Here is a 66,673-nt window from a genome sequence, read left to right as displayed (position 1 = left end):
AAGGTCGGCGGTTCGAATCCCTGTGACGGGGTGAGCTCCCGTTGCTTGGTCCCAGCTCCTGCCAACCTAGCAGTTCGAAAGCACATCAAAATGCAAGTAGATAAATAGGAACCGCTATAGCGGGAAGGTAAACGGTGTTTCCATGTGCTGCTCTGGTTTGCCAGAAGCGGCTTTGTCATGCTGGCCACATGACCTGGAAGCTGTACGCCGGCTCCCTTGGCCAATAATGTGAGATGAGCGCGCAACCCCAGAGTTGGTCACGACTGGACCTAATGGTCAGGGGTCCCTTTACCTTTACCTTTTTAAAGATGGGTGCAGCCAAGGTCTTGGGTGCCATCCCAACAACAAACTCCAGTGTGATGTAGCTGTTAGAGTGCCTGCCGGGCTAGGGGCTGCAAGACCCGAGTTCAAATCCCAACTCAACCATGAAGCATCACCGGTTGACTTTGGGGAACGAGTCTCTCTCTTTCTGTCTGTCTCTGCCTGGCCTACTTTGTGGGGTCGTTGTTCGGATAAAATTTGGAAGAGAGGGAGAGCCATACACATGCATGAACTTAAGCAAGGGAAGCTGCATAAACAAATAAGGGAGAGGGGGAAAAATCTTCCCAACCAGCTTCCAAGAAAGAATGCCAGCGGAGGTCTCTGTCTGTGTGTGAGTTTGCGACGAGGTCCGTGGCCAGAGGGAGGTTGCCACTTGCTTAATTGGGATGCTATTCTAAGGCTTCTCGAAAATTTGTGAGCTTTGACACCCTGCTTCTACACTTATTCTACCCCCCTGCCATCTGTTCCACAGCAAAAGTGTACAGAGATTTTTGCATACTGTTGCTGGGCAAAGAGAGGCATCCTTCTTTTTCATTCTGATATCCCTGTTCTTCCCTTCCCCTGCCTCAGTCCTCACGCCACCCCTGCAAGGGAGTTTGGACTGAAAGAAGAGGGACAACGGTGGCTGGCTGGATTTATAAGACCATCAGAGGAGCATCCTCTTCTCATCAATGGTCACATTGTCTGCAAATTTGTCCAGTCCTCTTTTTAAAACCATATGTGTATACCCTATAAAATTTTAGGGTACACACACACATGGCAAACACACGCTCCGCAGAAAACCCAATCCTCCACCCTTCAAAATTTAGGAAATATTCCCTGAGAAAGCTGCGCATTATTTTAGCCCACAGAACAACCCCAAATAGCTCTCCTGATTATTCTAAATTAATTTCCTCTGCAGAAGGAGGCAGCTTTCCTGATAGTTCTTTCACTTACAAATCCTGTCTTCGGGGCATATATCGTGTATGAAGAGGGGGTGTCCTGTGACCTGGATTCAAGAAGGAGAAAGTATTTACCATCTCAAAAGAATGGCCAGACTGCCCAGGTAATGCAATCAGTAAAACATTATCAGGTATCTTGGTAGGCACGAGAGAAGCCACACTCTCAAATTTCTGTGGCAGACTACCTGTTTCTGTGATGTATGTATGATGCTTTCGGGGTGGTCTTTGACTAAGGGGTTGGGGCAGTGTCTAAAGTCTTAAATGTTCCTGCAGTTTGTTCTTGGTCCCTCACTTCCTAGCAAGAAGGGGGTGGAACTCTGTCACAAGAGAAAAATAAAAATCTTCCTTGCTTTCACTGGATGCTGCTTCCGTACTTTCCCAGACCAGTCATGGACTTAGGGGGCTCAGAGTCCCATGTGGCAGCAAAAACCAACCCCCAAGTTTTCTACAACAGTGGCCTTCTGTGTAAAGGTAAAGGGACCCCTGACCATTAGGTCCAGTCATGACCGACTCTGGCGTTGCGTCACTCTTCTCGCATTATTGGCCGAGGGAGCTGGCGTACAGCTTCCAGATCATGTGGCCAGCATGACAAAGCCGCTTCTGGCAAACCAGAGCAGCTCATGGAAACGCCGTTTACCTTCCTGCTTGGAGCGGTACCTATTTATCTACTTGAACTTTGACGTGCTTTCGAACTGCTAGGTTGGCAGGAGCTGGGACTGAGCAACAGAAGCTCAATCCGTTGCGGGGATTCGAACCGCCGACCTTCTGATCGGCAAGCCCTAGGCTCTGTGGTTTAACACACAGCGCCACCTGCGGCCTTCTGTGTAGGGTTGCTGTATTTCAGGAAGTAAAAAATCCAGACAAATAAGTTTTTTTTGGGGGGGGAGGGAAGGGGAGAGGAAATGGCCCAAAGTTTGAGAAATCAACCTCAAAGTTGTTCAGCTTCTGAACATATGGCAACCCTACACCTCTGCCTCTTGTGGGTGCGAATTTCATGATTTAACTCTTTCTTTTATCTGTCTTCTGCCATTCAGCTCTGTTCTGGCATTACGAGAGGGGGAGAAAAGCTTTCCTTTGCCCACTTTCTCATGCGAGGAGCATGGCATGGCAATCAGATGTCGATCTAGGGTTGCCAGACTCAATAGAGGACAGGACTTCTGTGCCTTTAATTGCCCTGCTCTCTTTTGAGTCTGGAAACCTTAAAGAGAAACCAGCAGACCCTTTGCTTGGAAATTAAACAAAGGGTGTGCTGGTTTCTCTTTAAGGTTTCCAGATTCAAAAGGGAGCAGGGCAATTAAAGGCACAGAAGTCCTGTCCACTATTGAGTCTGGCAACCCTACCGGTATATCGATCAATGCATCTCATCTCTTCCTGGACATCTGCAGCCACCTTCTCTTTCCAGGTTATCATTCTGTGCCCAGCAAAGTTTGATTTCAATTTCACCTGTTTCCTAGAAGGCCTCTTTTCTTTCTTTCTGTTTTGGGCAGAGTCCTGCAAAGATGCCCTTTTGCAGACAGTACGGTAACTGGGGCCAGCGAGGTGGGGGGGGGGGGGGCGGGGGCAGCAGGCAAGTAACAAAAGGAGAGTGTGTTTGCACGGGCTGCAGGAGGAAAACAAACGCTCAAGGCGAACAGGTTTCCCTTTGGATAAACACAGGGCCTGGGCAAAAGTCCAGCCTTGCCCAACTGCAACAGCTGGCAAGCAACCGATGCCCTGCAGGGGCTGGCAGAGGGCATAGGAGGAGGAAGAAAGCCTGTACTGTTCGCCCACATTTATTTTATTGTTTTCCCGTTTCGTTCTTCCAAGGAATGCAGCGTAACATACACAGTTCACCCCAACCTCCTCATATTATCATTACAACAACCCTGCGAGGTAGGTTAGGCCGAGGGACAGCACCATCCATGGTGAGTTTCATGCCAAGTGGGGATTCGAAATCAAGACTCCTAGCTCGTATTCTGACACACTAACCACTACAGCCCAATGGCTTGGGAAATCTCAGCAGGGGCTTCCTTTAAGCTCCTCCCTACCTGAAGGAGTGTCCTCACCCCACCCCCCAATCGTACAGCCCGGACACTGAGGTCCATCTCCGAGGGTCTTCTGGCAGTTCCCTCCCTGCGAGAAGTGAGGTTACAGGGAACCAGGCAGAGGGCCTTCTCGGTGGTGGCGCCCACCCTGTAGAATACCCTCCCATCAGATGTCAAGGAAATAAACAACCAACTGACTTTTAGAAGACATCTGAAGGCAGCCCTGTTTAGGGAAGTTTTTAATGTTTGATGTTTTAGCGTGTTTTTAATATTCTGTTGGGAGCCGCCCAGAGTGGCTAGGGAAACCCAGCCAGATGGGCCAGGTATAAATAATGTTGTTGTTGTTGTTGTTGTTGTTGTTGTTGTTGTTAGGCTGAACGGCTCCACCACCCCTGCACAGAACTTCAAATTGTGGTGGCTTTATATTTCCGTGGGAGCTTTTAATTATGGGGCATTTATATAACTGGAGAAATCTTAAAATGTTAATTTAAAAAACAAAACAAAAAACGGGAAAGGCTGTTCTCCAATTGGAGCGATTGGGCAGTTACCTTTCCGCAAGGACTGACACTGATGCCGAAATCCAGTATCGCCTGAGCTCTGCGAGTGCAGCTTTCTCTCGATTTTATGGGCAGAGTGTTTGAGGACCGGGACATTCGCAGGGAAACCCAAATGCTGGTTTACAAAGCTATTGCACTCCCAACCTTACTGTATGCTTGTGAAACGTGGACCCCTTATAAACACCATCTCCAACTCCTCAAAAGATTCCATCAATAGCGATGCAGCAGCAGCAGCAGCTAGAATCCGTGAGCATATAGGAAGACGTTGCTTGCCCATCTGGACCAGCACCCTCTTCGCAAAGGGGGCACCCAGATGCCCCTCAGGGAATAGAAGAAGAGCTTACTGGATCAGGCCAGGGGCCCATCTCTCGACCCAGAACTGCCCCCTCGCATGCAGAACCGGAAAACCATCAACAAAGCAACCCCGCGGGTCCTGGGATCTCAGAGTCTTTTCTTCCCATTTGGCGTCATGGCTTCATTCATTACCAGGAAGCGATTTCCAGCACAGCGGTTTAAGGCCAGGCTGCTTTTCATCTCTCCTTTGTTCCTTGCACAATGGCAAAGCGGAGAGAGAGAGAGAAAAGTTGCCGGATAAATAGAAAATAGGAAGCATAAATCAAAGTCAGGGGCCTGTTCTTGTTCAGCGCTCACCTTTACCTGGGAGCGGTGGGAAGTTGTCGCGGGATATTAAAATTAGAACAATCAAAAGGCGCTGGCGTTTTCCCCCCTCTCTCCAAGGAAATGCCTACTGCTTTGCAATTGAATGGGTGGAAGATGGGGGAGGGAGAGAAGACTAAGGGGGATAAGAGACACGATGGAATCATAGAATTGGAAGGGACCTGAAGTTTCATCTAGTCCAACCCCCTGCAAGGATTGAGTTCTGCAAAAAGGAGCAGTCTGTGTTCCGAGGGCAGGATTTGACACCAAATAAAGCTGCTGAAACTCCCCATGGCCAAAATGCTCATGGGTTTTCTGAAGTGCTGTCAGGAGTCCAGGAGCATTTATTGCAAAAACAAGATGGTTCTAACAAAGCCTCTGGCATCCTGTCTCAAGATAACCCTTCTGAAGACTCCTTCCGGCGTCAACAGAAGATATTGAACTTACAACCCTTTCGTCTCTTGTTTTGCTTCCTATCTAGCAGCCCTCCCATTCGCCGACTCTTGAGACTTAGTAGATCAGCTCCAACCTCTTCCTTTTCTGAGAGGTTGTTTCTGAGTTTGTCCGCGCCTGTTTGTGCTTCTGGCAAACTTTGGCTGTGTTCCAGCCTGCCGGCTCTCCCCTGCCTGACTAACATCAAAGCCTCTCTGTTCCTGGCTGCTTTCTGCAGTGGGCTGCAAACCTTCCCTTGGAGCTGGCTCATTCCTGACGAGTGCTGAATTACAAGGTGCTGTTTTGAAAGTGGGAACTGACAGAGAGGCAGTGTGGTGCAGTGGTCAGAGTGCTGCACTGGGACCTGGGAGAAGCAGCCAGGGTCCTCCATCTATCCCCACTCGGCCAGGAAGCTCACTCGGTATGGCCAGCCACTCAGTCTCAGCCTTACCTACCTCACAAGGTTGTTGTGGGGATCAAACGGACCATGTACGCCAGCTTGAGCTGTCAATGCAATAATAATTTTAAAAAGAATGAAAATAAAAATATGTAAATAAGCATTGCGTAAGGGTTAAACACAGCGGGTAGCACTGTGGGTTAAACCACAGAGCCTAGGGCTTGCCGATCAGAAGGTTGACGGTTCAAATCCCCATGACGGGATGAGCTCCCGTTGCTCGGTCCCAGCTCCTGCCAACCTAACAGTTCGAAAGCACATCAAAAGTAGATAAATAGGTACCACTCCAGCGGGAAGGTAAACGGCATTTCCGTGCGCTGCTCTGGTTCACCAGAAGTGGCTTAGTCATGCTGACCACATGACCTGGAAGCTGTACGCCGGCTCCCTCAGCCAGTAAAGCGAGATGAGCGCCGCAACCCCAGAGTCGTCCGCGACTGGACCTAATGGTCAGGGGTCCCTTTACCTTTACCTTTACCTTTAAGGGTGCTGGATCAGTTCAAAGGGGGCCTGTCTGTTCCAGCTTCCTGCTCTCGCTGTAGCCAAGCACATGCCGCAAATGGGTTGCCCACAGGCAGGATCCAAGCAGAAGGGCAACTCTTCCCCACTGGTCTTCGGAGGCACTCACTGCATCTGATCTTGGAAGGAGAACACGGACATCACGATTGCTAGCTGTTATAAGAAGGGAAAAAAACTGCTCTCTTTCCCTTACAGGGTATTCCAGAGCCTGTATAGAGTCCTTAAGTGGCTTCCCTATCGGTAGGAGAAAAATAACAAAGGCCAAACAGAGTACATATTGAGAAGCAAAGCGGCTAGTAAGCCTGATCTTTATTAAACTGTTGCAACAGGGTCCCCACTCACCACACGCAGGAGGGAGGAGAACCTTGAACAATGGTGCGCAAGCCCCTATATAGACTTTTGAAATTGCCCACCCTGTAGCCCAAGACCACCCCCCAAAACATCATACATACATCACAGAAGGTGGCAGTCTCCAGCAGGAATTTGAGAGTGTTGCTTCTCTCCTGTCTGCCAAGATACCTGATAATAATGCCTTACTTGATTGCATTTTCTGGGTAGCCTGGCCATTCCTTGGAGATGGTAAATACTTCCTGAATCTCTTGCACATTTTGATACTTTGCTCAGCTTCACAGATACTTGCCAGGCTGTATTTGCAAAGGGAGGTGTATACCCCTATGGTTGAAAGACAATTGGAAAGCTTTTCCCATTTCCTTAATCCTTGCAGGGAAATATTTGAGGTCCATTGGGGAGAGTCAAAATGGCTTCAGGATTGCTCTCCTGTACTATTTCAGACATGTGGTTTTATATACTTATGATGTATGTAGAGGAGGGAGAAAGGTTGTTTTCTGCTGCTCCAGAGAAGCAGACATGGAGCAATGGATTCAAACTACAAGAAAGAAGATTCCACCTAAACATTAGGAAGAACTTGCTGACAGTAAGAACTGTTCAGCAGTGGAATCTGCTGCCAAGGAGTGTGGTGGAGTCTCCTTCTTTGGAGGTCTTTAAGCAGAGGCTTGACAGGCATATGTCAAGAATGCTTTGATGGTGTTTCCTGCTTGGCAGGGGGTTGGACTGGATGGCCCTTGTGGTCTCTTCCAACTCTATGATTCTATGATTCTATGTGTTTGCCTTGCACATTTATTATGAACATTTATTCTATATTTCAGACCTTAGAATTCTTATAACATAGCCATGGATAGCCTCGCCCTCTGCAAGTTTGCCTGATCCTCTTTCAAAGCTGTCCAGACCATTGTTGCTCTTTTGCAAGGGAATCCCATAATTTTCAGTATGCACCATGTGAGCAAATCATGCCTTTTCTCTGTCTCCCAACATTCAGCTCCGACTCTGTTGGGTACTCAGATTATGAGAGAGGGTGGTTTTTTTTTTTTTTAAGGTGTCTCCCTTTCTGGGGCAAAGTCTTTTAACGGATAATCCAAATCACCAAACAATCTGCCTCACCAGATCCTAAGATAGCTTTATTTCCCTACAATTTTCCAGCTGCTCTGGATTTGTCTAATAAAGAGCTTATTGCTCACCTGTTGCGTGGCTGAGAAACTTGCTATATAGCCAGATGATGTAGAAAAAACCCCTGCTCCTTTTCCCTTGTGGGATATTCAGGAGCCCGCATAGAGTCCTTAAGTGGGTTCCCTGTTGGTTGGAGAAAATAACAGAGGCCAACCAGAGAATATTGAGAAGCAAAGCAGCTAGTACCGGTAAGCCTGATCTTTATTAAACTGTTGCAACAGGGTGCTCACTCACCACACGCAGGAGGGAGGAGGAACATTGGTGTGCAAGCTCGTATATAGACTTTTGAAATTGCCCACCAACACTCTCTTCCAACAACACAAGAGACGACTCTACACATGGATATCACAAAATGGGCAGCATCGAAATCAGATTGATTATATTCTCTGCAGCCAAAGATGGAGAAGCTCTATACACTCAGCAAAAACAAGACCTGGAGCTGACTGTAACTCAGATCATCAGCTTCTTATAGCAAAATTCCAGCTTAAACTGAAGAAAGTAGGAAAAACCACTGGGCCAGTAAGATACAATCTGAATCAAATCCCTTATGAATACACAGTGGAAGTGAGGAACAGGTTTAAGGATTTAGATTTGGTGGACAGAGTGCCTGAAGAACTATGGATGGAGGCTCGTAACATTATACAGGAGGCAGCAACGAAAACCATCCCAAGGAAAAGGAAATGCAAGAAAGCAAAATGGCTATCCAACGAGGCCTTACAAATAGCGGAGGAGAGGAGGCAAGCAAAATGCAAGGGAGATAGGGAAAGATACAGGAAACTGAATGCAGATTTCCAAAAAACAGCAAGAAGACAAGAGGGTCTTCTTAAATGAGCAATGCAAAGAAATAGAGGAAAACAATAGAATGGGGAAAACCAGAGATCTGTTCAAGAAAATTGGAGATATGAAAGGAACATTTCGTACAAAGATTACCATAATCAAGGACAAAAGTGGTAAGGACCTAACAGAAGCAGAAGACATCAAGAAGAGGTGGCAAGAATACACAGAGGAATTATACCAGATAGATATGGAGGTCTCGTACACCCCAGGTAGTGTGGTTGCTGACCTTGAGCCAGACATCTTGGAGAGTGAAGTCAAATGGGCCTTAGAAAGCACTGCTAATAACAAGGCCAGTGGAAGTGATGATATTCCAGCTGAACTATTTAAAATTTTAAAAGATGATGCTGTTAAGGTGCTACACCCAATATGCCAGCAAGTTTGGAAAACTCAGCAATGGCCAGAGGATTGGAGAAGATCAGTCTACATCCCAATTCCAAAGAAGGGCAGTGCCAAAGAATGCTCCAACTACCGCACAATTGCGCTCATTTCACACGCTAGCAAGGTTATGCTTAAAATTCTACAAGGCAGACTTAGGCAGTATGTGGACCGAGAACTCCCAGAAGTACAAGCTGGATTTCGAAAGGGCAGAGGAACCAGAGACCAAATAGCAAACATGCGCTGGATTATGGAGAAAGCTAGAGAGTTCCAGAAAAACGTCTACTTCTGCTTCATTGACTATGCAAAAGCCTTTGACTGTGTCGACCACAGCAAACTATGGCAAGTTCTTAAAGAAATGGGAGTGCCTGATCACCTCATCTGTCTCCTGAGAAATCTCTATGTGGGACAAGAAGCTACAGTTAGAACTGGATATGGAACAACTGATTGGTTCAAAATTGGGAAAGGAGTACGACAAGGTTGTATATTGTCTCCCTGCTTATTTAACTTATATGCAGAATTCATCATGCGAAAGGCTGGACTAGATGAATCCCAAAACGGAATTAAGATTGCCGGAAGAAATATCAACAACCTCAGATATGCAGATGACACAACCTTGATGGCAGAAAGCGAGGAGGAATTAAAGAACCTTTTAATGAGGGTGAAAGAGGAGAGTGCAAAATATGGTCTGAAGTTCAACATCAAAAAAACTAAGATCATGGCCACTGGTCCCATCACCTCCTGGCAAATAGAAGGTGAAGAAATGGAGGCAGTGAGAGATTTTACTTTCTTGGGCTCCTTGATCACTGCAGGTGGTGACAGCAGTCACGAAATTAAAAGACGCCTGCTTCTTGGGAGAAAAGCAATGACAAACCTAGACAGCATCTTAAAAAGCAGAGACATCACCTTGCCGACAAAGGTCCGTATAGTTAAAGCTATAGTTTTCCCAGTAGTGATGTATGGAAGTGAGAGCTGGACCATAAAGAAGGCTGATCGCCGAAGAATTGATGCTTTTGAATTATGGTGCTGGAGGAGACTCTTGAGAGTCCCATGGACTGCAAGAAGATCAAACCTATCTATTCTTAAGGAAATCAGCCCTGAGTGCTCCCTGGAAGGACAGATCGTGAAGCTGAGGCTCCAATACTTTGGCCACCTCATGAGAAGAGAAGAATCCTTGGAAAAGACCCTGATGTTGGGAAAGATTGAAGGCACTAGGAGAAGGGGACGACAGAGGACAAGATGGTTGGACAGTGTTCTCGAAGCTACGAGCATGAGTTTGACCAAACTGCGGGAGGCAGTGCAAGACAGGAGTGCCTGGCGTGCTATGGTCCATGGGGTCACGAAGAGTCGGACACGACTAAACGACTAAACAACAACAGCTCATGGTAAAGGTAAAGGTAAAGGGACCCCTGACCATTAGGTCCAGTCGTGACCGACTCTGGGGTTGCGCGCTCATCTAGCATTATTGGCCGAGGGAGCCGGCGTACAGCTTCCAGGTCATGTGGCCAGCATGACAAAGCCGCTTCTGGCAAACCAGAGCAGCACATGGAAACGCCGTTTACCTTCCCGCTGTAGCGGTTCCTATTTACTGTATCTACTTGCATTTTGACTTTCGAACTGCTAGGTTGGCTCATGACCACCCCCCAAAACATCATACATACATCACAGAAGGAGGCGGTCTGCAGCAGAAATCCTGTTTGCCAGAATACCTGACAATGGCCAGTGATTGCTTTACTTGGGCAGCCCAGCCATTCTTTTGTGATGGTAAATACTTTAATTCCTTAATCCAGGTCACAGGCTCACCCTATTCATACACAAAGATGCCCTAAAGGCAGGTAAGCAAAAGACAATGGAGAGGCTTTTCCACTTCCTTCCTCCTTGCAGAGAAACATTTGAGGTCCATTTGGGAGAGTCAAAATGGTTTCAGGATTGCTCTCCTGTACTATTTGCAGACAAGTGGTTTATATACTTACGTATGTGTTTGCCTTGTCAATTTATGAACATTTAATTTATATATTTGAGACCTTAAATTCTTATAACACTAGGTGCCAGGGGTCACAATGGTGTGGTTCTCACAGCTATGGGGCTCAGTTCTTAGGGATATGTTAACAAGGGAAATGCCAAACCGGACGAAGAAAAACAACATTCTATACGGACAAGGTCCAGCTTTATGAAATATGTGCTTTCTTCTTCTTCTTCTTCTTCTTCTTCTTCTTCTTCTTCTTCTTCTTCTTCTTCTTCTTCTTCTTCTTCTTCTTCTTCTCCTCCTCCTCCTCCTCCTCCTCCTCCTCCTCCTCCTCCTCCTCCTCCTCCTCCTCCTCCTCCGCTAGTTTTATTGCAATTACCTGGATGTCCTCAATAGCTCAATCAGTAGAGCACGAGGCTCCTAATCTCAGGGTCGTGGGTTCAAGTCCCTTGTTGAGCAAAGAATTCCTGTAGTGTAGGGGCTCGGACTACACGGCGCCTCATTGCCCCTTCCAGCTCTACAGTTCTATGATTCCTTGATTCAATATACATGTAGTAAAGGACCCCTGGACGGTTACATAGAATGGCGTCACCTCTACCAATGAAACGCAGCGCCGGGGTGAGGGATGACCCTGGCGCTGCAGAGTGGAACAGGGTCCTAGTGCCCCTGTGCCGCTCACTTCCCTCCCTGCTCTCGCAGTGCGGCTGGTGGAGGGAAAAGGGAGGCCGCCGCGAAGCTCTCCCACTTGCTGGGGCGCCCCTCAGTGCCCCCTGATCGCCCAGGCGCCGTGGTGCATTGCGCCACTAGAGTCAATGGGCGAGCCGGGCCTGCCTCCTCCTGGAGAGGTCTGCAGGGTGGCAACACAAGAACAGGGCCTTTTCTGCAGTGGCTCCCCGTTTTTGGAATGCTCTCCCCAGGCAAAAATGTTCCTTTTTAAACCAGGCCTTTGGTTGATCTTATTGACATCCCTTTTAGAATGTGGCTTTTTTGGTGGACGGTTATTGGGTTATTGCTTTTGGTTTGATTTTATATGTTGTGATCGTGTTGTGAATCACCCTGAGACTTCCAGGTATAGGGCGGTGTATAAGTTGAATTAATAATAATAATAATAATAATAATAATAATAATAATAATAACGGTACCCTACCGCTTGCCATCCTGCCCCCCCCTTCCCTCCCGTTGGCAGCCTCTGCTCTCTCCTCCAAGCAGAAGAGCAAAAGCGTAATAATAATAATAATAATAATAATAATAATAATAATAATAATAGGGAATTTATGTAAATTGAGGGGGTGGGATTCCATCAGCTCCCCAGAAAAGGCCGCAGGGGCGAGGGAAGAGAGGGAACGAGATTGCAGCAAATCAAATCAGAGAAGAAGCGAGAAAACTGCAATACTGAATTATTGCCTCCGGCGTTAAAAAGAAAATCTCTGGGTAGTTCGAAGGATTCGTGTTGACACACTTCTAAGCAAGATGTAGAAAAATGAGGAGAGGAACAATCTTGAAAAAGCACGCATAAACTTATCCCCACCACCATCTGCTTGTAGCTGGATTCCCTCTTTCCCAAACCAATTTGATCTTTGTTTTATTTCAGCAGAGACCTCTGCCAAGGCGGAAGGAGAGGAAAAAATCCTAGGCAATTAAAACCCTGCGAAGTGCGGAGGGTTGGGTGGGAAGGGAGCAGCAGTCAGAGGAGAGACAAACTCTCCAAGATCTGTGTCCACGGCAGATCTGGGAGCCAGGAGGAGGCTGCTACAGCAAAGTGCCCAGCGCCGTAATTGGCTGAAGGTTATTCCAAGGCTCCGACCGGCAAGGAGACCATCTCAGGCAGCCGTCAGAAGCCTCCACTCCAGAGGACGATGCAATTATCTTGGCAGAAGCCATCCAGCAGCGGCAGAACGATAAAAGAGAGATGTGGGCGTCTCAGAAAGCTACGAATGAGTCTCCCTTTGTGGCCAAGTGGCAAGGAATTCGCCGGCGTAGATGATCAATGCAGTAGCCGAATCTGGCTGGAATGCCTTATTAAAATGTCAGGCAGCATGGTGCAATGGTTAGAGTGCTAGATCAAGACCTGCTTTCTCCATGCAGATTGAAGGTGTAAATAGGTGAATAAACCATATTTCTGAAAGCTACGACAGTCTCTGCCGTGTCTCAATTCTCCAAAGGACCACAGGCCCTGGGTGAGTGCCTGGGACCCCCCCCCCGGGCTCTTGCCACTGCTCAGCAGAGGGGGGGGGGAGGCACCCAACTTTAGTAATACAGTGGTACCTTTGTTCTCAAACTTAATCTGTTCTGGAAGTCCATTCCAAAACCAAAGCGTTCCAAAACCAAGGCATGCTTTCCCATAGAAAGTAATGCAATACTGATGAATCCATTCCAGACTTTTAAAAACAACCCCTAAAACAGCAATGTAACGTGAGTTTTACTATCAAACGAGACCGTTGGTCCATAAAATGAAAGCAATAAACAATGTACTGCAGTCACATCAGTACCTGGACTGGGTTCCACAAAGTCACAAAAACAAAACAAAAAAACCTGCAAAAATGCAAAATAACTAGCAAAAACAAACAGACCTCAGCGTAACATTCGAAACAGAAGTGTAGCACTCAAATTGGAAGCGTAACACTCAAAACTGAGCGTGTTCGGCTTCCAAAAAAAAGTTCGCAAACTGGAACACTTACTTCCAGGTTTGCAGTGTTCGGGTTCCAAGTTGATTGAGTACCAAGGCGTTTGAGAACCAAGGTACCGCTGTACTCGAAAGAAGTTTTCTTCTCTTGAGAAAGGAGTTTCCATTTATCTGGCACATTCAGAAGATCGGGTGTTAATGTCTAAATGGTGTGTACATCAAAACATTTTTATTTTATTTTTTTTGAGCAGGAAAAACAACAGCCATCAAACAAACAAGGAAACAAAAAGACTTAAGAGCAACGTTAAACATTTCCGTGTTTAATTAGAAACATATTCAAAACAGCCCATGCTTTCTGGACATCAAATGCTCCCATGGATAACTGTGTGTGATAGAATAGGCTGTATTTATTCATATATGTGCTAACAGTTATGCAGACATTCTCCTGGGGAGGGAATGGGCAAAATGAGTTTCTTCTTTAAATAAATAAATAAAAATCTAGGCAGCAATGTGATAGATCAGAGAGAAGCAAGTGGGGCATGCCCAGAGAAGGCGGGTTTGTTTGTTTCTTGCAGTGGAAAAAGAGAAGCAACTTTGAAATGCTGCCCTGGCATCACAGCACCCCCTGGTGGCACAGGAGGGAATTTTCACCCACCATTACCCAAGCAGCCCGAGAGTTAATTTTTAGATACACACTTCTGGCCGTGGTAGTGGAGCCTTCCAAACTCCCACTAACTGAAAGGAGCCCCAATGTCAATAGGGGGGGGGGACCAGGCAGTGTCAGGCAAGCATCTCCAGATCATTTGCTCTGTTCTCCCCCCTCCGTTCCAGAGACTCAAAAAATGCAAAGCCCCAGAATTCAGAGACAGGAATGCTCTTTGCAGGAATGGAGGGTAGAGAACCACACAGTTGTTCCCCGACTGCCTCCATCCTGGGCTGTTTGGGAAGAATATCCCGTCACTGGATTTGAAACTGGATTGCCCTATATAGGTATATTTTAAAAGCCTGTTGTTGATTCCAAAGTCAGGCGGAGGTAGAGAGCCCCCAAAGCATCTTGGCTGCCTCTCCGTTCAATCGAGAATCTCCATTGTCATCTAGAAAGGGAGACCTAGCCTAGCTTCTCTCCTGCCTCCCTGCTCACTGCCCCCCCTATTTCTAATAAAAAAATAAAGAAAACCGAGAAACCTTCCAACTCTGAGCTGATTTGCTAGAAAGCTGGGCACAGGCCTCCCTGCAGTGTAGGCCTTCTAGACTGATTAAAAGCTTTCCACCCCACATCTGAAGTAGGAGAAGGAGATCGCCGACTTTAGAAAGAATTAAAAAGACTGGGAGAGACTAGTGATGGGCCAGAGAGAGTCAGGAAGGTGGTGATGAAGGTAGAATCCAGGGTTTCTGACTCCACTTCAGATCTCTCTCTCTCTCCTCCGCCAATAGATGGTTGCTTCTGCAAAGCTAGACGCAAGGATTCCAGGCTCGGATCTGGCTGGTAGGAAGGCTGGGACAGCTTCTGCAAAGAGGGCCAGATTCCTAATGGAAAAGACATTTCAGTAAGGAGGGACCGGGGGAGGGGGGTGGTTGTTAGTGGGTGGTTTTTTGCACTGCTCCAAATACAGGCATCTCTGCCTTCTTCCTCCCTCCCCCTTTTAAAAATACGATATTTTCCTTACAGGGTCATTAAGTATGAATGAATGAATGAATGGTGATTTGCGTCAGCCACCGGCCATAGCAATGAAACAACAATGCGAGATATACAAAGAATAGAAATAAAAAGTCAATTATATAAAATACATTTTAGGGTTTTGAATCAATAGTCAAATAGTGGATCTTATTCTGATTGCCCCAGAATGAATTAAGTATGAAAACACATGGCAATGACCATATTTCCCCATGTAAAACACCCCCCCGTGTATAAGACAACCCCTACTTTGGGGGGTTCCAAATTAAGAAAATGGGGTGGTTGCCCAGAGGTGTTGAGCTTTTGGGGGCGGTGCTGAAAATTGTTCACCCGCCTGGTCGACGAAGCCACCAATCGTCTGCCCGCTCGCCGACAGCAGCCATCAAATTGCAGCAGCAGCAGCAGCAGCAGCAGCCAATCAACAGGAGTCCTTGATGCAGCCACTAATCACCCGCCAAATTGCCACTGACAATCTCCTGCTCGCGGCTGCAAGCAATCGCCCGTCCCCCCTCAGCTATTATCCATGTATTAGAGACCCTATACCAGGAGTGGGGAAACCTCAGGCATGGAGAGGCGAATCTAGCCCTCCAAAGTTCTCTCTCTGGCCCTTGCAGTATTCCTGCTGCACGGATTATAGGAAAACAAGGAAGCTGTCATATACCGAGTCAAGCCATAAATCCATCCAGCCCAGATGAGCTTGCTTTTTGAAGCTTCAGGTGTCTGTCTTGCTGTGTATCTGTAACCTTTTGGCAGAAACGGATGAAATTTGTAGGCAAGGCAGCTCTCTTTGGAGAGCTGGTTTTTCAGACCAATATGGGCAGGTTTAGGAACATAGGAAGCTGAGTCAGACTGCGTCAGACCCTTGGGTCCACCTAGGATCAGTTTTGTCTACACTGGCTGGCAGCAGTGGCTCTCCAGGGTTTCATAGCCTCCAGCTAAATAAAAAAATTCCTTCAGTAGCACCTTAAAGACCAACTAAGTTTTTATTTTGGTATGAACACTTGAAACAGAAGAGCCAGACCCTATGTATATACAGAGGATGGGGGTGGGAATGGGTGATGGGCTGGTAGGAGTGGTAAACTCTAACATTGTGTATGCCATCAAATGCTAACAGTGCCCTTCAGCTCTCTATATTGGACCAACAGGCCAAACCCTACGCCAATGGATAAATGGACATAAATCTGACATCAGGAACCACAAGACAGAGAAACCAGCAGGAGAACACTTCAATCTCCCAGGACATTCTATACAAGATCTCAAAGCAGCTGTTTTATTACAGAAAGATTTCAGAAACAGACTGGAAAGAGAGGTTTCTGAATTGGAACTCATTACCAAGCTTAAAACCATGGAACCACCTGGGATGAACAAAGACATTGGATTCTTATCTCATTATGCATGATCAAGCTTTCTTTAGCGCCTCAGCCCTTGCTTTTTCCTCCGCAGGACCAATTGCAGTCATCAGCAGTCGTTAACAGCCATCAACAGGTTTACCACTCCTACCAGCCCATCACCCATTCCCACCCACCCCCACCCCACCCTCTGTATATACATAAGGGTCTGGCTCTGCTGTTTCAAGTGTATCTGACGAAGTGTGCATGCACACGAAAGCTCATACCAAAATAAAAACTTAGTTGGTCTTTAAAGTGCTACTGAAGGAATTTTTTTTTATTTCGCTTCGACTCAGACCAACACGGCTACCTACCTGTAAATAGCCTCCAGCTGTAAGCCAAGGATCAAACCTGGGACCATCCACATGCATGCAAGCAACGCAGCTGTTCTGCCACCAAGTTACACCCCCTTCCTCCTGTTCCCTTTAAAAAGTTTCTTCTCAAACAGGTCACACAAGTTCTGGGAGCACCTCAAAAAAAAAAAAACCCTGCAGGACCTATTGGGGCCTCCTTTGCAGATGGAGTCTCATTTCAAATTTGCTGAGGGGGGGGGGGGATTTAGGGAGGGGAGGTTGTGCTTTCCCCACCCCCACCTAGCAAGGCTCCATCAGCTGCTGACGGGTAACCTGACAAGCCGTCCTTCAGAGGGAGACGTTGCCAAGAAGATGGAGGAGTGGGAAATGGGGAAGGGGGTGGTTTTCGGGCCGTGGCGTGAAATCCTTGGAAAAGAACGGGCAGTGGCCCAAAAATAAAAACGAAAATAAGAAAGATATCATCGAGTAGGCAGAACCTGAGGGCAAGGCAGTCAGAAATGTGTAACTGAATCCTCAAAAGATGGAGAGCATTATGCATGGTGGAGCAGTCCCGATCCTTTCAGAGCTGCCTTGGGGGACCGGCCTCTATCCCCCAAATATACACAAACAAACAAAAAGATGAACCGGGCTGCGGGGTGTTTGGAGACAGCAAATCTGAGCTCCTTGGAGAGAGAGAAAATACTTCACAAATAAATATGAGGCGGTGTCAGGATTCCAAGGAGGGTGTGAAGCGAGGCCAGTGAGAGATGTAGCCTGGGGAGAGTTCTGAAAGGTGCTGAGGGCCAGAGGTTCCCCATATCTCCCTTGCCTTAGGGTTATACGTAAGCCTCTTCCATATGGAGTTGCACGACCTTGTTTAACTTTAGCATTATTTGAAGTCGTAGCTGCTCATGGCACATCCCCCCATCTTGTGGCAGTCAGTTCCACAAGCCACCGATCATGCCACTAGAGCAGAGGGAGGGCTGCAGTGGCAGGGTACTCACCCGCCCACGTCACTGTTTCCACCTTACCGCCTGCCGCAGGTGGAGCTCGCTTTCGGCGGCGACAATGGGCTGTTCGTTCTGCAGGTGGTAGTTTATCAGGTGGCTGATGCTCTCGAACAAGGCATCCTTTGTCCTCACCTGAAGGAAACAGGTGGGGAAAGCAGGAGGCTTAATCTTAGCCCATGGGAGAAACAGAGCGCAAGCACATAGATCTTGCAAGCATGGGTAGAATCAGGCTTGAGGCTCCACCCCCTGCTCATTTAGCCACATCCAACATAGTCCCCTCCCACCTGTGGCCACGCCCTTCCTTAAAGGAACAGGTCACTAGTTTGGTCCTCTCCATTATGTATCCAAACATTTCGAAAGTTTATGTGAGCTTTAATCTGATTTTAGTCTTTTAAAATAAGTTTTGAATTCCTGTTGTTAATTCTTCTTATTGGTAATCTTATTGTTTTATCCTCCCTGCCCCCTCCCCCGGCAGATGTTATTAAAGTTTGAAAGGTTAATATCTTTTTTTAGTAAACCACCTTTGTGTATAGATTTTAAGAAAGAAATAAAGAAAGTCCTACTCGGAGCAGACCATGGAAATTAATGAATCTAAGTCCGCTGTGTTCATTCGCTTCAGTGGGTCTACTCTGTGTAAGAACAACACTGCATGCATCCCTATATTTACAGATCTTTAATCTGAGAGCAAATGAAGCTCTATTTTAAGCACCGGAATTTGATCATGTTACAAAATTCTGCTTTCTGGATGGGCACTGGTGTCATGGTGAATTTGAAAAAATGCTTTAGGGCTGTGTATATGTCCAGTATTATTTAAACAGCATGGTCGTGTTCTTATTGTGAACTGCCCTGGGATATATTTATATAAAAGGCGGTACAGTCGTAGCTCGGGTTGCGAACACCTCGGGTTACGAACAACCCGGGTTACGAACTTCGCAAACCCGGAAGTATTTTCACCGCGCACATTTGCGCATGTGCAAAGCGCGATAATAGCAAAAATAGCGCTTTGCGCATGCGTAAAACCGTGGTTCAGGCCCTTTTCAGGTTATGAACTTTTCAGGTTATGAACTGCGACCCGGAACGGATCGTGTTTGTAACCCGAGGTACCACTGTATACAAATGACTTAAATAAAATACAGTGGAACCTCGGTTTATGAACACCTCGGTGTGAGCAACAGCAATGGCTAGCACACAGTCTGTGTGTAAATAGTGAGTTTTATTCCAAATAGTCAAAACAAAGGCAAGTAACCACAAGAAAGACTGCAACTTCCTGCTCAAGACCACTAGTTAATCAGATGATGACTCATCTAGCTCTCTAGCGTGAGTCCACCTCCTTTTATTCCTACGCTCGAACAACGCCCTCTGCCTCTCTCTCTGTAATTGCCATTTCCTCTTATCCTGTAACCCTCCCCTCCTACGTTCCTGTAACTTTAAAGAACTAGGACCAGACTCGGACAAACTCTCTTCTGAGGTTTGAGTTATTTCTGCCATTTGCTCACCCCTCCCAGCCAGTTCCTTTATCAAAGCAAGCCTCCCTTCCAGTTCCGGGCTATCAGCCAAGTCCGACAGCTGAGCCTCATTAGTTATCGGCTCTAACCTAACATCATCCCCCCCTCTAGGGGCCTCCTCTCCTTCCTCCCGCCTCCGCACTTCCTTACTTGGGGCGTTATGAGATACCTCCCACCATTCTCCCTCTTCACTTCCCCAATAACTGCAACCCGGTTGCGACTCTTCTACTTCTTCCTCCTCTTCAAACCCACCATTCACTTCAGCTTCCCAGTCTGCCTGTTCTGCCTGCTCCTCTACCCAACCCCGGGGTTTGGGTTTATTAGGGTACCTATGGTGAAACTCTCTCTGCAGCCTAGATGCATGTATATCACTCGCATTCACCCATGAGTTCTCCTCTGGTCCGTACCCTTTCCAAGCCACCAAATACTGTACCCCCCTGCCCCTTCTACGAGAGTCCAATAGCTGAACCACTTCATATTCCGGTTCACCCTCCACCCAGATGGGCAAAGGTGGTGGCTCCTTCCTCTTCTGATACCGGTGTCTTGGCGTTACTGGCGATAAGAGTGACCGATGGAACACCGGATACATCTTCATTGAAGTCGGTAAACGTAACTTATATGAAACAGGATTTATTTGTTCCAACACTTCGAATGGCCCTACCCGTTGCGGCAGTAACTTCTTACAACGTCCCTTGCTCGGCCAATCTTTAGTGGATAGCCAAACTTGGTCCCCTACCCTTATCTCCTTGCCCACTTGCCGGTGTTTATCAGCTTCTGCCTTATACAGAGCCTTCGCTTTTTCTAGCTGTTCTCGCAGAATACTGTGCAACGCTTCCATTTCTTCTGCGAACTGTTCAGCTGCAGGCACTGCCAGTCCATCTCCCTGACCTGGAAACACCCGTGGATGTCGCCCATGGCAGACAAAAAATGGCGTCTGCTGTGTAGAAGCGTGCACAGCATTATTATAAGCAAACTCAGCCAACGCTAGTTTCCCAACCCAGTCATCCTGTTGATAATTCACGTAACAACGTAGGTACTGTTGCAACGTCGCGTTCGTCCGTTCGGCCTCTCCATTTGTCTGAGGATGCCGAGCCGATGAGAGGCACACCTCCACCTTCAGCAATTGCATCAGTCTCCTCCAAAACTGGGAGGTAAACTGCGTTCCCCTATCAGACACAATCTTCTGCGGCAATCCATGCAATTTGAACACATGTTCTATGAAGAGTTGCGCGGTCTCCTGTGCCGACGGTAATTTCTTGCAAGGAACAAAGTGTGCCATCTTGGAGAACAGATCTACTACCACCCAAACCACTGTCTGTTTCTGCGACTCGGGCAAATCAGTGATAAAGTCCATAGCAATGCCTTCCCACGGTGCTTGTGGTGTGGGCAGTGGTTGAAGTAGCCCGGCTGGTGTTTCGCGAGGTCTTTTGGACCGTTGGCACACTTCACATGCCCGGACATACTCCTTGACCTCCTCCTGCATCCGTGGCCACCAAAAATCCCTTGATACCAGACGTTCTGTCTTCCACTGCCCAAAATGTCCTGCTGTTGGACTGTCATGGCATTGTCTCAGCACCCTCGCACGAAGCTCTCCCTCTGGCACATAGAGAGCTTCCCCCTTGTACAGCAGCCCTCCTCTCTCAGTAAACTCCTTCCCTTGGACTTCCCCCTTACGTATTGCCTTCCTCTTCTCTTGAGCGAACCCATCCTTCTGCGTTTGTTGGAGAAAGTCTGACCGTTCTAATGCCGTCATTGTTGCTAGCTGCAGTTGTTCGGGGCTCAGGATCAATCTCCGTTCTAACCCGGTCTCTATTTCGGAATACTCCGGTTTTCGGGACAATGCGTCCGCCCGCTGGTTCTGAGCACTAGACACATACTTAATCCGGAAATTGAACCTGGCAAAGAATTGCGCCCACCTAATCTGTCGTTGGTTCAATTGACGAGCCGTCTGCCAGTACTCTAGGTTTTTATGATCAGTGCGTACCTCCACCTGATGCTGCGCCCCTTCCAAGAAATGCCGCCAAGTTTGTAGAGCATCCTTTATTGCCAACAACTCTCTCTCCCATATAGTATAATTTTGTTCTGACGAGTTTAATTTCCTTGAGTGAAAGGCACATGGTCTCAGTTCCCCTTTGTCATCTTCCTGGAGAAGCACCGCCCCAATGGCTTTGTCCGAAGCATCGGTTTCCACGACCATCGGCTTGTACGGGTCTGGATGAGCCAAGTATCTTTCCTCCACAAACAAGTTCTTAAGTCTCTCAAACGCCCTTTGGGCTTCCTCAGTCCATTTAAACGCCTTTTTGCCTTTCAAACAATCTGTTATCGGTGCTGTAAGGCCTGAGTACCTTGGTATAAACTTCCGATAGTAATTGGCAAACCCCAAGAATCTTTGTACATCTTTTCGAGTCTTGGGTCTTTGCCATGACACTACTGCCTGAACCTTTGCTGGATCCATGTGCACCCCCTCTGGGGTGATTCTATAGCCTAAGAACTCCACTTCTGTTACGTGAAAGTGGCATTTCTCCAACTTAGCGTACAATCGATGTTCTCTTAGACGCTCTAACACTTCCTTCACATGTTGTACGTGTTCTTCCAGACTCTCCGAGTAGATTAATAGGTCATCTAAATAAGCAAGGACCGAACGATCCAACAAGTCGGACAACACGTAATTAATAAATGCCTGAAAGGTGGCCGTGCCCGACTGTAGTCCAAACGGCATGACAAGATATTCAAATGTGCCGTACCTGGTGTTAAAGGCCGTCTTCCATTCATCTCCCTCTCTTACTCGTATCAAATTATATGCCCCCCTCAAGTCCAGTTTTGTAAAAATTTTAGCCGACCGTAATCTTTCCAGCAAATCCCCAATTCGTGGCAACGGGTAACGACTGGGAATCATGCGCTGGTTGATCTTCCTGTAATCAACTACAAGTCTTTTCTCAGAAGTGTTCTTCTTATCCACAAAGAAAATTGGAGCTCCTCCCGGAGTCTTGGTAGGCCGTATGAAACCCCGTTCCAAATTTTTTCGCAGGAACTCCCTCAGTTCTGCCAACTCCACTTCTGACATAGCGTAGATACGGCTGGCGGGTATCTCAGCCCCTGGCACCAGATCTATTTTGCAATCGTACTGGCGATGCGGTGGTAACCGATCTGCCTCCTTCTCGCAGAATACGTCTCTAAAAGACTTATACTGTGGGGGTATTTGTCTCTCTTCCCCAGTGAGCGGACCACAGTCTGGCGTACCATTGGCCTCACCATTCTTCTCCGCCCTGATTCCCAAACAATGTAGTCGGCAATACACTGACGAAAAGGTCATCGATCTCTGGCCCCAGGAGATCATCGGATCATGACGGGATAGCCAACTCATCCCCAAAACCACGGGGTAGGAGTTCAACCTGGTGATATGGAATGCAATGACCTCTCGGTGTCCCGGCAGTTCTAGACCAATTGGCATTGTGGCCTCTGACACACAGCCAGACAGCAACACTCTACCATCAATTGTTCTAACTTCTAAAGGTTCTTCCAATGACTGTGTCTCTATTCCCAACCTGCTCACCAAGTCCATGTCTATAAAATCAGTCGAGGCTCCAGAATCAATAAGAACTTCCACACGCTCGCCCCTTCCATCTGGGAGTCGTAGCATTGCGAATGCTGTAATTACTGGTAAGATCGGTCCAGGTGGAAGCCCTTTGGGTCTCTTTTCCCCCAACCCGAGGCCTCCAGAACGGGCTGGGTCATCTCGTTTCCCGACTGCTCCACTATGCCCTCTCCAGGTGTTGTTACATTTGTGCCAGACAGCGCACCTCGGTTTCTTCCTACAGTACACTGACGAGCCATGTGATTGGGGGAGCCGCAGATAAGGCACAACCGATCTCTCCACCTTCTCTCTCTCTCAGCGTGTGTAATACTAGGTGTTGTACCCCTTCTGATAGAACTACGTTGCATGGGTGCTTCTTCCTCCACCCTTCGTGAATCCGGCAGCTCTAAGGGCACAAATGTCCTGCGGCTCTCTGACCTTCCTTGGCCCCTACGCAACCTGTCCAGCGATTGGAACCTCAGGTCTAGTTGCAAGGCGACTTGTGCCACCTCTTCCAAGGTCTTCAACCCAGGATTTTTTGCCAACTCCACCCGAATCTCTTCACTGAGTCCCGCCTTAAACAATCCAACCAAGGCCTTTCCTTCCCAGCCTAGTTGTCTAGCAAGTCTCACAAAAGAGGACCAGAACTGTGCTACAGTTCCCTTTCCTTGCTTAAGGCTCAAGAACTCCTGTTCCCACTCTGCTTCTTGTGCAGGATTCCTGAACATGCTATCCAGAAGCTTCAAGAAGGCTGATAAGTTGGTGAGCACTCGGTCATTAGACATTAGGTAAGGGGCAATACACTGCCGCGCCTTCCCTTCTAAAAGCCCCACCACCAGGGCCACTCTGGCATCATCATCTCTGTATTCTTCTCCCTTAAGCCTTAAATAATACAAGCAGGAAGCCCGAAATGAATCATACTCTGCACCGCTCCCACTAAAACGTGGGGGAAGGGGAACAAAATTCTTTGCCACTTGCCTGCCAGATAAGTCAGAGAGTTGTCTTGCTTGTTCTGAGGTCACTCCTTCCAGCCGTGCTAATCTTGCCTTCAACTCTTGGTTCTCTGCCCAGAGAGCTTCAGTATTATCTTCTAACTTCATCTCCATTGCTGTTGCGCCGACTGATAAATCCCCAGCCGGTTGCTGCTTCCCCTTTTCTTCCATTCTTGCTTAAATCCACATGCTTCCCCTTCAGCAGCAAGTTAGATGAGTCATGCTGTGAGCAACAGCAATGGCTAGCACACAGTCTGTGTGTAAATAGTGAGTTTTATTCCAAATAGTCAAAACAAAGGCAAGTAACCACAAGAAAGACTGCAACTTCCTGCTCAAGACCACTAGTTAATCAGATGATGACTCATCTAGCTCTCTAGCGTGAGTCCACCTCCTTTTATTCCTACGCTCGAACAACGCCCTCTGCCTCTCTCTCTGTAATTGCCATTTCCTCTTATCCTGTAACCCTCCCCTCCTACGTTCCTGTAACTTTAAAGAACTAGGACCAGACTCGGACAAACTCTCTTCTGAGGTTTGAGTTATTTCTGCCATTTGCTCACCCCTCCCAGCCAGTTCCTTTATCAAAGCAAGCCTCCCTTCCAGTTCCGGGCTATCAGCCAAGTCCGACAGCTGAGCCTCATTAGTTATCGGCTCTAACCTAACACTCGGTTTATGAATTTTCAGTTTATGAACGCTGTGGACCCATCTGGAACGGATTAATTCACTTTCCATTACTTTTAATGGGAAAGTTCGCTTCAGTTTATGAACGCTTCAGTTTATGAACAGACTTCCGGAAGCAATTACACCCATGTTTCTGTTTATGAACGCTTCAGTTTAAGTACTCCGCAGACCCGTCTGGAACGGATTAATCCACCTTCCATTACTTTCAATGGGAAAGTTCGCTTCAGTTTATGAACGGTTACTCCGCGGACCGTCTGGAACGGATTAATCCACTTTCCATTACTTTCAATGGGAAAGTTCGCTTCAGTTTATGAACGCTTCAGTTTATGAACAGACTTCCGGAACCAATTGTGTTCATAAACCGAGGTACCACTGTACATATTTTAAATAAAGTACCACTAGGCATGTGCAAAGTGCATTTTCCCTCCCATCTGCAGAGCAGCAACCTACACTCAGGGGGTACGTCAGGCTCAGAGGAGACCCACTGAGACCAATGGGTGCCTCAGTGTCCAGCTACCCATTGCTGCAAACCCAGCCTCTTTGAGGTCCAGCTGCTTACCACGCCTTCCGGGTCCACCAGGAGCAAGTGCTTGGGCTGCCCGCTTTGCATCCCGGTCAGGACGTATTGTCCCGGGTTGGTGACGCTGTCCCTGACCAGGAAATCCCCATCCACCTGCAGCAGCTTCTCCGCGTCCCTCCGGCTCAGCTTCCCGCGGTACCAGGGCTCCTGCTTCAGTTGCTCCTCCGTGGGGGCGATGGGCGCCTTCCGGGTGGGTGGGCTGGGCCACTGGTCCTCAATTGGCGGGCTGCTGCCGCTGACACCCACGCCGCAAGCAGACATGGATTCGTGAAGCTTCAGAGCGTCCTCAAATGGCCCTGGGAGAAACCAAAAGGCTGAGGTCAACTCAATCAAGGACAGGGAGTCAAGGACCGCGTTCCACTTGTCAGCGGTGGGTGGGAGCAGAGGCGAAAGTGGGTGGAGCAATGAACTAGCAGGCTAGTTTTCACACCCCATTCTAGTTCTAGACCAGGCATCCCCAAACTGCGGTCCTCCAGATGTTTTGGCCTACAACTCTCATGACCCCTAGCTAACAGGACCAGTGGTCAGGGATGATGGGAATTGTAGTCCAAAACATCTGGAGGGCCGAAGTTTGGGGATGCCTGTTCTAGACTGGCCACATCTCTATCTTAGTGCTGTCCGTGGTGCTGAAGCCACACCTGCCATCTCAGACTCTTTGCTGTTGCTGTCAAATCTGGAGCCCACCTGCTATGGGGGGGGTTATGGTCATTGTCCTTAGGAGCATAGAAAGTCACCTAACACTGTGTCAGACCATTGGCACATTTAGCTGGGTACTGGAGTACTGATTCCATCAACGGTGTCTCCGAAATACATTACACATCACTTGGGAAGACAGGCGAACTGATGCCAGTGTCCTGGAAGAAGCAAAGATCCTGAGTGTCGAAGCGATGATTCTTCAACATCAGCTTCGTTGGACTGCTCATGTTGTCCAGATGCCTGATTATCCTCTTCCAAAGCCACTACTCTTTTCCGAACTTTAAAATGGAATACGTGATGTTGGCAGTCAACAAAAGAGGTTTAAAGACTCTCTCAAGGCAAATCTTTAAAAAAAGTAGTATAAACACCAACAACTGGGAAACACTGGCCTGCGAGTTCTCCAGTTGGAGAACAGCCTTTAACAAAGGTGTCGTGGGCTTTGAAGACACTTGAACTCAGGACGAAAGAGAAATGTGCTAAGAGGAAGGGTTTTCTCGGTGCAGAATTCAGGCACTTGGCCTAAATTCGACAACTGCCCCATCCATGTTGAGCGCAGAAAGTCAGGGAGGGAATGGAGCCAGAATCCCTGCAAAATTTTCACAATACAGTCATACTTCAGAAGTCGAACGGAATCTGTTCTGGAAGTCCATTCGACTTCCAAAATGTTCGGAAACCAAAGTGCGGTTTCCGGTTGGCTGCAGTAAGCTCCTGCAGCCAATCGGAAGCAGCGGAAGTCGTGTCGGACGTTCGGGTTCCAAAGAACGTTCACAAACCGGAACAGTCACTTCTGGGTTTGTGGTGTTCAGGAGCCAAAACATTTGACTCGCAAGGTGTTCGGGATCCAAGGTACGATTGTACAATAGAATTATATCTAGAACTAATAGAATTGAAAAGACAAGAAAGAGAGGGAAAAGAGGAGAACAAGAAAATGAAGAGGGGGGCGGGGCGGGAAGAGGAATGGTGCCAGAACCTTTCCTTGCCACAAACTAAACTCTCATGAAAGCTCCCCTCATCAAACTCACTTTCTGTTGTGTTTGTTTTCTCTCCCCCTGCTTACGCAACTCGCCCCGAGCACCATTCAGTGTGGGAAGGAGATATTAATAAAAATTATCGCTCGACTCTGCCAGGTGGGAGTGATGCACTTCTGTCAGGTTCCGTCCTGCCAGTGTTTGCAGAGGCAACTTTTGAAAGGAGAAGCAGAGCGAGAGGCAGCCCTCGCCACCTGCTCCATCGCCCACCCCCCACTTTCTTACTCATATCAAAGAGGTCCTTTGTGGGGCTCTCGTCAGCCGCTCGGTGCACCCCAGCATCTGCCTCCCAGTTGTCCAGGCTCTGGGTGTTCACATACATGTGCTCTTCATAGTCTTGGGAGCCCAGGGGCTTTCCATCTGCCTGGACGTACCCGTCACAGCTCTGGCCTGGAAGAAACAACCACACTGTGTTGTCTAGCAGCTCGCCATAAGGACTCCCTGGTCCTGAATGGGGTAAGTGTGTCCCTGAAGGACCAGGTGCGCAGCCTGGTGGTCATTTTGGACTCGCCACTGTCCATGGAGGCGCAGGTTAATTCTGTGTCCAGGGCAGCTCCATCTGGTACGCAGGATGAGACCCTCCCTGCCCGCAGACTGTCTCACCAGAGTGGTGCATGCTCTGGTTATCTCCCGCTTGGACTACTGCAATGAGCACCAGGGTGGCGGTGGTGGCAGAGGGACGATGAGCGGTGCGAAAGGGCTGGTTCCAGAGAGGGACTGCTTAAACTGGCGCTCAGCCAGCTCAGCCCAGCCTCCTTCCTCCTCTAGGCAGGGTGGGGAGAAGCCAGGAGGGAGGAGGCGCTGCCACAATGTGAGAGAGGAAGGTGGGGGGAATGGAATGGCGCAGGGGGGGGGGGAATGGCACAGCCCGAACGAACAGAATCCCCACGCCGATCCACGGACAGTCCAAGGGCTGGATCCTGAAGGCAATTGGGCCTGATCTGGCCCGCGGGCCTTAGTTTGCCGACCCCTGTTCTCTCTCCCTCCCTCCATCTCTCTCTATGGGTCCCTTTTGCATATAGGAGTAGCAGCACTTGGAGAGCTTGAATCAGAAAGAGGAATAAGTGGGGATGAGTTACCGTGAGCGTCGGATTCCCAGTTCAAGTTGGAGTGAGCGCTGTGGTCTCTCCTGGCCAGAGATGCAACCTACAGAGCAGAAGATTGGGGGGTGGGGGAGAATGACAGATGTCATGCTTGGCTGGGAGGCCCCAAAGGTGGGTTCTATCAAGATTACAAAGGTTCTCATCTCGTGAGGCCATTGCTCAAAGGTGGCATTCACACGCCTGTCCCCAAAAATGTGGAATGTCCAGTTTCAGAAGGAGGCGGTTGCATTTTACAAATACTTGCAAAGGGCAATTGGTGGTCACCTGGCTGAAATGACCGGCGCAGGAGAGCTGGGAATGGGCGTGGCTCAGGGAGGGGCTGTGCTGAAGGCGGGAGTCCACCAGCCCACCAATGGGCGGCTCCTTTCCTGGGATGCTGTTGTAATAGTCGTGCTCCAAGGCTTCCTCATCCTCTCCCCAAGCAGAATCTTCCGTTCCCATTGTCCTGGCCAGGAAGATAAATTGGGAGGGGAGGGGAGGGGGTCATGTGACACAACAAGCGACCAATGGGATTCCACCTGAACTACAAAGCTGGACATCTTTTATTTATCTCATTCCAGCAATGGTGGAACTGAACTGCCATCAAAGTACAGATGGGTGAACCTGCCCATTTTAGTTTAAGAACCTCTTCTCTTTCAAAGCCATCTTAGTTGGTGGCCATTGGTGGCTCCTGCAGCAGCGAGTTCCATAGTTTAAACTATCTGTTGCACCAACAGAATCCTTTCTTTTCTCTGCCCTGAACCTTCCAGCTTCAATTTTTTTCAGTTCCTCATTTTTCCTCCTAAACTGGTTCGGTTTGCCCCATTTCCACATCTCTTCATGAATTGCACAGAGATGTTTTTAAAGTCCTTATGAAGTGTTTTGACAGCGTTTGAAATTTCATTGCCTCCCCCCTTACTGTAATGCATATTTCATGCTATTTTAATTCATATATTCCTTTTCATGCACAACTGGTGTCAATATGCAATTTTTATCGTTGCTGGAGAATTGCCCCGGAGAGGTACGAATTCTGAAATACCTACCTATCCTGCAGCCCCATAGTCTTGGCGGGGCTGTGGAGATATTGCTTAAACCGGAGCTCGAAAGCTTGCCCCACAGTATTGATGACACTCTGCGCCAGCCCGTCACAACACTCCAAGATGTGGCAGGCTGCCAATCAGAGAGAGGGGGGGGAGAGAGAGAAGCAGTTACTCAACACTCACTCAGGTTGATGACAAGCTCAACATGAGCCAGCAGAATGACACAACTGCTAAAAGGATGAATGTAAAACTTAGACTGCAATAGAAGCAGAAGGTTACAATATGCCCACCCTCTTCTACACTGGCCAGGGCTATCCCAACCCTGAACTGCTGGAGACTTCAGAGGAAGAGAAGGATTTGAACTCAAGCCCTGGTGTCGAGTTTTTCTGGGCAGTCATCAGAGACCCACTCCTCTGGGGAGAGCCATCAGCACCAGATTCTGCCCCTATCTCCCCGAGGTTGTCAGAGGAACGGGCTACTAATTCCTCCAAGGAATCAGAGAGTCCACGGCCCCACCACCTAGAAAGAAGCAGCCCTATCTCCAAAGGATAGAAGCCCTTTAACCAGTTGGCTTCAGCAGCCATGAGGCAGGGCTTTAGTCTGGGTCCTATACACCCAAACTATAAAGCTATGGCAATTGCAGCAAGCTGGTGCTGAAACAACTTCTTCCCTTTCTCAAATAGCTGCAGGGTGCTGTCCATGGTCTTGAAGCAATTGCTCTTAAACCCTGGCCCATCACCCCAAGTTCTGTCCAGGGTCCTGACCTCACTCAATCACAAAGCTGGCTTGAGTAGCCCTGAGTCTGCTTCCACCATCTCATCTGGGCTGTCATTCCCTTGAGTCGACGGAGATGGCTCTGGAACCAAACAATTAGATATAACTGCTAAATACTTTCTCTTCTCCCTTAGACATCTGTGTCAGTGCGTCTCCACCCCCATCATTCTGCCCAGACACTGAGGTCCAGCGCCGAGGGCCTTCTGGCGGTTCCCTCCCTGCGAGAAGCCAAGTTACAGGGAACCAGACAGAGGGCCTTCTCGGTAGTGGCACCCACCCTGTGGAAAGCCCTCCCACCAGATGTCAAAGAGAAAAACAACTTTTAGAAGACATCTGAAGGCAGCCCTGTTTAGAGAAGCTTTTAATGTTTAATAGATTATTGTATTTTAATACTTCTGTTGGAAGCAGTCCAGAGTGGCTGGGGAAACCCAGCCAGATGGGTGGGGTATAAATATATTATTATTATTATGCTTTGATGGGTTTCCTGCTCGGCAGGGGGTTGGACTGGATGGCCCTTGTGGTCTCTTCCAACTCTACGATTCTATTATTATTATTATTAGGTGGATCTTTTATAGTAAAGAGGCTTTTGAGAAGCCTCTTCTTAGGGATTTTTTGAAAGGCACCCTTGCTTGTGTTGGGGGAAGTGAAGGAGATACGAGACAGGTTGACCACACAGGATACAAATTTTGATCCTTGCAAATTGCTGTAAGTAATACTTAACGTTTGTATTGCATGATCAAGTGTTCAAAGCAACCCGGGGGGGGGGGAGGGAGTGCCAGTCCTTTGCTTAAGCCCCTCATTGTGGAGTTGCTCTCACCTCGTTGATTGATGGGGTCCTTTGCAACGTAAGCCACGTAGTCAGTTGTGTCCTGTCCAAAAGTCCAATGAAGAATGGAGAGTCAAGGGGTGAAATATAGAGTGGAGCAGGGAGGGAATCACATCTGGCAGCCAATGTCTCCCTTTGGTTTCAGGTAGTACATGAGTAGACAAGTATAAGAAGCCTGGGACACAAGTTTTCATTTACAGGAAGTTAACTCTGGAGTTTATCCTAAATTCTGACCAAAATAAGCCTCCTAGAGCGCAATATGCATGTCCCGGGTTTTTGAGACTCATCTACTATTCCAAACCAAAGGGATACATCGGTTGCCAGATGGGAAATATATTGGCATTATTCCCAGCTCCCCTACCCTGCTGATTCTCATGAGCAGAAACAACACCTGAAGAGGGAGAAAGGTGAAGGAAGAAACACATTTTTTGTATTCATGTAGGATTTTCGGGGGAGCACCTTCTCTCGGTCTCATCCACATCAGAGGCACGGTTGGTGGTCGCACGAGAGACAGGGCCTTTTCTGTGGCTGCTCCCATATTGCGGAATCCCCCTCCCAAGAGGCTAGATTGGTTTCCTCCTTGTTATACTTCCACGGGTAGGCGAAGACATCCTTATTCAGACAGGCCTTTGGAAACTAAGGGGATGTCGCTTTTAATTTTAATTTCCGGTTTCAAATGTGTTCTGCTGTATCCAAATTGTTTCCAGCTAGATTGCTTTCATTATTCTGTGCGTTTGTAAACACTGGGAGCTGCCTTGAATCCCAATTTGGGAGGAAGGCAGGATATAAATACATTCAAACAACAACACTTTGTTTGGCGCAGTTACAATGATTATGGAACGCAAGTTCCCGGGGATGAAAAACACACGCAATCCCGCAGACTTTGGCCACAAGAAGGAAGCAGCAATGCGTGATGGGAGACACCTGCAAAATGGCAACTTGTTAATCATACTACCAGCTACAAAGAAGGATTAGGCTCCTGCACTTATTTACATTTATGGCTTTCAGGCCAAGGGAGCCGGCACTTGTCCGCAGACAGCTTTCCGGGTCAGGTGGCCAGCAGGACTAAACCCCTTCTGGTGCAACGGGACACCGTGACGGACGCCAGAGCGCACGGAAACGCCATTTACCTGCCCGCTGGAACGGTACCTATTTATCTACTTGCACTTTGTGCTTTCAAACTGCTAGGTTGGCAGGAACTGGGACCGAGCAACGGGAGCTCACCCCGTCCTGGGGATTCAAACTGCTGACCTTTGGATTGGCAAGCCCAAGAAGCTCAGTGGTTTAGATCACAGCGTTAAGGGGTGATATAATAGCCATGTTCAAATATATAAAAGGATGTCAAATAGAGGAGGGTGAAAGATTGTTTTCTGCTGCTCCAGAGAAGCGGACACGGAGCAATGGATTCAAGCTACAAGAAAGAAGATTCCACCTAAACATTAGGAAGAACTTCCTGACAGTAAGAGCTATTCAACAGTGGAATTTGCTGCCAAGGAGTGTGGTGGAGTCTCCTCCTTTGGAGGTCTTTAAGCGGAGGATTGACAGCCATCTGTCAGGAATGCTTTGATGGTGTTTCCTGCTTGGCAGGGGGTTGGACTGGATGGCCCTTGTGGTCTCTTCCAGCTCTATTATTCTGTGATTCTGTGGTTCTCTTTTCATAACCCCTTCTTTTACATAAATAATAATACGCTGAAGGAGTTGGCAGCTGCAACAGAATACCCCAGCCCTTTAACTGTCCAGCAGGCTGCAATCAGGCAGATGGGGCCTCCTATCGGCCTCCGAGACCACATAACACCGGTCCTGAAAGACCTACATTGGCTCCCAGTACATTTCCGAGCACAATTCAAAGTGTTGGTGCTGACCTTTAAAGCCCTAAATGGCCTCGGTCCAGTATACCTGAAGGAGCGTCTCCTCCCCCATCGTTCTGAGGTCCAGCGCCGAGGGCCTTCTGGCGGTTCCCTCGCTACGAGAAGCCAAGTTACAGGGAACCAGACAGAGGGCCTTCTCGGTGGTGGCGCCCGCCCTGTGGAACACCCTCCCATCAGAGGTCAAAGAGAACAACAACTACCAGACCTTTAGAAGGCATCTCAAGGCAGCCCTGTTTAGGGAAGCTTTTAATGTTTGATGTTTAATGTCTGATGGATTTCTGTATTGTAATATTTTGTTGGAAGCCGCCCAGAGTGGCTGGGGGAACCCGGCCAGATGGGCGGGGTATAAATAATAAATTATTTATTTATTTATTATTATTATTATTATTATACCTCGCCCTGCTATAAAGCAGGCTCAGCTGATCAAGGGCCTTGCTAAGGCAACCTGGATGCCTGGTCTCAGCTGCAGGAGAGCTGTCCGTGGTCCTGAACTCCCACCATGACCTCCCTTCCAAGGTCCTCTCCTTGCCTGAGCCCTGTTCAAAGTAGCCTTACCGCTGGTCCCCTTATTTGTGCCACCGAGCCTCCCCAGTGGTGCCCCCCTACGGATCATAAGGGTGCAGCTCTAGGGCTGGTGTGCTATTTCACCCTTTCAAGGGAGGCGTCCAGGGTACGGGGGGGCAGGCGGTTTGGGGCTCTGAGACTTCCTGAAAATCACCCCCCCACACACACACACTGGCTTCTAGCCCTTCCACCTTCAGAGCGGATGGCAGAGCAAAGGTTCTGCAACCTTCCACCACCTCATCCGATGCAGGTGGAGGTTACCCAGTGGACTTTAACAATGGTGGCAGTAATGTTAAAGGAACCCCTGACCATTAGTTGCGTATGACTCTGGGGTTGCGGCGCTCATCTTGCCGAGGGAGCCGGCGTACAGCTTCTGGGCCATGTGGCCGGCATGACTAAACCGCTTCTGGAGAAACCAGAGCAGCACATGGAAACGCTGTTCACCTTCCCACCGGAGTGGTACCTATTTATCTACTTGCACTGTGACGTGCTTTTGAACCACTAATAGTACCACTGTATTCTGCTCTGGTCAGACCTCACCTGGAGTACTGTGTCCGGTTCTGGGCACCACAGTTCAAGAAGGATACTGACAAGCTGGAATGTGTCCAGAAGAGGGCAACGAAAATGGTTAAAGGCCTGGAAACAATGCCTTATGAGGAACGGCTTAGGGAGCTGGGTATGTTTAGCCTGGAGAAGAGAAGGTTAAGGGGTGATATGATAGCCATGTTCAAATATATAAAAGGATGTCATATAGAGGAGGGAGAAAGGTTGTTTTCTGCTGCTCCAGAGAAGCGTACATGGAGCAATGGATTCAAACTACAAGAAAGAAGATTCCACCTAAACATTAGGAAGAACTTCCTGACAGTAAGAGCTGTTCGGCAGTGGAATTTGCTGCCAAGGAGTGTGGTGGAGTCTCCTTCTTTGGAGGTCTTTAAGCAGAGGCTTGACAGCCATATGTCAAGAATGCTTTGATGGTGTTTCCTGCTCGGCAGGGGGTTGGACTGGATGGCCCTTGTGGTCTCTTCCAACTCTACGATTCTATGATACTCTATTCTATGACACTAGGTTGGCAGGAGCAGGGACCGAGCAGGGATTCGAACCTCCGACCTTCTGATCGGCAAGCCCTAGACTCTGTCGTTTAGACCACAGCACCACTCACGTCCCACATAGTAGTGCCCCACATAGTACTACCACAAGGTAGCATGTCCTTATCAGCCCTCCGAAGAATCTGAGCAATTTCCTTCCAATAACTTTGGGCTTTTTATACAGCCATATATGAAAATCAGATGCAGCACAGCTCTGACATTAACCTATTCATTTGGCTTAATTTGAAAGGAGTTAAATACCAATTATGTAAACCTGCAGAACAATTTTTCCTCAAAGGGGTAGAAATTGAGAAGTTTAAGCTCATTTGCAAAAATAGCTTCCCATATACTCCCGGTAATCGCCGTCCTACAATAACAATTCCAATTCGCTTTCAAACCTTGGATTTTTAACCACCACCACCCCATTTCTATCATTAAACCCCAATATATATTTAGCTAATAATCTTTTAGTGCTCTGTAACTATGAAATTATTATTTTTTGAACCAAGTTAGTTGTCTATTCACTTTCCTTCCACTATAATTTAACAAACAACTTAATTGAAAATATTCAAACCATTGAATTCAATCACCATGAAATCTTCTACCAATTTCTGTATACTGAAAAAAATGAGCATTTCCTTTAAATGAAAAAAAAAAGATATATTACTGAATAGAACACTTCCCCATGCTACCAAATTTCTCAACCTTCTTTGCCTTGACTGACGAACAGAGTCCATTCTGGAAGTCCGTTTGACTTCCAAAATGTTCAAAAACCAAAGTGCTTCAACTTGGAAGGCGTTTCGGATCCAAGGTACGACTGTAGTCCAATTGCCCAGAAACTCACAGGGAATCACCTTTTTTCTTTCTTTTTTTAAAGAGCAACATTCACACACAAATTTTAAAGGCTCTCACAAAATCCCGTTGGGGAAAGGCTGTAGCTTCTGTTTTCCATGCAGAAGGTCCCAGGCTGAATCCCTGGCATAACCATGAGGACTAGAATTTTACTTTACATTTAGAGAAAGGGACCATAGCAAAGCGGTAGAGCAGCTGCTACTTTATATGTGGAAGGCCCCAAGTTCAAAGCCCAGGGCGGACAAAGAGAGTCCCTGCTGAAAAACCCGGAGAGCTGCTGCCTGTCAGTGTAGACAATACTGAGCTAGGTAGACCAATGGTCTGACTCTGTACAAGGCAGCTTCCCGCACTCATAACCCTGCACCTCTTTATTATCTGAAAGTCAGCAGGCCTCAACCACTCTAAAAGGGGGTGGCTCTGCCTGCAAATTTCATCCACTTCTGCCAAAATGTTAAGCAGCCAGCAAGTGGGGTCTGGTGGTTAGAGTGTTGGACCGGGGCCCTTAGAGAGACCAGGGTTCAAATCCCTCACTTGGCCATGAAGCTCACTGGGTGACCTCTCAGCGCTAACCTCCCTCACAGGGTTGTTGTGGGGGTCAAATGAGGAGGGGGAAGAACTGTGTACGGCACCTTGAGTTTCTTGGAGAAAAAAAGGTAGGATATAAATGCAAGAAATAAATATTCTGCAGTAGCAAATCCGAAGCTTTGGGGAACAAACCAATGTGATGTTCTCCTTTGGATCCTGGCCAAAGTGAGCTGCTGTCTGAAGCATGCATGATATTTTTGAAGCATTTCCTTAGTCAACAAACCAAACAAAAAACCCCTTGCTACTGGAGCAATAGTACCATATTCAGCTGGAACTGAACCTGCATATTATGATCTTTCCAGTGTGGTATAGTGGTTAAGAGCGGTAGACTTGTTATCTGGGGAACCGGGTTCGCGTCTCCGCTCCTCCACATGCAGCTGCTGGGTGACCTTGGGCTAGTCACACTTCTCTGAAGTCTCTCAGCCCCACCCACCTCACAGGGGGAGGAGGGGAAAGGAGATTGTTAGCCGCTTTGAGACTCCTTCGGGTAGTGATAAAGCGGGATATCAAATCCAAACTCTTCTCTTCAAACTCTTTCAGGATCATTGTTATTACTCCTGCTACAATTATTCCGCTTTTCTGTACACTATCATTTGAAACTTATAGCCCACCTTTTTTCCACGGGTTTACTTGAAGTGGATTTCGGGCTAAGGACGCCGTACAATGCACAGAAACATAACAGGGCAAGATCCTGTTATGTTCATTATTTTATTATGTTTGGTTTATCATTTTTATTGATAAAATCTGCACGCCGCCCTTCATCCAAAGGTCACGGTGCGGTTCACAATACGAAAATACAATACAAAATACGTAATAAAAACAAGAATGAAAAAAACCAAACCAATAACCCAACCCACCCGTCCCACAAATGTTTGCTTCCCTGAGCAAAAAGTTTGGATGGATTCCCTCCTCCTTTTTCTCCAAAGAGCTCAAGGGGGCATGTAGATGATTCTCCTCTCCTCATTCAATCTCAGCGACAACCCTGTGAGGTAGGTTAGGCTGAGAGGCAGTGACAGGCCCACAAGGTCATCCAGTGAGCTTCATGACCAAGACGGGATTTGCCCTGGCCTCCCAGGTCCTAGTCTGATGCTCTAACCGCTCCACCACACTGCCTCTCACTAGGCGCTTCCACCAGCAACAACAGAACCTCTGGTTTCGGTGCTCCAGCTCCTGTGTCCAACCTCCCATATCTGTTCCAGACATCTGAGACAGATTTTGAGGGGTTCCATGGAGGCGGGGAAGAAGCCCTTTTGAACACAGGGATGCCTGCTCATTCTGCACCCTGGATCTCGCCCACCAGCTATAAAACGACCAAAGGTCAACTATCCGAAAACATTGATCACGATGGAGCACCCGGAGGAGGAAAGGCAAAAGAGCAATTAGCTAAAAGCCTCCTGGAACAGATGTGGTTTGGCCAGACGCCTGAGAGAATAAGTGAATGGGCCAAAGAAGCTTCCCTCGGGGGTGTCATTAAGCACGGCAACCAGAGAGGCCTAATGATAAATGGGGGCTGTTGGGCTGATGGGAGTCGTAGACATCTAGAGGGCACCAGGTTGGGTTTGTCAAGAAAGGTGCTGCCGCTCAGTGGTTAGAGCAGTCCCCAATTGCATCTCCAGGCAAGGGAAGGCTTCCACCAGTTTCAACAGGTGTACTCTGAGGAGGGTGGCGCTGTGGTCTAAACCAGTGTTTCTCAACCAGTGTGCCTCCAGATGTTTTGGGACTACAACTCCCATCATTCCTGACCACTGGTCTTGCTAGCTAGGGATGATGGGAGTTGTAGTCCCAAAACATCTGGAGGCACACTGGTTGAGAAACACTGGTCTAAACCACTGAGCCTCTTGGGCTTGCCAATCGGAAGGTCAGCAGTTCTAATCCCCGTGACCGTGGTGAGCTCCCGTTGCTCTGTCCCAGCTCCTGCCAACCTAGCAGTTCGAAAGCACGCCAGTGCAAGTAGATAAATAGGTACTGCTGTGGCAGAAAGGTAAATGGTGTTTCCATGCGCTCTGGTTTCCATCACAGTGTCCTGTTGCGCCAGAAGTGGTTGAGTCCTGCTGGCCACATGACCCGGAAAGTTGTCTGTGGACAAACGCTGGCTCCCTCGGACTGAAAGCGAGATGAGCGCCGCAACCCCATAGTCACCTTTGACTGGACTTAACCATCCAGGGGTCCTTTACCTTTACCTTTTACTCTGAGGAAGACTAATGTTGGGGAGGGCCAATTCATTGCCTCCCTTCTGGGGCATTCCAGGAGTAGTGGTCACCTGCCATTAGAGGGTGGGGCGGCTGCCTTCCCATTCCTCTCTCCCCTCCCACGTCGAAGTTGTCCTGGGATGACAGAGTACCCAGGGGATTCTGGGGGAACAAAATGGCGGCCAACACCAGGGCTGGCAAGCCACTGAAACTGGTTTTGGGGCCACTGCCACAAGCTGTAGCAACCAAAGGAACTGAAAGAAGGGGAGAGGAGAAACCTCCAGAAAACGAGGAAAACAACCGTCCTAGGAATGAACGGATAATGAAATGAATGTTGTTTTAACAAATGAATAATGGAATGTTCACATTTAATAGTGGGGGTGAAGAGGCTAATAGCAAACATTGTTGCACCCTGATCTTTTTGAAGGCCAGTGAAGACCTTCTTCTGCCTGGACAGAGATGGATCTCCCCAGGGCCGTCTTAAGCCTATCCAGCGCCGTGGTTCAGAGATACCTCCGGCGTGCACCCCCCCCCTGTTTCCCAGAGCTTTGCGGAGCAGTTGTGGGGCGACTCCTGCCCTCTGCTTAAGGTTGTCATGTGGTTCCAAACGTGTGTTGCGTCTGCTTTTAAGGGCAGAGGGCATGTAAACGAGGGAAAGGGGGATCCCCTTGCTCCCTCCCTAGCTCCCTTCCTTCCTTCCTTCCTTCCTTCCTTCCATAACCCCCGCTGCTCAACCGCGCCTTGACTCTACTCCCAAACAGCAGCGGCAGCAGGGAGACTCTGCTCACCTCTCCACATGCCGCGCCAGGTTCACCTTGGACCTTACCTTTCAAGTTCCGGACTGCAGAATCCGGGACCGGCAGCCATTTGACACTGGAAGTTGCGTCAATGTAACTTCCGGTGTCGCTTTGCCCTTCTATGGGCACCCAAAATGGCCACCGCCGGCTTCGAAAGTCGCTTCTACGCATGTCAGGACTGCGCTGACGCAACTTCCGGTGTCGCTCCACCCATCTATGGGCACCAAAAATGGCCGTCGCCAACACCGGAAGTTACGTCTGTGCACTTCCGGACATGCGTAGATGCGACTTTTGAAGCTGGCGGCGGCCATTTTTGGTGCCCATAGAAGGGCAAATCGGAAAGAAAAAAAATGGCCACCGGCAGGAGAAAATAACGGAGAAAAACGGGAGACGAAGTGATATGGGGGACCACTGGGAAAAGGTAAGTAAAAAAGGGGTTTTCCCGGGGAAAACGGGAGACTTGGCAGCTATGCCTTGGACGGCAGCCACTACTACGAGGGCAAATGGGAGGCAGAGAGAGCTGGGAGGGAGGAGGCTGGAAGCAGAGCCCCCTGCAAACACGCCCCCCCCCCAATTTCCCAGAGTTGCTTTTTACAGTGCTGCCAGCAGCTTTGCGGAGCTGGAGGAGTCAGGCAGCGGCTGGAGGGCAGCTCCTCCGTCAGGGAAGAGGCGGAGGCTCCGGGTGCGGCACTGCTTCAGTCCAATGGGCGAGGGCGCCGCGCCCAGCCTCTGCCTCTTCCCTGGCACCCGTGCCTCGGCGGTCACGGCAGGCGGAGGCTCCGGGCCCAGCGCTGCTTCGGCGTGGCGGACGAGCGCAGTGAGCTGATGCCGCGTCCAGCCTCTGCCTCTTCCCAGGCACCCTCCAGAACTTGGTGTGAACTTGGCACCCTGGTTCCCCGCGCTACTTGCCTCTATGGGCAAGGCGCCCCTGGATCTCCCCTTCCTCCCTCAGTTATGCCTCCCCTTGCTGGCCTATTGTCCCTCATTAGGACTGCCAGTTCTGGAGCATCCCAGGGCCCAAACCTAATACCCAGTGGTTGATTTGGTTGATGTCACATGGGGTAACCAGGCCGGCATGTGCATAACTGCCCCTCTCCTCCTCTTGAGCCAGTTCTTTTTCTTCCTCGGCGCTCCCTCCCACTATTGATCCCTGGAGACAGAGGTTAATTGGGAGAGGGGAGCAGGGCAGATCCCTGGAGATGGAGGTTAATTGGGAGAGGGGAACAGGGCAGGCCCTCACCCTCGAGAGTCTATGCAATCATTTGGAGCCAGCTCCTGCAGGACGGAAGCTTGCAAGCTCCACGAATAACCTTCCTTTGAAAAGGAAGGTGTTCTCGCCCACCTGGAGATTCAATCCTGGGCACCTGGAGGAGGCCAGGTCAACATGGAGACTTCAGGTCAGCCCGGGAGTTCTAGAAATCCTGAGGACTGTGTTCTACCTCCTACCGTCAGAGGCAGTGATGTTTTTGGGTACCAGGATGCCGGACCAAGGTGCTTCCTTTGACCCAGCCAAGCTCTTTATGTACTTAACCTGGGCCCTTCTGCATGTAAAATAGATGCTATTATCGCTGAGCTATGGACGTTCCCATATTTGAATATTTGTTTACTGGCAAGTGGCCGACGGTGGCTAGGTTATAGGTTATCATAAATGCCTCCGAAGACCAGTTGTTGCTGACAATTGCAAGCATGAATAGTTCCCCATCCCTGTTCTGCATTATTTCCTCTGCCCTCACCATCTCCTCACAACAACCCTGAGAGGTAGGCCGGCTGAGACCTGGTGTCTGGCCCAAGATTACCCAGGGAGCCTCAAGGCTGACTGAGGATTTGAACCCAGAGGGCTCCAGTCTGAGGCCATATTTGTATTATCCATTTAAAGCAGCATCGTGCAACTTTGAACAATCATGGTTTCTCGCAAGGCATCTTGGAAACTGTCGTTCAGTAAGGGCGCTGAGGCTTGTTAGGAGACACCCCCACACCCCCACTGCTCACAGAGCTACAATTCCCAGAAGGTTTTAACGGCCAGTCCCTCTTCTCACGGAATTCTGGGTCTTGTACTGAGGGGAAGAGGGGCCTCTCAACTTCCCATAATTCTTTGGGGGAAGCCATGACTCTTTGCAGTGTTATGAAACTGCTTTAAATGCACAGTGCAGATGTGGACTTGCAGGCGGGAAACCTCTGGGTCCCCAGATGTTATTGGACTACGGTTCTCACCATCCATTGGCCATGCTGTCTGTGCCCGGTGGGAGTTATAGCCTGGCAACATCTCAGGGGAACGCAGGCTCTGATGCTTAATGCTTGTTTCCATGCATGCCCATTCCTACAGTCCTTTCGGCACGGTTTTATTTTGGAAGAGCGTGATAGGACTACGATTCCAGATGTGAGGGCCTGTGTCTCTTCCCCGACTGCTCCCGCAGTTTGATACACACCCACACGCCAAAGCTTTCGAACCCCCCTTACCGTATCACCCCCTGAAGCGAAGGAGATGGATTGCATGTGGTGGTTCGCGATGATCTGCGATGGAAAGAGACAGGCAGAGGTGGGTGGGAGGGAGGGAGGGAGGGAGAGGGGTTGAGAAGAGCTTGACAGACACCAAGGACAAAGAAGGTCATGCGGATGACTTAGCCATCACTCAGCGGCTGGGTCGATAGAGCAGTTGGAGGGGGAGGACTCAAGCCTCTGGGGGGCAAAGGCCTTCCTCGCAAATGTTGGGGTGACCCAGGCCGCTTTCAGCACAGAACACTGGACAGGACAACCTTGGGGCGGCGTGACACCCCCCCTAACAGATTGGCAAGGTCTCTCCCTCTCTGATGTCACGATGCCTGGAACAAGCGGATATATAAACATGTTCCATTTGGTTCCTCGTTTTCCCAGTCTCCAATTCAACTCTCCGCGTCAGCCTGAGATTTATCAATACCGTGTTTCTTAAAGTTCTCGTGAAAATTCACCAGCATTTTGGCACCCGTTCCTCCGAAGAGAGACGTTTTTGTAGGCCTGTGTTCTTCAAACTTGGAGAGGATTCTGAACTACAACTCCCATAATCCCTGAACCATTGGCATGATGGGAGTTGTAGTCCGTCAACCTCTGGTGACCCAAGGTTGAAGAACCTCGAATGTAGGCAATTTTGCCTGAGGTATACATTTTTGCCCAGCATTTCCCCCCGACGTACATTGTTTTGTTTGTGTTTCCAATCAAGCGGTATATACCATATTTTTCCATGTACGTTGTTTTTTGCTTTTAAAAAAAGTAAAAAATTGGGGGTCTTCTTATACACAGATGGTGAATGCATAGGATGGTGGACCATGGGGAGAGGCAAACTTGCAATGGCCAAAAAAAAAGCTCAACAACTTAACAACTTTGGCCAACTTCTCTGACCGCTGCTGGTGCTTAACTATATGGTCCTAAATATACTGGTGCTTTGAATATTTAAGAAAATATCAAAGTTGTTCTGTTTGATGTTTAAAATATTGATTTCTTAATTTTGGGTTCAAAAAATAGGGATGGCCTTATCATAGCTGCCAAGTTTTCCCTTTTCTCGCGAGGAAGCCTATTCAGCATAAGGGAAAATCCCTTTAAAAAAGGGATAACTTGGCAGCTATGGGCCTTATACACGGGAAAATGTGTGTGCATGCATGTGTGTGTAGCATATATTGCTTAATTGTAAGAACAAACAAACAAAAACAAACAACAAACTCAAATCAGTTTGCAAGAAGAATAAAACAATGAAATGATCGGCAGAAAGTTCAAAACAACGACTTAAAACATCCCCCCTCACCCAAAAAAATTAATTAAAATCACCAATTAGCTAAATACCTGATTAAAACAGATTCTACATACAGGTATCTACATACATAGCAGGCTTCCACGAAACATAAATGGCACTTGCAAAAAAAAAAAAAAGCCGTTGGGAAAGGCGAGTGAGTGCGCTTTTCATGTTACGCTGTTACAACCCTTTTTGTACGCATTCCTCAACTAGGGAACTGCAGTCCAAAATTCAGAGGTGTGCAAACATCTAAGGACGGCTGTGTTCTTCTGGAAAGTGGCCATTCCATAAAGGCAAACGAAACTGAATTCCCACCCCCCGCAACCTTACCTGGGCCAGCTTTGGTGACCATTGTCAGGGGCCAATGCAGGCCAAGCCGTTGCCCTCCATTGACTCAGACTACAACTCCCATCAGCCCCAGCTAACAGTAGGCCCAGCCAATCCACGTGCTGATCTACATCTGGAGGGCGGGGCTTGATAATCTGTGGTCCTGCATTCCTGGGTAGGATGGAAGGAGCTGCCTATTGGACTCTGCCCATTTTCTCATCTTTCCCAATCTTAAACTTCAGTTCTCCACATTTTTTGCAGCCATTTGCTAAATATATATATTTTATAAACATCTTGAAGTCCACAAGCACTTTGGTGAGGATTTTCCCCAATAAACGTATTTTTTTTCCTATGCAGTGTTGATTTTTGCAAGCACTTTCCCCCAATATGGCACAATCTTTCTATGAAATTTTTTAGGAACACAGGCTCGTTTTTATGCACCTTTCCCCCTAATTTGTGCATTTTTGCTTCGTCGGAGAACTGCATTGCAAAATTCAGACCAGCGTGGATTTCGAGGGACGGCTGTGTTTTGGTTCTCGTGTTCTTTCGGAAAAGATGGATTCAATAGATTTGCTTTAAATGCAAACCAAGTTGAATTTCCCCCCCCCCCAGTTTCAGCCAGGCATGAGGTTCCTGGTTCACGGGCACACAGAGTCCCTGGTGGGGGTTGCCGGTTTATTTCCTGTTCCTGTAAATTTGGGCTGACACCCCACCCACCCCAAAAAGGTTGATTTTCACAAACAAGTTAGTCCTTGTCGAAAGGTGTGCCCCCCCCCCAAACAGTGAAATACAGTGGAACCTCGGTTTATGAACACCTCGGTTTACGAATTTTCGGTTTACGAACGCCGCGGACCCATCTGGAACAGATTAATTCACTTTCCATTACTTTCAATGGGAAAGTTCGCTTCAGTTTATGAACGCTTCAGTTTATGAACAGACTTCCGGAACCAATTGTGTTCATAAACCGAGGTACCACTGTAGAAGTATTTCACTCAATCAGCTACATTTGCCTGTGGTGACATCATTAATTCAACACATAATCCTTGATTGACTAGACCAACCATGTGACCAGCTGAGGAAGTATTGCCCTCTGTGCATAGCTGCCAAGTTTTCCCTTTTCTCGCGAGGAAGCCTATTCAGCATAAGGGAAAATCCCTTTAAAAAAGGGATAACTTGGCAGCTATGCCTCTGTGACATCATCCGTTCAACTTGTGGTCCCTGATTGACTAGGACCACACATATGACTAGCCCAGGAAGCGTTGCCCTCACTCTAACTTGGCTTCATTGACCCTCAGTGACATCGCCCAATCACTGCTTTTCTAGGAACACCCTGCGGCTGGTCCAGGAAATGTTGCCCTTCCTCCACCTTGGCATTCATTTGCCCACAGTGACATCACTATGTGAGTCCTGATTGGCAAGGATCATGCCCGTGACAAAATGGGTGGTTGACATCTTTCAGCACCAGCCGAGAGAAGGGCCCTAAGACGAGAATATTTGAATATTGGGGGGTATTCAGGGCTTACCTGTCGGGTGGTAGGAATCATGAGATTCAGCCCGTCAATGGAGATGTTGACCGCTATACTAATGCCAGCGAAACGGAGGTTGCTTTTGCCGAGAATTGAGAAGAGGGCTTTGTTAGGTGCCTGGGAAGAGAGAGGGAAGTGGGAGAGAGGCTCATGCCAAACAACTTGTGAAAACCCTCAATCCTTATGGCCATTTCCCTATCACAGCTGTCCATGGAGGCGCAGGTCAGTTCTGTGTCCAGGGCAGCTGTCTACCAGCTCCATCTGGTACACAGGCTGAGACCCTACCTGCCCGCAGACTGTCTTGCCAGAGTGGTGCATGCTCTGGTTATCTCCCGCCTGGACTACTGCCATGTGCTCTACGTGGGGCTACCTCGGAAGATGACCTGGAAACTACAACTAATCCAGAACGTGGCAGCTAGACTGGTGACTGGGAGTGGCCGCCGAGACCACATAACACCAGTCCTGAAAGACCTCCATTGGCTCCTAGTATGCTTCTGAGCACCATTCAAAGTGTCGGTGCTGACCTTCAAAGCCCTAAATGGCCTCGGCCCAGTATTCCTGAAGGAGCGTCTCCACCCCCATCGTTCTGCCCGGACACTGAGGTCAAGGTCTCAGGGCCTTCTATTGGTTCCCTCCCTGCGAGAAGCGAGGTTACAGGGAACCAGGCAGAGGGCCTTCTCGGTGGTGGCTCCCACCCTGTGGAATGTCAAGGAAATAAACAACTACCTGACTTTTAGAATTTTTAATGTTTGATATTTTATCGTATTTTTTATATTATTATTATTACACACAGGAGTCTTTTCCAACCCTACCCAGAAATTCCATTGGGGACTGAACCTGGGTCCTTCTAAATGCAAAGCACATGTTCTGCCACTGAGCTGTGCTCCAGTCCAAAATTACTCTTTTATGCAAGAATCTCATAGAGGGTGGGGAGGATATCAAACCCACCTTCTTCTTCCAGGTCCCTTTGACTCCCGGGACAGCTTCGTACAGTCTGTTGATGGCTTCCCTGGAAAAGGAAAAAACAATTCCAGAATATCAGTGACAGATAATAAATGTTAGGCCCCTGTCTATCTAGTCAAGCATGGTCACCATGTAAACACACCAGCCTACCTCTGAACATTTTATTATTTTTATTTTATTTATTTAGACTTATGGGTATAGGTAAAGGACCCCTGGACGGTTAAGTCCAGTCAAGGGTGACTATGGGGTTGCGGCGCTCATCTCGCTTTCAGGCTGAGGGACCCGGCATTTGCCCACAGACACCTTTCCAGGTCATGTGGCCAGCAGGACTAAACCGCTTCTGGCACAACGGGACACCATGATGGAAACAATGTCTGCTTAAAGCAGGACGATACAGTGGTACCTTGGTTCTCAAACTTAACCTGTTCCGGAAGTCCGTTCCAAAACCAAAGCGTTCCAAAACCATAGTTTCCCATAGAAAGTAATGCAAAAGGATTAATCCGTTCCAGACTTCTAAAAACAACCCCTAAAACAGAGTCGGACACAACTAAACGACTAAACAACAACAAAACAGCAATTTAACATGAACTTTACTATCTAACGAGACCACTGATCCATAAAATGAAAGCAATAAACAATGTACTGCAGTCACACCATCAATCCATCAGTAGCTGAACTGGGTTCCACACAGTCACAAAAACAAAACGAAAAGAGCCGCAAAAACAAAAACGCTAAATAAATAGCAAAAACAGCTCAGCGTAACACTCAAAACGGAAGTGTGGCACTCAACCAGAAGCGTAAAATTCAAAACGCAGCACGTTCGACTTCCGAAAAAAGTTCACAAATGGGAACACTGACTCCCAGGTTTGCAGTGTTTGGGTTCCAAGTTGTTTGAGTACCAAGCGGTTTGAGAACCAAAGTACCACTGTACTCTGCAAAATGGGAACTAGAGTCTAATTCGCACGTTGTCAACTCGGCATGAAGGGAGGTGTTCGACAAAGCTTGGCCTCTTCTCTGCCCTTAGAGGCCAGGGAGACCAGCGGCAAAACTGGGTAGCGGAACGAGGGGGACACCCATCGCAGGGTGCCACCTGAGGCGGCTGCCTAACCCAGCTTCATAGGTGGACCGGCTCTGGCCTGTACAGAAACGGGAATGAATCTGACACGAATGAAGCTGTGCTGATGTGAACAAATGGGCTGTGGAAGGAGGGGAGGGCCATGACAGGCATCCAGGGAAGGAAGCAGCTTTACTGTGGCTCCCATGTGGTCATGAGAGCCCCCCCGAAAAGCCCTTTTGAGAGTGGAAGAAGCAAGGAATGGAGGCAGGGCACCCCTCCTGGGATTCTGTAGTTGGGAAAGGGTGCGGGAAAAAGATTAAGAGAATGGAGCGACTCCCCTTTGAAGAAAGGTTGTAGTGCGATAAAAGTTTATACAATTTAGCGTGGAACGGGGTCAGAGATTTATCCTTGGGAAAGTTATGGAGGGAAGATTTACAATTCACAGCATGCTGTAGGTTGAAGGAGAACTATATGAAAACAGTATTTAACACCGGCAAAATTAGCAAGGATGCACAGAACTGCTTCAAATGTTTGCTGGAAATGTAAGGAGAATGAAGGCACGTTCTGCCACTTGTGGTGGACATGCAAGATAACAAAAGCATTCTGGGAAATGATTCATAATGAGCTGGAAAAAATGTTTAAAATAATGTTTGTGGGAAAACCAGAGGCTTTTTTACTAGGAATTTTAGGTGCAGAGACACCATAAGGAGCGGAAATGATTGTTTATGTATGCGGCGACAGCAGCGTGGATACTACTGGCCCAGAGATGGAAAGAAGATAAAAGTCCCATCAGAGAAAAGGGGCTGATGGAGACGATGGACTACGCCAGGCATCCCCAAACTTCGGCCCTCCAGATGTTTTGGCCTACAATTCCCATCATCCCTGACCACTGGTCCTGTTAGCTAGGGATCATGGGAGTTGTAGGCCAAAACATCTGGAGGGCTGAGGTTTGGGGATGCCTGGACTATGCCGATATGGCGAGAATGACCGGGAAGATCAGAAACCAGGAAGAGAGGAACTTTAAGAAGGAATGGGGAAATCTTACAATGTATTTAAGAGAGCACTGTAAACAACTAAAAACTTTGGCAGCATTTGAGTATCGCTTGAAATGTATGAAAAACGATGTTAAAAATGAATTCTTTTTTAAAAAATAGATAAAATTAAAGGAAGCAGCGGAAAAAAGATTGAGGATGGTAACCATGGAAGGGCAGAGGGAAGTTGAAGGATTCAGGGAATTCTAAATGATGATGATGTTGATGTTTAATGTTCGAATTTAAATTTGTAATGTAAAACTCAATTTAAAAAAAAAAATTAAGAATGGGGTCAGAGAAACATTTTTCTCCTCCTCTCATGACACTGGAGCTTGTGGGCATCCATTGAAGTGCAGTGCGGTAAGACTTTCCAACATATTTATGTATGCTTCAGTGTACCTGAAGGAGCGTCTCCACCCCCATCGTCCAGCTCGGACACTGAGGTCCATCTCCGAGGGCCTTCTGGCGGTTCCCTCCCTGCAAGAAGTGAGGTTACAGGGAACCAGGCAGAGGGCCTTCTTGGTAGTGGCGCCCTCCTATCAGATGTCAAGGAAATAAATACCTGACTTTTAGAAGACATCTGAAGGCAGCCCTGTTTAGAGAAGTTTTAATGCATTTTTAATCTCTTGTTGGAGGCTGCCCAGAGTGGCTGGGGGGGCCAAGCCAGATGGGTGGGGTATAAGTAATAAATTATTATGATTATTATTTTGAAAATTTTCAGTGGGGAAGATGCAGGGCGGATAAAAGGAAGTCCTTTTCTAAACTGTGGAACTCCCTCCCGCAGGAGGCAGTGATGTCCAGTAGGGGATTATGAAAGAGGGTGATTAAATCCATGGTGCCAGCAAGATGGCGGTTAATTGGGAACAGTCAAATGAAGGCAATTTGCAACGAGAGAGGCAGAGACTGGGGAGGTGTTAGAGCAGAGGTTTGGGGAGGCACAGAGAAATGCTACAGAGGTGGGGCACCTCCCAGCCTACCTCCCCCTCCAAGAGGAGGAGTCCCTATCGGAGCGATCCATTCCCTCCCCACCCCCCCGCAAATTTGCTGCCTGCGCATTCGGACTCCAAAGTCATTGGGGTCGACAGGTGGGGAAGGCCAGCGTCTCTTCAATAATGCATGGCCATCCTGCCCCACTGCGGGGACGCCTTCCTTCTCCGGTTACCCACCATTGATCCACACTTTGCACGAGCACAAGGAAGGGGCTACCCCCTCGCCGTGGTTCCTCCTCCCTCCTCCTGCCTGTAGGGCTGATGTGTCAAGCTCCCTCCCCCCAGGTGGTCCTCGTCTCAGACATGAGTGCGTTCGAAAGATTGTGGCTGCTGCATCAGGGCAAAGACCCATCACAGGCCTCCCGTCCACACTGGAGGTTTAAAGCAGAACTATCCCACTTTAGTGGACCCAGGTGGCGCTGTGGGTTAAACCACTGAGCCTAGGGCTTGCTGATCAGAAGGTCAGCGGTTCGAATCCCTGTGACGGGGTGAGCTCCCGTTGCTCGGTCCCAGCTCCTACCAACCTAGCAGTTCGAAAGCACGTCAAAATGCAAGTAGATAAATAGGAACCGCTACAGCGGGAAGGTAAACGGTGTTTCCGTGTGCTGCTCTGGTTCGCCAGAAGTGGCTTTGTCATGCTGGCCACATGACCTGGAAGCTGTACGCCGACTCCCTCGGCCAATAACGCGAGATGAGCGTGCAATCCCAGAGTCGGTCACGACTGGGCCTAACGGTCAAGGGTCCCTTTACCTTTACCTTTATCCCACTTTAACCCTCTGCAACCACACCAAATATTTAAAGCACCACTAAAAAGATAAAGGCAAAGGGCCCCCTGACAGTTAAGTCCAGTCACGGACGACTCTGGGGTTGCAGCGCTCATCTCGCTTTACTGGCCGAGGGAGCCGGCCTTTGTCCGCAGACAGTTTTTCCGGGTCGTGTGGCCAGCAGGACTAAGCCGCTTCTGGCGAAATCGGAGCAGCGCACGGAAATGCCGGTTACCTTCCCGCCGGAGCAGTACCTATTTATCTACTTGCACTTTGACGTGCTTTCAAACTGCTAGGTTGGCAGGAGCAGGGACCGAGCAATGGGAGCTCACCCCGTTGCGGGGATTCGAACTGTCAACCTTCTGATTGGCAAGCCCAGGAGGCTCAGTGGTTTAGACCCCAGCGCCACTACGCAATGTTAAATAGTCATGTCCCCACTCCCGAATCCTGGGAGCTGCAGTTTGTTAAGGGTTCTGAGACACACACCCCATTCTCTCCCCCCCTCCACAGAGCGATGATGATGATGATGATGATGATGATGATGATGATTGCTATTATTACTATTACAGTCATACCTCAGTTTACAACTGCCTCGGTTTACAACCACCTCGGTTTACAAAAACCGCGGACCCATCTGGAACGGATTAATTCACTTTCCATTGCTTTCAGTGGGAAAGTTCGCTTCAGGTTAAGTACAGACTTCCGGAACCAATTGTGGTGGTAAATCAAGGTACCACTGTATTAGAATTCATATACAGTGGAACTTCGGTTTATGAACATCTCGGTTTACGAATTTTCGGTTTACGAACGCCGCGGACCCATCTGGAATGGATTAATTCACTTTCCATTACTTTCAATGGGAAAGTTCGCTTCAGTTTAGGAACGCTTCAGTTTATGAACAGACTTCTGGAACCATTTACATCCATGCTTCGGGTTAAGTACGCTTCAGGTTGCGTACTCCGCGGACCCGTCTGGAACGGATTAATCCACTTTCCATTACTTTCAATGGGAAAGTTCGCTTCAGTTTATGAACACTTCAGTTTATGAACAGACTTCTGGAACCAATTGTGTTCATAAACTGAGGTACCACTGTACAGCCCTTTCCCTGTCATCTCTAACTGCCCCCCAGCCCACCCTGTCGTGATCTCCGTGGCGTCTCCTCGGGGCTTCGCGACACTTACTTGGTAACTTGCGTCCGAGTGTTGAAATCTAGGGACCTCATTGAGCGCAGGATTTCGATGCATCCCATGTACTAAAAAAAAAGCAGAGAAGGGGCATCAGCAAAGGTGGAGAGGTCAAACTCTGACTGCTGCGATCCCTGCACTGCAGGGGGTTGCATTAGGTGGCCCTTGGGGGGTCCCTTAAGAGCACAGTGGCTGACCAGGGGAAACAGAGAGCAGGATTCGCACCCAAGACCAACATGCTCGGCTCCTGTGGCTTTGGCAGGTGCCATGCCGAAGCCCTGCTGCTTCGGCTATAACCATAACTCTTTTAAAGTCATCCATGGCTGGCTCCTGTGGGAGGGAGTCCCACACTGCGCACTGTGTGAAGAAGGGCTTCTTCCTTTTATCTGTCCCGAATCTCCCACTTTCAGATCGTCATTCAGTAATACTTGAATTAAGTGGAGAGAGGGGCGAAAACACTCCATTTAGATGGAGATTAAATGAAGTACTTTCAGATAATCAAAATATTTTACGAAAAGCAGGGGGGGGGACATCCTGAGGGATTATTTTGAATTAAATTTAAACCAAGGAAAGATGCTTTGGGATGCTAGTAAAGCAGTAATGAGAGGTTTCAAAGTTGTTTAGATTTCTATACGTCTTAATCTCTCTCTCTCTCCCCCCCCCCCTCTCTCTCTCTCTCTCACACACACACACACACACATTCCTTGACTGAAGAAGGGCATTGCAAAATTTGGAAATCTGCAATTTTCAGAGGATAGCTGTGCTTTGTTTCAGGTATTGTTTTGGGAAGCGTTCATTAGCTAGGTTAATCTCTAACCATGGGTGGAATCAGAATTCTGCCCCATCCTTCCTTGTCTGCAGCTAAATTCTGCTACTTACAAAACCCATTGAAATTACCGGTAATGGACTAACTTTAGGCCCATCAATTCCAATGAGTTTACTCTGGGGAAAACAAAGTTAGGCAGACCTAATTCTGCTTTCCACTTATTTACTCCCCCCTTGGGACATCCCCCACCCCCACCCCACCCCCCAAAAGGCTATTTGCCTTAGGAGAGTATTCTAGAAGAATAACAACCCACCCCCCTCCCTAATCTGAAACCAGGAAATATAACTTGAGAATAGGAATGGAAGGAGCCATCCCTTTTGACTTTCTCCGCGTCTCATTTTTGCAGTCTTGATTTCAGTTCTTCAAACTTTGCGACAATTTGCGGTTTATTTCTGGAGATGGGGGGGGACCCTCATGAAAATTCTTCAGCGTTTCAGTGCGAATTCCTTCCAACGAACACATATTTATATTATACGCATGCATTTTTGCAAATCCACCCCCCCCTTATATAATGCAAATTTGGATATTGCTTTCACAAGTATGAAAAGATGCCCACTTTCCCCAAATAGATGCATTTATTTTGTTAATTTGGCTCGCTTCACAAAATTCGCTGCAGTGCGAATTTTTGAAGGATAGCTGTGGGTGGGTTCGCGTGGTGTTTCGGAAAGTGTGGGTTCAATGGGAGCATAGAATCATTGAATTGCTAAGTTGCAAGGGACCCCCAACGGTCATCTAGTCCAACCCCCAGCAATCCATGAACCACAGCTGGCCTCATCCCTGACAGGTGGCCATCCAACCTCTGCTTAAAAACCTGTGCCACCTTCCGATGGAGTCTTGTTCCACTGTCAAACAGCTCATATCCTCAGAAAGTTCTTCCTAATGTTTAGCTGGAATCTCCTTTCTTGTAACTTGAAGCCATGGGTTCGAGTCCTACCCTCTAGAGCATGAGAGAAAAAAGTTTGCTCCATTTTCCATGGAACAGCCCTTCAGATATTTGAAGATGGCCCCCACAATCACCACCTCAGTTAAACATACCCAACTGTCTCATACAGTTTTACTGATTTGAATCTCTCCTCCACCCGTACTCAAGAGTAAACCCATATGAACACACCGGGGATCACATCCCATGTACACCAACAGCCGGCCTGTGACCCTCAGAACTGTTCTGTCCTCATTTATTGCCATATGCCATCGTTGCTGACTTCTCAGCTGGCGGAGGTTCAGAACAATAGATGTTTTCCTCCATTTCTCAAGAAACCCAGCTTAACAAGGAATGATTTATAATCATTTTTCCAGGCAGTGAAAATTCCCTCCCCTCCCCACAAAAAAGGCTTTACTGCTGCAATTTGCCTGTCAAAATAAATTGCCCCTTAAACGAATTAAGAACAAGGGGGTAGCGAATGAGTTCCTCCTCCTCCTCCTTTTTTTCCTTTTGTGATGTGTCTTTCCAGTTTTACGCCTGAGGGCAGAAATTGCCCTTTCCCTGATATTTGCAAGCAGCTTTGGCAGGGGTGGGGGGGGGGTTCTTTCCTGGCTGAAGTGCTGGGTTTAAAAAAGTACCGGTAAGTGGTGCCCACCCTCTAATTGACTTAAGAAGGTGCTCTCTCTCTCTCTCTCTCTCTCTCTCTCTCTCTCTCTCTCTCTCTCTCTCTCTCTCTCTCTCTCTCTCTCTCATATAATTTGTTCTAAAGTATAACTCCCAGTGCCAAGAGACTACAGCTGGCCTGCGGTCATCAACGAGCAGGGATTTGAACTCGAGTCCCGCAAGGTGCCACAACAGCCCTGGTTATCATTTATTGCCTTTGTTTATTCTTATGTTTATATATTTAAAGGACAGCCCCAAATCACTGCTGCTGGGGGGGGCGGACTCTTTTTTTGAACTCCTTCCAACTCCAAACGAACCTTTGAGGGCATCAACAAAGGAGGCCGCTGTGAATTCAGGTTGCTGTTGCATGTAAGTTGATTGGAGGAAACCCCAGATGAGATCCTCTTTAGAGCCTTCAACCCTGCGCTGAGTGAAGGGGGCTAAAATATAAACCACAAAACCTACAACTGGCTCTGCCTTCTGTCCCCCCCCCCCCCACCAACACATCCACTTCCCGCCCTACTGAATTCAAAATGACGACTTAGCGCGAAAGAGTTTGTCTGTCCTGATTTCCTGTAACGTCATTCCAGTCTGTGCAATGGGTACATTTGCTGTTAGGGTCCAAAAAATTCAAACTAGTGATAATCGCCAGCTAGTTTATTAGCAAGAGGACCTGGGGCTCGTCCTTGCTTCATTCTGAAAGCCCTACCTCGACTCAAAACATGTCAGGGCACTCCAGAGATGCTCCACAGCACACAAAGATCCATTGGGGCAGCAAACAACTATTGGGAATGGCATCTGAGCATGTGCAGAGTGAACTCCACTCCGCAGAGCAACTGCAACGAGTTCCACAGCATGGGACCGGGTATGCGATCTCCAGGGCATCCCCTGAGGTCCCCTTCTTTTTTCACTGTGCCCCCTAGAATCATAGAGTTGTAGAGCTGGGAGGGACCCGAGGGTCATCTAGTCCAACCCCCTGGGTGGGGTCAAACCACCAACCTTCTGGTTGACAGCCAGGCATGCCGAACCACTGTGCCAAATTGCACGAATTAGTACTCCAGGCGCTTCCAGCGTTGACATAGATTTCAGGACATGGATGGGCTCGCGAGGTTTGGTGCCTGTTGCAAAAAGTCCCCCCCCCAACTGCCCCCAGAACTGTTCCTGACGTGGTCCCCAAAGGAAGGAAGCAGGGGGCCGACGGCCACTCACCCGAACGATGTAGGAGACTCCGGGCCCCAGGATCCTCTCATCCGGATGTAGCCAGCCTTGGACCGGTTTGCTGATGAAGCTCCCTTTGCGGCTCCACTCCTCCCCAGCTGGCCGGCCCCCCTCGGCCCGTGGGGCCTTCCTGCCGCTAGCGGGGGCCCCCCTCAGCCTGCTCATCACCTGCAGGCTGCAGGGCGTGGCGCAGACCGGCTCGCAGGCGCTAAGGACGGCGGCCAGGCCCGACGAGGGGGGCTGCGAGGTGCCCCTGACTTCTCCAGCTCTGCCTGAGGCCGAAAGCTCCTTGCTGGTGCCGGAGGGGCTCCGGCTGAGGAACCCCGAGGGGCTGGAGAACTTCCACTGGGGCATCTTGGGGATCAGCATGCAGAAGGTCGTGACGGCCTCCTGCTCCTCGCCCAGCGGCGGGGGGCAGGGGGGGTTCGCAGGGGGGGCCGCCGGCGGGGGCGGCAGCGGCCCGCCGGCCGAGGCGACCTTGCCGCTCATGGCTGGGTTCTCCAAGGGAGTCAGGGCGTCGTTCCAAAAACGGTCATACTTGGGCACTGCTAGCATCCCCAGCCGACGTGCTCGTCTGGCTAAGTGGTTTTAGAGTGCTGCCAATCACTCTGAACAGCGCGGCCGGCCGAACGCCCGCCCCTGCCGCCTGCCACCCCCTCCACCAACACAGGCCTCCAGCAGTCATCCCTCCTCCCCAGCCCCCAGCCCTTGGGAAGATCAGTGCACACACTATGACGTAATGCTCCCCTGACTTCCTTTTATTTATTTCTTTACACACACACACACACAACCACTGCAGAATGCGAGGCTCCAGCTGCCAAGACAAATTGGCAGAAAAATAAACTTGCTGTTCCTGCGGCCGTTCCCCGCCCCCAAGGGGCCACCCCCCACCTTTTTCATTATGGAAACTTTAAAGATTCGGGGTTGGTTTTTTTTTATGTCATATACCCTTGGAACCCAAAGTATTTCTGCTTGTTATTTAAAAGATGTTACAGTCGTACCTTGGTTCTTGGAACGCAATCCATTCTGGAAGTCCACTCGACTTCAGAAAACGTTCGAAAGCCAAATCATGGCTTCTGATTGGCTGCAGGAACTCGGAAGGTGGATGTTCGGCTTCCGGAAAAAGTTCACGAACCAGAACATTTGTGGCGTTTGGGAGCCAAAACTTTTGCGTCACGAGGCGTTCGAGAACCAAGGTACGACTGCAGTCGGGGAAATGATTGAGACCCAGCGAATGTCGTGACATTCAAACCCTGATCTCTGACACTCCAACCACTGCCTCTTTTTAACCACAAGGAGGCCAAATTGCAGGTTATCCTGTTGCCATTTGGGGGCAAAGCAGATTAACTCTTCCCGGCCCCCGGGAGGGCTGCCCCCAGGATTCACCTCTGCCCCCCTCCCAAAATGATGTAGCCCAACTTGGTGCCTTTAAGAAAGCCCTTGCATAGAGTTTACTGCCTCAATGACCTGGTGCCCTCTCGATGTTGTAGACCACAACTGCCATCAGCCCTGGCCAGCATGCCCAGTGGTCAGATCTGGTGGGTACATAAGGCCCCCCTCAGCTGCATCAGTGGTCATAACTGCTGCTTATGTTATAATTGCTAAAAATTGGGCTGGAGGAGCTGAATGGGTTGAGAAAATGTGGTCCGTGGTAGCTATGATGAAGCTTCCTTGAGCCTTGGGGGTCATTGTAGACTCACAGCTGTCCATGGAGGAGCAGGTCAACTTTTGTGTCCAGGGCAGCTGTCTACAAGCTCCATCTTGTACACTGGTTGAAACCCTACCTGCCTGCAAACTGCATACCTACCAAGTGTCCTGGAAAACACAGAGCACCCCGCTTTTTTTGCACAAGATCACAGTGGCTGTTTTGCACTCTACATGGGGCTCTCTTTGAAGGCAACTCGGAAACTACAACTAATCCAGATTCAGGTACGTAGCCATGTCGGACTGCCATAGTCGAAACAAAATTTAAAAATTCCTTCCAGTAGCACCTTAGAGACCAACTAAGATTGTCATTGGTATGAGCTTTCGTGTGCATGCACACTTCTTCAGATAAGTCTGCATGCACACGAAAGCTCATACCAAGGACAAACTTAGTTGGTCTCTAAGGTGCTACTGGAAGGAATTTTTAAATTTTGTTTCAACTAATCCAGAATGAGGCTGCCAGGCTGGCGACTGGGAGAGGCCGCCAAGACCATATAACACGGGTCCTGAAAGACCTACATTGGTTCCCAGGACATTTCCGAGCACAGTTCAAAGTGTCGGTGCTGACCTTTAAAACCCTAAACAACCTCAGGCCAGTACAGTGGTACCTCGGTTTATGAACACAATTGGTTCCGGAGGTCTGTTCATAAACTGAAGCGTTCATAAACTGAAGCGAACTTTCCCATTGAAAGTAATGGAAAGTGAATTAATCCGTTCCAGATGGGTCCGCGGCATTCGTAAACCGAAAATTCGTAAACCGCGGTGTTCATAAACAGAGGTTCCATTGTATACCTGAAGGAACGTCTCCACCCCCATCGTCCAGCCAAGACACTGAGGTCTAGCTTCAAGGGCCTTCTGGCAGTTCCCTTCTTGTGAGAAATGAGCTTACAGGGAACCAGGCAGAGGGCCTTCTCGGTGGTGGCACCCATCAGATGTCAAGGAGATAACTACTGTATATGACTTTCTGTAGATATTTGAAGGCAACCCAGTAAAGGGAAGTTTTTTAATGCTTGATGTTTTATTGTGTTTTTATATTTTGCTGGAAGCTGCCTGGGTGGCTGGGCAACCCAGTCAGATGGGCAGGTGGGGGGGGTTCCTTTTTGTGGAGAAATTGGTGTTTTTTTGTAATACTTCAGAGCAACTTCAGTGGCAATGTCCAGCCTTATGCTGATTTCAACCTGCTTTCAGCCAGGAATTCTTTATGCTCTTAAGCTCTGGTTTATTTTATTCATGAAATACTTTGTAAAGGGTTTGTTTTTTTCAGTGAAGGTTTCTTTCACGTTATAAACAGAGAGAACACTTATAACAGATGAAGAGCAAAACTATAAAATAGGTGCCTAGAATGAGTACAGTTGCACAAGGGATAAAATGACAAAGTCCAAGTCATGAAAGAGGAAAACGAGAGAATAAATGTTGCCGTCAGATAAAGATATTCACTTCATTCGATTGTCAAGCTGCTGATTTGTCAGGCTTGCGGATCGGAGTTGCCTTGAAAATGGTGGTTCCTTTGTAGATGTGATAAAGAAATGCCAAATCAACTTCTGAGTGCTTAGAAAAGGGAGGAGGGAGGGAGGTGAAAAAATCTCCCAAGGAGACGGCGGTTGGACTTGAATTTATTTGACTTCTGATGGTTTCATCCAGCTTTGAAGTCAACGGGCCTCCCATGGGGCTTCTGAGTCAGGAGAATGCTTTTTAAAATAATAATAATAAGAATAACAAACACACAATGAACTAAATTTAAGAACCATAGAATTGTAGAGCTGGAAGGGACCCCAAGGGTCATCTAGCTCAACCCCCTGCAATGCAGGAATCTCAACACTTCGTTCCCCATCCAATTTGAATCCATAACGGACTCTGCTTAGCTTTGCAAACGCACTAGCGGTTTTGTTGATGCACGGCTAAAGTCAAACGGCATTCGGCTGTACAACATCGTGGAATTGATATTTCTGAAAAACGGGCCTTTCCTTGAGGGTGTGGGTCTGTCTGCCTTGCTAGGACTCCCCCCTGTGAGCTTCCCCCCGATCCCCCTGCAAAGAAGGCCGCTGCGAATCCATCGTACGTCTCAATTTTGGAGGCCAGACCTGCTTGCCCCTTCCTTTGCCAGCAGGCTGGGCATCGTGATTCTGAAAGCAGCCAAATCTTTGGCTCCCTAAGCCCCCTGCTATCTTCAGAGTGGATCAAGAACAATTCATTAAAGGGGATCAGTGTCAGAAGGTGGACATGCTCTAGCGCTTGCTGAAAGCTGGCCTGTCGTCTCAGAGGCTCGGATTATCTTCTGGTGGAGGAGAGAGAGAAAGAGAGAGATATGCCGTAAGATTCTGAGTTTGCAGCGCAGTCGCAGGCCAAGAAAAACAGGTGAGAGCTCCTATCCTTGGCAGGTAAAGGGACCAGGCCACAGGGAGGGGTGGAGAAAGCACGTGATGAATTAATTACTCCTCTGCCAGATGTTTTGTGCCAAAGTGCTCTTTTTTTAAAAAAATCCCCAAATAATTTAAATTTCCAGATTTACAAATATACATCAAACAAACAAATAAAGCATTCCCCATAAGTTCCCATGGACTTCTCTGCTCCCATTTGTGGGTCCTTATGTTAAGGGACGGGAGCTCTCCCTGTCACGGGGATTCATCATGAGAAGAGAAGACTCCCTGGAAAAGACCCTGATGTTGGGAAAGATGGAGGGCACAAGGAGAAGGGGACAACAGAGGACAAGATGGTTGGACAGTGTTCTCGAAGCTACGAACATGAGTTTGACCAAACTGTGGGAGGCAGTGCAAGACAGGAGTGCCTGGCGTGCTATGGTCCATGGGGTCACGAAGAGTCGGACACGACTAAACGACAACATGTTAAGGGGCACAGGTGGCGCTATGGTCTAAACCACTGAGCCTCTTGAGCTTGCCAATCGGAGGGTTGGCGGTTTGAATCCCCATGACGGGGTGAGCTCCCGTTGCTTCATTTCAGCTCCTGCCAACCTAGCAGTTCGAAAGCACATCAAAGTGCAAGTAGATAAATAGGTACCACTCCGGCAGAAAGCTAAACGGCGTTTTCGTGCACTCTGGTTTCCGTCATGGTGTCCCATTGTGACAGAAGCAGTTTAGTCCTGCTGGCAACATGACCCGGAAAGCTGTCTGGGGACAAACACAAGCTCCCTCAGCCTAAAAGCGAGATGAGCACCGCAACCCCATAGTCGCCTTTGACTGGACTTAACCGTCCAGGGGCCTTTTACGGTAGCTTTACCTTTTTTTTATCCTCATGTTAGCTTTTCCTTCTGCATCTTCTCTGTTAATCGAATTCTATTAAATTTCTGATAAAACCACATCCCAACGTTTAACTACAAACATCATTCCAATCCTACTAATAATTTTAATCGCTTACAATGATTTTATTTTTTTTATAGGTAAATTATATATTTCCCCCCATTTCCTTATTGAAATGTTGGTCTTCCTGATTCCTGATTCTTCCGGTCAGTTTCGCCAGTTCTGCAAAATCCATCATTTTCATCTGCTAGTCTTCTTTCGTTGGTACTTCATGCTGCTTCTATTTCTGGGCTAATAAATTAATTCCTCTGGCTTTTTTGTGGCTGGAGTAGAACCTTTCAGAGTCGTGGCCCGTGGCCCCGCCCACCTTTGCATCTGGCCCCGCCCACCGCCAGCAAGCGGCCCTCGGAAAGTCACTTGCAAGGGAACATGGCCCTTGGGCCAAGAAAGTTCCACACCTGATGGTTCAATGAGAATTTCTTTGGACTGAGGTGCACCCCAGAGGCTAGAAATTATTATATAACATTATTTGTTGGTAGTGATGGCGGTATTCTGAAAGGAAAGGCTTGTCCATCCGTCTGTGTCTCCCTCTTTAAAAAAAAAATCAATTTTATTTAATTTTTACAAGTAAAAAGTTATCACATTACCAAATATAGAGAGATTTCTCTGAATCTAGAGGCTTCCCCCCATCCCCTCCAGGGGTCCTATTATCAACATTTACAACTGCATATTATTCCATAATCTACATTTTGTATCCATCCATATTATCCATAGTATTTGTTACATTACAAGTGTGATTAAAATCCTGCTCATGTTTTTTATCTGCTTACAGTGGTCTCTTAAATAAATGGTAATTCCCCCCCCCCATTCTTTTTTTTAAAGTTTTTGTCCTCTTGCTTGGCCAGTTTTGCCATTTCGGCGTAGTCCATCCGCTTAGTTTGCCATTCCTCTCGGATAGGGACTCTTTCTTCTTTCCACCTCTGGGCGAGTAACATCCATGAGGCTGTTGTCACATACATTAAAAGTCTTTTCTGGTCCTTTGGAATATTGGTACCTATAATTCCTAATAGAAAAGCTCCTGGTTTTTTAAGAAACATTATTTTAAACATTTTTCCCCCATCTCATTATATATCATTTCCCAGAAAGCTTTTATTACCTTACATGGCCACCACATATGACAAGGTACAGTGGTGCCTCGCTTAACGAATGCCCTGCTTAACGAAATTTCCGCTTAACGAAAGGATTTTTTGAGCAGAGGTTGCCTCGCTAGACGAATTCATTTTAGGAAAAATTCGTCTAGCGAATCGCTGTTTCCCATAGGAATGCATTGAAATTCAATTAATGCGTTCCTATGGGCAAAAAAAAATTCAAAAAAAATTCAATGCATTCCTATGGGATTTGCTAGACGAATTTTTCGTTATAAGAAAAGACCCGTGGAACAAATTAAATTTGTCTAGCGAGGCACCACTGTACCTTCATTTTCTTTACATTTGTACTTGCTCTGTACATTTTTGCTAACTTAAAGGTAAAGGTAAAGGGACCCCTGACCGTTAGGTCCAGTCGCGGACGACTCTGGGGTTGCGGCACTCATCTCGCGTTATTGGCCGAGGGAGCCGGCGTATAGCTTCCAGGTCATGTGGCCAGCATGACAAAGCCACTTCTGGCGAACCAGAGCAGCGTACGGAAACGCCGTTTACCTTCCCACTTGGAGCAGTACCTATTTATCTATTTGCGCTTTGTGCTTTCAAACTGCTAGGTTAGCAGGAGCAGGGACCGAGCAACAGGAGCTCACCCCGTCACGGGATTCGAACCGCCGACCTTCCAAACGGCAAGCCCTGGACTCTGTGGTTTAACCCACAGCGCCACCCGCAACCCTCTTTTGCTAACTTATTAGGAGCCAAATACCACTGGTACATCATTTTCATATGATTTTCTTTCAGCGTACAACGTTTCCGTAAATTTCACATCTGTTTTCCATAACCTTTCCCACTCTACCATCTGAATGTTATATCCCAGGCTAATCTTTCCTCGGTAGAATTACACATCTGGCGTAGGACACTTAACTATTGGCTTCGCCTAAACTCAAATCCCCCCCGGTCTAATATCCCTAGCGCTGCAAGGTTGTCGCAAGAGCGCCTAGACTGAAATTGTCTATCAGAAACTTCACTCTGGTGGTTTATCACCACAACAGCTACTCACTTTGGGTTTTCGTAAAACCAACAGTCTAATTTGTCCGCGCCTAAATGATATTTATAAACGCGGGTGGCGCTGTGGGTTAAACCACAGAGCCTAGGGCTTGCCGATCAGAAGGTCAGCGGTTCAAATCCCTGCAACAGGGTGAGCTCCTGTTGCTCGGTCCCAGCTCATGCAGTTCGAAAGCACGTCAAAGTGCAAGTAGATAAATAGGTACCGCTACAGCGGGAAGATAAACGGCATTTCCGTGCGCTGCTCTGGTTCGCCAGAAGCGGCTTTGTCATGCTGGCCACATGACCTGGAAGCTGCACACCGGCTCCCTCAGCCAGTAAAGCGAGATGAGCGCCGCAACCCCAGTGTCGGTCACGACTGGACCTAATGGTCAGGGGTCCCTTTACCTTTTTTAATTATATTGAGCGTCAGAACAACTTGGCCACAATAAGGAGATTTTGCCCATGGTATGACTATTTTCCACCTTCCCATTTCGACACTCTGCCACCCTATCTGCATAGCCTAGCAATTCTAAAATATAGACACGGTTTTACTCTCGCAAGATTGAATATACTGCCCTTGGCTGTACTTGAGGGGCGATTCCAACAGATTCCACATGAAAAACGCTTATGTCCCTGTGGAGATGGCAGTCCCGAATCAGTGGCGCATGCCCTTCTGGCTTGCTCTTTTGATAAAGACTTGAGGAATGAGATTATTGCCCCTCTTTTATTGTTCATTCCGGGTCGCCCAGCCACTGCCCCAGTGTCCTTTCTCTTGGAAGATCAAGATGAGCAGGTGACAGCAAAGGTGGCAAGGTTTTTAGCTGGGGCAATCAGAATAACATCCACTATTTGACTATTGACTCAAAATCCTAAAATGTACCAGTATTTTATATAATTGACTTTTTATTTCTATTCTTTGTATATCGCATTGTTGTTTTATTGCTATGGCCGATGGCCGACGCAAATAAAGATTCATTCATTTATTCCCAAATCCTTCGCCCAGTGTATCATTGCAGCTTTGAATCAGTCTGTGTCTCTCAACTAGTCCTAGATGTGCGACGGGTGAGACAGTGGCATCTGTGCCCAGCCAGTCCCCGATTCTACCATTCTGGAACATCTGTGATGAGGGGCATGAGGAATTCCGAGTGGCGGACCCCGAGGGAGTAGGAAGGGGCTCTCGCCCTATGAGCCTTCACCTTCTCTGGGCTGTGGGCCCCAGGGCCTGGGGTGTGGGAGACCCGTGTGGGCTTCTTCAACCTCCCCAGCATGGAGAAAGACGGGGGCCGGCACAGGTAGACGCTGGGGTCCGTGGTTTTGTAACGCCCTGGGCCGGGGGTCTGGGAGAGGTCTTCGGCATAGCTCCCCTTGGCGTTCCAGCCACGGATGGTGAAGGATGGGCTCGAGGGCTTGCTGGGAACCCGCGGGCCAAGCAGCGAGGGGAGGGTGTAGCTGTTGGGGGCCGGGACGGGGTCCACTAGGCGGCTTTTGGTGCGGGCCCCGATGGAAAAGGAAGGCGGTCTCTGCTGCGATGGAGGAGGGGCCCTCTCGGGGCTGTATGCCCCTGGCCCAGGTGTCTCAGGCAGACCTGGAAGGAAAATACACACAGTTGAACGCAGCTTGGCATAGAGGCAGTGTGGTGTAATGGTCAGAGAACAGGGAGTAGCTTCGCACAGAGCTGAATTGTGGAGTTGAGGAGTTGGAAGGGGTCGCGTGGGTCATACAGCCCAACCCCCTGCAATGCAGGAATCTTTTGCTCAATGTGGGGCTCGAATTATAACTCAGTAAAAAAAAGGGCAAAGGCCCCCCTGGATGGTTTAGTCCAGTCAAAGGTGACTATGGGGTTGTGGCACTCATAATAATAATAATAATAATAATAATAATAATAATAATAATAATAATTTATTATTTATACCCCGCCCATCTGGCTGGGTTTCCCCAGCCACTCTGGGCGGCTTCCAACAGAAAAATAAAACACAGTAATCTATTAAACATTATAAGCCTCCCTGAACAGGGCTGCCTTCAGATGTCTTCTAAAAGTCTGGTAGTTGTTTTCCTCTTTGACATCTGTTGGGAGGGCGTTCCACAGGGCAGGCGCCACCACCGAGAAGGCCCTCTGCCTAGTTCCCTGCAACTTGACTCCTCGCAATGAGGGAACCGCCAGAAGGCCCTCGGTGCCGGACCTCAGTGTCCGGGCAGAATGATGGAGGTGGAGACGCTCCTTCAGGTATACTGGACCGAGGCCATTTAGGGCTTTAAAGGTCAGCACCAACACTTTGAATTGGGCTTTCAAGGTCAGCACCAACACTTTGAATTGGGCTCAGAAACGTCCTGGGAGCCAATGTAGGTCTTTCAAGGCCGGTGTTATGTGGTCTCGGTGGCCACTCCTAGTCACCAAATATCCATCTCAAGTGTTAAAAGCCAGGGTAAAGAGGTCTGCCATCAGCAGTTTGCTGAAAGCAGGACAATGAAGATACTTTTGTGGGGAGACCCTCTCCTGCAAGGCCAGCACCACCTCAAGCCTCTGAGGGTGGAGGAACTCCCCAGAGGCCCCCCTCTGCTGATCACCAGAATTGGGCCCAGAAACAAACCGGCAGCCTGGTAAAGCTCATAGTCTAGCCACTGTGTTTTGAACCAGCTGCAGCTCTTATGCCGTCTCCGAGGGCAGCCCCACCCTGAGCATCTCGCAGCAATCAAGTCGGGGGCCAACCTTCCCGATCTGGCGTGCTCTTTGTTTCGTGAGTGTTTCAAAAGCCCACCTGCCCGCTTACCCGGGGGTCTCGCTCTTGCCAGCATGGAATAGGAAGGACCCTTTGCCCGGCCGAAGCGTGTGAGCTCAGGTTGCACAAAGTAGCACGGCCCGGGACTTGAATCCTTCAGGTCTACTGGGGAGGAGGGGAAAAAAACAACAGTGGATATACTAGAAGACAAGACAAAACAAGCTTATTAATTGAATTTATATACCACCCTATACCCAGAGGTCTCAGGGCAGTTCACAAAAAAAATCACAATATTTAAAAACAATAACCCAATCACACACACACACACACCGCAAAAAGAGCCACATTTTAAAAGGGTATAGGTTGTCAGGCTGGTTAAATCAAAGGCCTGGTTTAAAAGGATCGTTTTTGCCTGGTGCCTAAAGGTGTATAGTGAAGGCACCAGGCGAACTTCCCTGGGGAGAGCGTTCCACAGATGGGGAGCCACTGCAGAGAAGGCCCCGTTCTTGTCTTGCCACCCCCTGGACCTCTCGAGGAGAAAGGCACACGAAGGAAGGACTCAGAAGATGATCTCAGGGTCCAGGTAGGTTCATATGGAAAGAGGCGGTCCTTGAGGTATTGCGGTCCTGAGCCATTTAAGGCTTTCTAGGTCAAAACCAGCACTTTGAACTGGGCGTGGAAACTAACTGGTAGCCAGTGCAGTCAGACCAGGATCAGTGTAAGATGCTCAGATCGTCTTGCCACCCGGTGAGCAACCGGGCTGCTAAAATTCTGCACAGTACAGTAGAGGATATGAATTCACCTGTCAGTGTTGAATAACAGATTCAGCTACACGTCTACTTGTGTTCTGTACATAAAATGCAAGCTCTCTCTCTTTCTCTCTCCCCTCTCTTCTCCTTCGCCTCAAATATCAAAAACCCTTGGACTGGTCCCGATAATGCACTTCACAGCAGTTTAGTGCTCACCAATTACCTCCGTTGTACTCTGAGGGGAAACGTGTAGGTTTGGGGGGCAGCCGAGTAATGTGATCACAGGCATATTTAAACTGCATTTTAAATCCTTGTAACCTGCCCTGGCGGCTTGGGGCAAAAAGGGCAGCTGGTAGTAGCAGGAAGTACTAGTCGTATTGGTAGTAAGTATTAGAATTAGCATTCGTAGTAGTAAGTATTTTGGCTTGCAAAATAAAATCAGCACAAAGGTACAATTCGTTTAATTCTGCTGTACATCAGGTCAGACTGGCTAGGCGACATTAGTCAGAGATGACTCACTGACAAAAATGCACGCAGGTCCATTAATCTCAATGGGACTACTCTGAGCATTACTAGCCTTGGATATTGTTTGCGGTAAAGGCTGCCAGGTGCAGAGAGACGTTTGTGGACCTCCCATCTCTGAAAATTGTCATGGAGACTTGAATACATTGGGAATATGACTGCTATCCTGACAGCTATTAATGCCACCTGTCAAATGTTTATCGTGTCTCCATTTCAGTCATGTTCATTTGTTTTATAAGCAAAGCTCCGTTAAATTTGAGAACATGTACATCTCTTTATTCATTTTCATGTGCTAATTTTAACCGTGCCTTCTGCGTTTTATGCAAGTTTCGCCTGTGTTTTGTCGCTTCGTCCTGCTATGCCGCAAGTGCTCTTCTGTTCTGACTTGGGATGCAATGCACACACATTCCAGCACATCTGTCCACATCTGGACGGCTCATTTGAACTTCCTGGGAGAAATTTTCAGAAGCATTTTGGAGGTTTCCCAGCCCGTTGCATGGCTGGTAGCGGTGCTGCACCTGAATTGTGTGTGTGTGTGTGTTATTTAGAGATGGTCTCCCTAAGCATGCCCCCTCCTCCTTGACAGTGTCACCACTGCCTACTAGATTGCCCTCAACCACAGAGACAGGTGGCAGCTCGAGGCCAGTAGCCCAACGGTTCCAGCAAGCCAACCTCAGTGTAACGTTTCAGCACCATGGCCAGCAACCCTCCAGGTGAGCCAGACCATACAAATTGTCCTAAGGAGCCACTGACAACACCAGCACCTTGGAGAGGTTCCTAGCTGTGGGTTTCAGCACCACGGCCAGCAATCCTGTAGCTGAGCCAGATTGTACTAGTTGTCTCAGCGCAGTCCCAGAGAGCAACTGGCAGACCTTTATACCAGGCATCCCCAAACTGCGGCCCTCCAGATGTTTTGGCCTACAACTCCCATGATCCCTACTTAACAGGACCAGTGGTCAGGGATGATGGGAACTGTAGTTCAAAACATCTGGAGGGCCGAAGTTTGGGGGTGCCTGCTTTATACAGTGGTACCTCGGGTAACAGACGCTTCAGGTCACAGACTCCGCTAACCCAGAAATAGTACCTCAGGTTAAGAACTTTGCTTCAGGATGAGAACAAAAATCGTGCGGCGGCAGTGGGAGGCCCCATTAGCTAAAGTGGTACCTCAGGTTAAGAAGAGTTTTAGGTTAAGAACGGACCTCCAGAATGAATAAAGTTCTTAACCCGAGGTACCACTGTTGTCTGGACTGAGTATTCATTGTTGTTGTTGTTGTTGTTGTTGTTTTTGCTGTTGCTGTTTAGTCGTATCCGACTCTTCATGATCCCATGGACCAGAGCACGCCAGGCACTCCTGTCTTCCACTGCCTCCTGCTGTTTGGTCAGACTCATGTTGGTCGCTTCGAGAACACTGTCCAACCACCTCGTCCTCTGCCGTCCCCTTCTCCTTGTGCCCTCCATCTTTCCCAACATCAGGGTCTTTTCCAGGGAGTCTTCTCTTCTCATGAGGTGGCCAAAGTCTTGGAGCCTCAGCTTCAGGATCTGTCCTTCCAGTGAGCACTCAGGGCTGATTTCCTTCAGAATGGATAGGTTTGATCTTCTTGCAATCCATGGGACTCTCAAGAGTCTCCTCCAGCACCATAATTCAAAAGCATCCATTCTTCGGCGATCAGCCTTCTTCATGGTCCAGCTCTCACTTCCATACATCATACTCAACTCCTTTTTAAAAGATCAAGGTGTTGGTGGTGAGGAAGGAATTTATCTTCCCAAGACCTGAGGCTCCAATACTTTGGCCACCTCATGAGAAGAGAAGCCTCCCTGGAAAAGACCCTGATGTTGGGAAAGATTGAGGGCACTAGGAGAAGGGGACGACAGAGGACGAGATGGTTGGACAGTGTTCTTGAAGCATGAGTTTGACCAAACTGCGGGAGGCAATGGAAGACAGGAGTGCCTGGCGTGCTCTGGTCCATGGGGTCACGAAGAGTCGGACACGACTAAACGACTAA

At 48.4% G+C, this 66,673-nt stretch overlaps 2 protein-coding genes across 2 annotated transcripts in view; both read right to left on the bottom strand.

Moving 5' to 3' along the window:
• Positions 1 to 14,186: 14,186 nt before the first annotated feature.
• Positions 14,187 to 54,093, bottom strand: SHC2 (SHC adaptor protein 2). Its single transcript, XM_060275337.1, has 13 exons — positions 53,530 to 54,093; positions 49,907 to 49,977; positions 44,870 to 44,930; positions 43,919 to 44,038; positions 40,766 to 40,819; positions 30,360 to 30,411; positions 28,772 to 28,898; positions 28,014 to 28,194; positions 27,726 to 27,792; positions 26,872 to 27,036; positions 24,902 to 25,218; positions 17,588 to 17,725; positions 14,187 to 14,754 (listed from the first exon to the last, which is right to left on the bottom strand). Exons 1-12 carry the CDS (start codon positions 54,091 to 54,093, stop codon positions 17,597 to 17,599), a joined length of 1,908 nt encoding a protein of 635 aa, XP_060131320.1. The 3' UTR covers positions 14,187 to 14,754; positions 17,588 to 17,596.
• Positions 54,094 to 61,781: 7,688 nt separating this feature from the next.
• Positions 61,782 to 66,673, bottom strand: part of CIMAP1D (CIMAP1 family member D) — a 6,600-nt gene continuing 1,708 nt past the window's right edge. Inside the window, exons 2-3 of the mRNA XM_035117236.2 lie at positions 63,451 to 63,564; positions 61,782 to 62,267 (exon numbers count right to left, since the gene is read on the bottom strand). Of these exons, the coding sequence (XP_034973127.1) occupies positions 61,783 to 62,267; positions 63,451 to 63,564 (599 nt within the window). The 3' untranslated portion in view covers position 61,782. The remainder of the gene's footprint in view (positions 62,268 to 63,450; positions 63,565 to 66,673) is intronic.

This window comes from Zootoca vivipara, chromosome 6 (genome assembly GCF_963506605.1).
Source record: "Zootoca vivipara chromosome 6, rZooViv1.1, whole genome shotgun sequence".
Classification (NCBI taxonomy): Eukaryota; Metazoa; Chordata; class Lepidosauria; order Squamata; family Lacertidae; genus Zootoca; species Zootoca vivipara.
This window is presented reverse-complemented; position numbering and strand designations above follow the sequence as displayed.

Bases quoted from the DNA above. Each gene is read 5' to 3' on its own strand.
- SHC2 (XM_060275337.1), bottom strand. From the start codon at position 54,093: ATGCTAGCAGTGCCCAAGTATGACCGTTTTTGGAACGACGCCCTGACT. The intron at 49,978-53,529 runs GTGAGTGGCCGT...CTTTTTTTTTAG, and splicing joins GAGTCTCCTACATCGTTCGG to TACATGGGATGCATCGAAAT. The intron at 44,039-44,869 runs GTGGGTTTGATA...CTCTCTTCCCAG, and splicing joins AAGGGACCTGGAAGAAGAAG to GCACCTAACAAAGCCCTCTT.